At 38.3% G+C, this 72,089-nt stretch overlaps 7 protein-coding genes and 1 long non-coding RNA gene across 9 annotated transcripts in view; 3 read left to right on the forward strand and 5 right to left on the reverse strand.

Moving 5' to 3' along the window:
- The first annotated feature begins 12,383 nt into the window (after nucleotides 1-12,383).
- Nucleotides 12,384-14,107, forward strand: LOC147869599 (uncharacterized). Its single transcript, XM_087325928.1, has one exon. It carries the CDS (start codon nucleotides 12,384-12,386, stop codon nucleotides 14,085-14,087), a length of 1,704 nt encoding a protein of 567 aa, XP_087182054.1. The 3' UTR covers nucleotides 14,088-14,107.
- Nucleotides 14,108-16,018: 1,911 nt separating this feature from the next.
- On the reverse strand, nucleotides 16,019-21,483 carry LOC147869600 (mitogen-activated protein kinase kinase 1a-like). The gene is made up of 8 exons (XM_087331132.1): nucleotides 21,350-21,483; nucleotides 20,084-20,162; nucleotides 19,742-19,876; nucleotides 18,910-19,134; nucleotides 18,648-18,830; nucleotides 18,319-18,542; nucleotides 17,217-17,262; nucleotides 16,019-16,367 (listed from the first exon to the last, which is right to left on the reverse strand). Exons 1-8 carry the CDS (start codon nucleotides 21,421-21,423, stop codon nucleotides 16,284-16,286), a joined length of 1,050 nt encoding a protein of 349 aa, XP_087187258.1. The 5' UTR covers nucleotides 21,424-21,483; the 3' UTR covers nucleotides 16,019-16,283.
- A 4,216-nt stretch (nucleotides 21,484-25,699) lies between these two features.
- LOC147869601 (fe(II)/2-oxoglutarate-dependent dioxygenase 4-like) lies at nucleotides 25,700-28,166 on the forward strand. The gene is made up of 3 exons (XM_087331143.1): nucleotides 25,700-26,308; nucleotides 26,854-27,181; nucleotides 27,686-28,166. The coding sequence occupies exons 1-3, from the start codon at nucleotides 25,713-25,715 to the stop codon at nucleotides 27,944-27,946; spliced, it is 1,185 nt and encodes a 394-aa protein (XP_087187269.1). The 5' UTR covers nucleotides 25,700-25,712; the 3' UTR covers nucleotides 27,947-28,166.
- Nucleotides 28,167-28,489: 323 nt separating this feature from the next.
- LOC147869602 (uncharacterized) lies at nucleotides 28,490-33,953 on the reverse strand. Its single transcript, XM_087331155.1, has 7 exons — nucleotides 33,623-33,953; nucleotides 31,791-31,887; nucleotides 31,525-31,642; nucleotides 31,268-31,410; nucleotides 29,878-29,965; nucleotides 29,722-29,787; nucleotides 28,490-29,113 (listed from the first exon to the last, which is right to left on the reverse strand). The coding sequence occupies exons 1-7, from the start codon at nucleotides 33,741-33,743 to the stop codon at nucleotides 28,670-28,672; spliced, it is 1,077 nt and encodes a 358-aa protein (XP_087187281.1). The 5' UTR covers nucleotides 33,744-33,953; the 3' UTR covers nucleotides 28,490-28,669.
- A 6,102-nt stretch (nucleotides 33,954-40,055) lies between these two features.
- On the reverse strand, nucleotides 40,056-43,506 carry LOC147869603 (gibberellin 3-beta-dioxygenase 2-like). Its single transcript, XM_087331168.1, has 3 exons — nucleotides 42,652-43,506; nucleotides 41,380-41,713; nucleotides 40,056-40,638 (listed from the first exon to the last, which is right to left on the reverse strand). Exons 1-3 carry the CDS (start codon nucleotides 43,344-43,346, stop codon nucleotides 40,399-40,401), a joined length of 1,269 nt encoding a protein of 422 aa, XP_087187294.1. The 5' UTR covers nucleotides 43,347-43,506; the 3' UTR covers nucleotides 40,056-40,398.
- Nucleotides 43,507-49,847: 6,341 nt separating this feature from the next.
- On the reverse strand, nucleotides 49,848-50,548 carry LOC147869604 (uncharacterized). Its single transcript, XR_015532353.1, has 2 exons — nucleotides 50,358-50,548; nucleotides 49,848-50,081 (listed from the first exon to the last, which is right to left on the reverse strand). It is a non-coding gene; the product is annotated as an uncharacterized LOC147869604 (long non-coding RNA).
- A 6,227-nt stretch (nucleotides 50,549-56,775) lies between these two features.
- LOC147869605 (pentatricopeptide repeat-containing protein At3g03580-like) lies at nucleotides 56,776-61,721 on the forward strand. 2 transcript variants are annotated; one of them, XM_087331189.1, is made up of 2 exons: nucleotides 56,776-56,897; nucleotides 57,062-61,721. In XM_087331189.1, the coding sequence occupies exons 1-2, from the start codon at nucleotides 56,858-56,860 to the stop codon at nucleotides 61,084-61,086; spliced, it is 4,065 nt and encodes a 1,354-aa protein (XP_087187315.1). In that variant the 5' UTR covers nucleotides 56,776-56,857; the 3' UTR covers nucleotides 61,087-61,721. The 2 variants fall into 2 exon arrangements, with proteins under 2 accessions (XP_087187315.1, XP_087187307.1); XM_087331181.1 differs by having other exon boundaries at nucleotides 57,097-61,721.
- An 8,953-nt stretch (nucleotides 61,722-70,674) lies between these two features.
- The window catches only part of LOC147869606 (SCY1-like protein 2 A), a 12,738-nt gene continuing 11,323 nt past the window's right edge, over nucleotides 70,675-72,089 (reverse strand). Inside the window, exon 15 of the mRNA XM_087331201.1 lies at nucleotides 70,675-71,929. Coding sequence (XP_087187327.1) covers nucleotides 71,113-71,929 — 817 coding nt within the window. The 3' untranslated portion in view covers nucleotides 70,675-71,112. The remainder of the gene's footprint in view (nucleotides 71,930-72,089) is intronic.

Genomic DNA, 72,089 nt, shown 5'->3' on the forward strand with positions numbered 1-72,089 from the left:
AATACTAATCATCCAAGCACTAACCACAATGTGCATAAATATCTAGTTACTCTAATTAATGTAGTTATAAATGCATTTGATCCACTAATTATAGTTTACAACTCACGTTGTCGTGCCTTTCGGCTCCGGATCGTTACGTGAGTCGGGTGGGAACCGCCGAGGTTTTTGACTAGGAGGAAGAGGAATACAAATTAAGGCTAGTTATGAATAGTGGAAAGAGAAGTAAGATAACAATCTCGTGAATCCCACGAGTTTAGTGTATTTAAAACAATATTTAGATTATAAGAGTAATTTTGATGGCAAAATTCGTGAATCCCACGAATATATTAGATTGATCAATCCTTGTATATTAATCAACAACCTTATACATATTTCTCTCCTCCTTATATAAAGATGGAAGAGGCTAAGCATGGCTTCATGCTTTTTCACCTAAAGTGTCCATGCACACTAAATGTGCATGTGATGCTTTGTCATTTCCTAAATATAGGGCTCATGCATGCTAGATGTGCATGAGTCACTTTTAATGTAAATAAAATATTCACACTCTAAAGAATACATGATTTTTACCTTTTAATAAAGGTATGTGTAAATAAAGGTCTTATATGTATTAAATCTATATGTATAACACTAAAGATAAGTTATTACAATGGTAAAGTTGGGATTTATCTATGTGGAGGTGTAGGGTTTGAATCTTGCTCTATGCATGTGATAAATTCTTTTGATATATTATTTATTTATTTATATGTATCTAAAATCGGATATATTATTTTATGGTTTTCACGTAGTGTGCGGAATACACTACGACACTCGCCCCCTCCAAACCCACACATCCTCCGGTATGTGCTGAAGTTCTCGATTCCTCATATTCGTCTTCACCCAAAGCTTCCTCCGATTCTCCCCTTATGTCGACTATGAGTTGTAATTCACTTTCTTCGCTTCCCGCATCACCGTGGTCTTCGTCCGATTGCTCCTCGTTCTTGGCCTTGGCTTGGATCACATAGGGTTTGTCGTCGGTCCGCTTCTTGAAAATCTTCACCCGCTTCCCGGCTATAGGCACTCGTAGAATCCCCTAACTTTGTCCGAGTCGAGTTCTCCCCGGTCCGCAATCACTTGTCCTACGCACCCGTACCTACAAAATACTTCCTCCAAAAGAAATTGGCATACCGCGGAACACGTTTTCCTCTGAAGCGCTCAACCTTCTACTTGATTTGTGAGATCTTCCCGAGCTAATACCAAGTATTTCTTTTGTCCGATCCCGGTCGGCATGGCCACTATGTCGACCATCCACTTGAAGTTGATTGTCGGTGAGAATGTCGGATGTAACTTATCTCGATGTCGAACCCCGGAGTAGACTTGACATTTCTCGCAGCTTTCCGTGAACTCCGCGACATCTTTGTACATTTTCTTCCACCAATATTTTTGCTTGATCTTCACAAATGTTGCCCATGTTCCTCGGTGTCCAGCCCAATCGGATTCGTGAAACTCGGACATTATCCGGTTTCGTTGCTCTTTTGTCCCGACTACTCGAAGTGGTATACCATCAGGTCTTTTCGGCGCCCTCCATATTAATCCGTTTTCCAAGAAGAACTTTTGGACTTGCCTCTTCTTCCTTCGGATCTCGGCTCTTCTTCCTTTATCGTTTGTTGAATCCTCGGTCTCTTGTAACATCTTTCCGATCATCAAGCTTTCTCCTTCGTATTCTTCTTCCCGGAATTCTCGGATTACGTTCACTCGGCATATGTGCTCCGACGCGAAGTAGTCTTCGGAAACTTCTTCATTATCCGATTCGGTTATGTCATCTCCGAACCGAGCCCTTGATAACATACCCGCTACCGCGTTGTCCTTCCCCGAGATGTGTCGAACCTCTGGATTAAGCGACTTGACATATGCAACCCACCTTAGCATAGCTACATCCGGTATCGTACAACACCGCATCATCCCGAGTATCGGAAGACAATCCGTCTCGATCACCACTTCGGCTCCGATCAAATAATCCCGATCCGATTTTATCGCCGACACGACTCCCCACAGTTCTCTTTTGACTTGTGCATAGCCATGTTGCCTTTCGTTGAGAACCTTTGCTCCGAATCGGATCGGATACCGCGAACCATCCGAGTCGGCTTGATTGATGACCCACCCGATACCGGTTGGACTTGTATCAACGGTTACTATGATTGGTCGGTCATAGCTCGGCTTCTTAAGTGCTTCCGCCCTCCGAAGTGTCTTCTTCAATTTCTTCATGGCTTTGGTGTGTTCCGGTTTCCATTCGAATTTCTTACCTTTCCGCAACAAGTGGTAGAGCGGGTCCGCTATATGTGCATAGTGTGGAATCCAGATGTGATAGAATGCACATGCACCGAGAAACCTTCGGACTTCAGATGTTGACTCGCATACTTCCTCCATAGCTTGAATCACATCGATCTTTGTTGGTGACGGTCTTCGGCCATAGGGCCCACATAGATGTCCGACCACCAATATTTCTTCTTGCCCGAATGCCAATTTCTCCCCGGAAAGGGTTAGGTGCACATCTTCTAGCTTTCGCAACACTTTCTCGCAATCATGAATATGGTCGACCACGAACTTTCGGCATCCCCGATCATCCATAGTCTCATCTTTGTCTTCTACCGCACATCCTTTCTGTCGAATACAAGTGTATAATGGACGTATTCACACTATCCCTTTGGGCCATTTGTGTAATTAGCATAAAGGGTAGTTGCCCTAAGTCGGTCACTATATATAGTGACCTTGTAACCTTTTTGTAAGGTTGGGTGTTGTATTATTGCTTTGTGGAATAGAAAGTCTTTTGTGTCTCTCTCTCTCTCTCTCTCTCTGTGCAACGACCTAGAAACTGTCACACGCAGGTATACAGAACAGAATCGAATGCTTCTTGATCTTCCGCATTGACGACCTCGTCTCCAACATCTGGTATCAGAGCCTGCACAGTAGTCGGTCCTTCAATCTGCTGTCGGCCGTCGTCTCAGCCTGCACAGTATTCGGTTTCCTGCGTCATTCGAAGAAGAGAGAAGAAGAAGAAAAACGAGGCTTGCATCTCATCGCGTTAGATCATCTTCGCTTGGAGTAAGCCAGCAGGTTGTACTCTGTCCCTTGTGATCGTAACCGCTCGAGGTGAAATCCCCTTGTGCAACATTGACACGATCGTGCTCCACCCGGTTAAACGGCATCCGAAGAGGTAATCAAACGCCGCTCATTGTAACCACTCGGTGCAGATCGGTCTCAAGACAACAACCCCAAATTCGTGCTTCATCTGGCTGATCGACATTCGGGAGGATCAGTTGGATCCGTCTCTCTCGTTGCTGCAGTCAACCGAAGCAGAATCGGTCCAGATAATCGGTTTCAATAATCGGTATTCGGCATATATATCCGAAGCGAACCGGGCTCACTCCGACTCGGCAACATTCGGGAAGACCAGTCGGTTCTGTCTCTCAAGCTACCGGAGTCAATTCGAGCAAGTTCCGAAGCCGAACCGACTCGGGTTCAAATCCGACTAGAGCGATATCGGGTGAGCCAACCGGCTGCACTCCAACAAGGCTCGTAGTCAACTCCGAACCGAGCTTCGTCAACCGAAACCAAATTTGATGGCATCAACATCCGGCTCGTCAGAAATGAGTCTACGAAAGTTCGATGGATCGAACTACAACTTCTGGAAGGGACAAATGCAGGACTATCTCATAGTCAAGGGGCAAATCGATCCCATCGAAAATGAAGAACCTCCAGAAGGATACAAACCAATTGAGTGGCAGAAGCTGGACAGAATCGTCCGCGCCACGATTCGGATGCACCTATCAGAATCGGTATACTTTACGGTGCAATCGTGTACGACAACATTCGAACTGTGGAAAACACTGTCAGACACTTACGAAAAGAAGGTCGCCGCAACAAAGATGTTTCTGATCCGGCGCCTCTACAACTTGCGGATGAAAGAATCCGACTCGGTTCAAGCACACCTCAATGAGTACGAAAGCATAAGCTCCCAAATCTCGTCACAGGGGACGGCAATCGAGGATGAACTCAGAGCAATGATACTCATGAGTAGCCTTCCCTTATCATGGGAAACTTTCGTCACAACCGTGTGCAACGCGTCAACCACGACTGTTAAATACTCCGAAGTCACGAGCGCAATCCTGACCGAAGCAGCTCGGAGAAAGTCTTTCGCCAAAGACTCGACAGACGACGCTTATGTAGTACAAGGTTCGACAGACCGATCGAACATACGAGGAAGAGATTCCTCACGACCGCCGAACAATCAGCGAAGACGGAGCCAGTCACAGGATAACCGAATCTGCAACTATTGCAAGAAACCCGGACACATCAAAGCCGACTGCCGCGCACTCAAGAACAAGAACAACAAGAAGAGTGGCCGGCATGAGGAGATCAATTACGTCAGCTTCTCAGCTGATGTGCTACCAGACGACCCGAATATACTATCAATCGAAAATCCAGTCGGATCAGAAGTCCTACTCACGACTGAAGAGTCGAGCACATGGCTCTTAGATTCGGGCGCGTCATTTCACGTGACTCCTCATCGATCCCAATTTCGGCAATATACGATCCGTCACTCCGACTCAGTTCGAGTCGGCAACTCACAACACTGTGACATCATCGGAATCAGCACAGTAGAGCTCAACCTTGCAGGTGGCTCTACACTTGTACTCCACAATGTCCGACATGTACCCGAGCTCTCAAGGCCATTGATCTCAGTCGGACAACTAGATGAAGACGGCATTCGTGCCGGCTTTTCTTCGGGAGGGTGGACACTCCACAGGGGGAACCTCCTGCTTGCTAGAGGACCCAAGATACACTCACTGTATCCGTTACATGTTACGCTCAGAGAGGGTAACCTGTTTTTGGTGGATATTCCTGTGTCATCACTATGGCACCGAAGATTAGGACACCTCAGCAAGGCCGGCATTACGCATCTATCTAGAGCCGGATACATCCCTAAACTCTCCTTCTCCGACCATCAATTCTGCGAGCATTGCCAGTATGGCAAACAAGCAGCCGCATCACACCCGACATCAGCACCAAGAGAAACGAGACCTCTCGATTTGGTCCACTCGGACGTCTGTGGCCCAATGCCGCATCAGTCTCTCGGCGGTGCCTCTTACTTCGTCACTTTTATTGACGATTCGACTCGAAAGGTGTGGGCTTATCCGATTCGCACCAAAGATCGGGTCTTCTCGATCTTCTCATATTGGCTCGCTATGGTAGAAAATCAAACCGACCGAAAACTGAAATGCTTTCGGACCGACAATGGGGGAGAGTTCAAATCCGATGAATTCGTCAAATTCTGCCGACAACGCGGCATCCGACGTGAATTTACGGCACCACACAGCCCGGAGCAAAACGGGATTGCCGAACGCATGAATCGGACAATCCAAGAACGGATAGTTTCCATGCTCCAACACTCCGGACTGTCGGATGGCTTCTGGGCAGAGGCTCTACTCACAGCAGTACACATAATCAATATGTCGCCAAGTAGACCTCTAGGACTTCAAATTCCTCAGGAACTATGGATCGGCAGTAAGCCGAATTACGACAAGCTGAGGATCTTCGGATGCGAGGCGTACGCCCTTATTCCGAAAGATGATCGCCGAAAACTTGCACCTCGGTCCAGGAAATGCATTTTCCTTGGATATGGATCAGACGGCGAAATGGGATACCGACTCTGGGACCCCGAACGCAGACAAATCGTTCGAAGTTCGGACGTTGTGTTCAACGAGTCGGCTATGAATCCATCAGTCGAAAAACCGGTCGAAGTCCGAAGGGTAACATTTTCCGATGTGCCGACCCTTCAAGAAGGCCCCGCTCTCAACACACGGTCAGCTTCACGGGTAGCTGAACCTTACACTACCGACTCGGACAACTCCGACTCGGCACAGCAGAACAATCCGCTTTCGGACCATCCGACCACGATACCCGATGCGACCAGTCCAATCATACCTCGACGATCCGAGAGACTGTCGCAACCTCCGGAGAGGTACTCTCCTGGAATTTTCTTCACCGACGCCGGCGAACCGACGTCTTACGAAGAAGCATCGACATCTGTCGATTCAGCCACCTGGCATCTGGCGATGGAGTCGGAAATGCACTCCATTCGGGCAAACAAGACTTGGGATCTGGTCGAATTACCTAAGAACCGACGTGCTCTTCCTTGCAAGTGGGTTTATCGACTAAAAGAGACGTCTGATTCGACCACCCCAAAGTACAAGGCCAGATTAGTTGCGAAGGGCTTCCGACAAGAGTATGGCGTCGACTTCGACGAGATTTTTTCACCAGTGGTGAAAATGACAACCCTTCGTTTTCTACTCGGCGTAGTGGCAGCCGACAACTTGGAGCTGATTCAGCTAGATGTCAAAACAGCCTTCCTCCATGGTGATCTCGAGGAGGAAATTTATATGGAGCAGCCAAAAGGCTTCGTGGCAACTGGCCAAGAACATCTAGTCTGCCGACTCAGGAAGAGTCTATACGGCCTCAAACAGGCACCACGACAATGGTACAAGAAGTTCGACGACTTCATCCAATCGATCGGCTTCTCCAAAAGCGATGAGGAGCATTGTCTCTTCACCAACACAGCTCAAGATGGATCACCCATCTTCCTCATCATTTACGTGGACGACATGCTAATTTCTGGACGCCACGCGGGCGAACTTGCCGATCTCATTCGGCAACTGCGGTTGAAGTTTGCCATGAAGGACCTCGGTCCGGCACGACACATACTCGGCATGAAGATTAGTCGGCATCGCGATAAACGACATCTTTTTTTGTCTCAGACCGACTATATCCGACGTGTCTTGGAACGCTTCAACATGCAATCAGCCAAATCTGCTTCAACCCCGCTCCCAATGAATCTTCGGCTCTCTCAGCGAGACTGCCCGACATCCGGCCCGGAGGGGGAAGATATGAAGTCGGTACCGTATGCACCGGCAATCGGCTCCCTTATGTACCTGATGGTCGCGACACGGCCTGATATTTCTCATGCCGTAGGAGTCGTTAGCAGATTTATGCACAATCCTGGCCGATCGCATTGGAACGCAGTCAAGCATGTGTTCAGATATCTGGCTGGCACAAAAGACCACGGCATTCTTTTCGGTCCGAACCGAACCTCAGGCGTAGTCGGTTACACCGACTCGGACTTCGCCGGTTGTATAGACAGTCGGAAATCAACAACCGGATACTGCTTCAAATTCGGCAATGGAGCAATCTCGTGGAAGTCAAAACTTCAGGAGTGCACAGCGACCTCAACGACCGAAGCAGAATATGTAGCTGCGTCCGACGCAGCAAAAGAAGCTTTGTGGCTCGGTCGGCTGGCGCACACGTTTCGACAAGTCGACCATGACTCGGCTCCAGTTGTCTACAGCGACAGTCAAGGTGCTGTTGCCTTGTCGAAAAATCCGGTTCACCACAACGCCTCCAAACATATCGACGTTCGATATCACTTCGTTCGGGACTACGTCATTTCAGGGAAAATCGGTCTAGAGAAAATATCCACAACCGACAATGTCGCAGATGGAATGACCAAGTGTCTTTCGGCAGACCGCTTTCGGTTTCTTCGGCATCAGATGGGCGTAACGACAAACCAGTCCGGTTAGAGCCGGACACAGAGCAGGATGGTTCCCGACAACCGACATCAGTTCCTTAATGATCGGCTTCAACTGTTCCGACCCGACCAGTTCGGTCTTCTGCCTTCGGACCCTGCCGACTCGAACAAAGCTGATATGTCCGAGAACCCAAGTCTATACCTGTAATCTCAGATAACCCATGTATACGCCCATTACGGGGGAGTGTCGAATACAAGTGTATAATGGACGTATTCACACTATCCCTTTGGGCCATTTGTGTAATTAGCATAAAGGGTAGTTGCCCTAAGTCGGTCACTATATATAGTGACCTTGTAACCTTTTTGTAAGGTTGGGTGTTGTATTATTGCTTTGTGGAATAGAAAGTCTTTTGTGTCTCTCTCTCTCTCTCTCTCTCTCTCTCTGTGCAACGACCTAGAAACTGTCACACGCAGGTATACAGAACAGAATCGAATGCTTCTTGATCTTCCGCATTGACGACCTCGTCTCCAACACTTTCATCGGAATGTCATCGAGGAACGGCATCGTTATCTCCGGAATGCAGTCTCGAAGCACCTTGTTCATCGCGTTCATCATATGAGCAACTGAGTTTGTCGCTCCTTGTGGTAGTGTGCACATTCGGACTAATCCTATCGGTGTTCACATGGTTGTGATGTCTCGGCTCTCCATGGCTAGTTGGAATTGGTCATACCCCGAGTATAGGTCTCCGATGGAGTATATTGCACGACCGGCAAAAGCTTCCGCAAATTCGTCCACTATCAAACCGACTCCCGAGTTCCGGATCGTGACCTTATTCACCGGTTGCAAGTCTTGGATGAATCGGAGTGACCCATTCTTCTTCGGAACCGTAAACCATCGATTTGAGTACGGAGCAGTTGATGACTTTCGGAATATGCGCTCGCGGCACCGGAATCGGCTTCAGGTTCCACGGTATATGGTCAATCGTGAAGATCACCATCGGCTCCACCATTCACGGATCGACGCACCCTATCTCCCTTGATGTAAATGCAAACGCTTTGCCGTGTTGCTCCAACATACGTACATCTCGACCGATTCCACCGGGACTACCCAGTTCCCTTGGCTTTTATCTTCCGCAAGCTCTTCAAGTCGTTGTAGCGTGCTCCCATAGAACACTTCTTCGACTATCCCCACGATTTCTTCATCTTCTTTTATTATTGATGCCGACCGCAACTTATCCTCCACTTGTCGGTATGCTTTCTTCAATCCTCCGGTTACGATCGTGTACGTAGATGCCCCATCCGGACCGATTCGTACATGTTTTGCTCCGAGAGTTTTCTTCCTATGTGGGGTATCAGGGCTTCTCGGACTATCACTTCCCCACTCCACAACAGTCCGCTTTAAAAATTCATTCTCACTTGGGACAAGAGTTCCCTCTTGTTCCTTTCGTGATTTGCCGGCACCGTTAGGAATTGGATGTATTTCCCACCGTTTTGGCTCCGAATTCGCGCAAAAGCCGCACCGCTATCGAGCACCTTCATCTCCATCCGTGATGCCGTGATAAAGGGTTGGCCGAGGATGACGGAATGTGAAACCTCATCTTGCACGAAGAAATTTTGGTCGATCTCGACATCCCCGATCTTCACCGTCACATCCGGACAAGCCGCAAATAGATCTTCCGTTGCTTTGGTGGCCGCCCGAATCTTCCATCCATGGTTGGTGTTAATAGGCCACTTCCCCTTCCGGTAGAACTCCTTGGACATCAAGTTGATCTCCGATCCGTGATCAATCAATGCTAGCACGGGTTCTTTGATGTTGCTGATTCGGACCGGAGTCTCCGTAGTCACGCGTGCCCAATGTGGCCTTGTATAGTGGGAGTTCGGAATTTCATTCTCCACTTCGGTGTCGTTCATTAAAACGGTGTTCGCATTCACCCTTGGAGCATTTTCCTCCGTACTTTGTCTTTTTTCCTTCACGAGATCCACGAGAAGATCGTGGAACTCCTTCTTTGCTATTCCGAGTAGCTCCCAAAGCGAGAAATCTACCCGGCTATCCAAGATTCTTTCCTCGAACACTCTTTTCAAGTCGGTTTGTTGTTCTATGTCCGAGGCAAGCTTGAATGCCGGAGTCACCTTTTCTTTTCCCTTACCTCCGGAGTTCCAGCTTTCCGGTATCTTCGATGGCCCGGCTGCATCCTCCGTGCATCGTCGTTTCTCGTCCACTTACACCTTATGCAATTGACATAGGGCGTATACGCTATTCTTGTCGACAGGGCACTCCCATCCCGTAGCTTCCCGGACGCCTTCCGCGGTGCTTCGGATCTCGTTGGAGTCGGTTTTCTCGGTGTTTTCTAGAACTTTCGGCCAGAAAGACGTCTTTGCTCTCGATGACTCCCCGACACATATTCCCGCGGTTGTCGCATAGTTGCTTCTTGCTGCCAATTCCTCCTCGAGCACCTTCTTCATGCCGCCTTTCCGAAAGTTCGGTCGGAGTGGCTTCCGAGAGTCCATCGAATGAATCCGGTTTCCCTCGTAGTAGATGAGATCCCGCCATAGCGCCTCCTTATGCTCGTCGCAATCCCTTCGATCGTGTTCGGCGCTATCGCACCATATGCACCGTCGGTCCGTATACTTGGAGCTTGTGGGGCGATCATCCGACTTCTTCACCATCGTGATCTTCAGATTCTCCATCTCCTTCAATAGTTGCTCCACCGTAGATGCATCAATCCCCTTCTCGGTTGTAGTTTCCCGAGCCCTCGGTTGATGGTCTTCCAATCCGGTTCTCGGTTTCGGAATCGGTTCCGAAACCCTCTTTTCCTCGTTGGCAAGCCATTGCCCCCTCTTCGTGTATCGCGCGACGATATCCCGCACGCTTTCCCATGTTTCGGTGAGGCCACTCTTCGTGGTCGTGTCCTCCAAGAGCACTCCGAGATCTTTCCGGTCCCGGACGTCCACGGCTCGCAAGAACATGATCACCTTGTCCGGTACGAGGATAGCCTGATCTCTCGCGGACAACCTCCCGAACCAGCTTTCGAATGCCGAAAACACATCAACGACCTTCAATCCCTTGTCCGGCGTCTCCACCCAATCTTCGAATCCCCTTCGCGTCGCCTTGGAGGAATCCTCGATGGCGAACGTCCTCTTTAGCTCTACTTCAAACGCCTCCCATGTCGGATTTTGCTGTCGTAGCCCATGGATGCTTGCTTGAAGCCCGTCGGTCGCCACCCGGTTGAAGGACGTCACTTGCAGTCCTTCCGATATTCCGCATCGTAGCATCTCCGCCTTGTAGTCCCGAAGATACCGCGACACGTCTTTCCCGTTGAATTGCCCGTTTCGTTGCACGAGCCGCTCCACTGATGCCGCTATCTCCGACATCACGCGTTGTTCTTGTAGCATGCGCTCGAACATCATCATCATGTTGCTAGCCTCCGGTTGATTTTCCATCTCCTTGCCACCCGTCTTCACGTCGGGTTCACCAACTGTGTCGTGCCTTTCGGCTCCGGATCGTTACGTGAGTCGGGTGGGAACCGCCGAGGTTTTTGACTAGGAGGAAGAGGAATACAAATTAAGGCTAGTTATGAATAGTGGAAAGAGAAGTAAGATAACAATCTCGTGAATCCCACGAGTTTAGTGTATTTAAAACAATATTTAGATTATAAGAGTAATTTTGATGGCAAAATTCGTGAATCCCACGAATATATTAGATTGATCAATCCTTGTATATTAATCAACAACCTTATACATATTTCTCTCCTCCTTATATAAAGATGGAAGAGACTAAGCATGGCTTCATGCTTTTTCACCTAAGTGTCCATGCACACTAAATGTGCATATGATGCTTTGTCATTTCCTAAATATAGGGTTCATGCACGCTAGATGTGCATGAGTCACTTTTAATGTAAATAAAATATTCACACTCTAAAGAATACATGATTTTTACCTTTTAATAAAGGTATATGTAAATAAAGGTCTTATATGTATTAAATCTATATATATAACACTAAAGATAAATTATTACAATGGTAAAGTTGGGGTTTATCTACATGGAGGTCTAGGGTTTGAATCTTGCCTTATGCACGTGATAAATTCTTTTGATATATTATTTATTTATTTATATGTATCTAAAATCGGATATATTATTTTATGGTTTTCACGTAGTGTGCGGAATACACTACGACACTGTCACTACCCGAGTATTTTCCATTAGGTAAGTCTAGTCATCTTAAACCTAATTCAAGATTAAAGAAGCAAAGAACTCTAATTACGACTCTATTAATGGTTACATGTTGTGGATTGGCATTTTCCTCGACCCTTAAAAAAATATGAATTGAAGTTGCGTGTGGGAACATCGACTCCGCAACCCGGTACTTAAGGTAATATGTCTAGAAATACAAACGACATGCATGATATAACCCCCATTTATAAGACCCGATAACAACACTCCCCTTTTCTCAATCTATTCCTTAGCTTAGTTTCATTGAGTGTATGGATCTCCCACTTATCTCTTGTTGTTATCTCTCCCTAACTAACTTGCTCTCCCTTTCCTAACTTACTAGGGTAGGATAGGACACAAGTGGTAAGACAAGTTGTTACAAACCAATTAATGCAGCCAGGTTCCAAACCTCACATCATGCATTAGTTTACGAGATGCCAATGTGAAAAAGGAAGGCGTTGACTGCGGTACCCAAGGGACAATCTTATCTCTCTCAAGGCCCCACGTGTATAAGTGCATCTTGTGAAGGAACTTTTGTAGTGTTCCATGGCTTGAATATTAAAATGGTGAAGGAGCGCACTTTATGCATAATGTAGTAATATACATATTAGATGTATGATAAGCACGGGGAAATATTATGAAAAGAAGAAGAAGATGATGAAGAAGCTTGGGAAGGGAGAGATAAGTCATGACAAGTTCCAAAACGCCATTGCCTACGAGAAATCCATGGTGCAAATGAAGAAACAGGCTTTGTGGGCTGCTGTCCTTTACAAGCTCTCCCGATACTCGGACATCTGCATCCTCGCATGGGCCATCGTAGTACTCCTTGGCGGCTTCTCCTCCTCTCTCAAACAAGCCGATTTCTACTTGGTCTTCTTCTTATCCATTCTTCAGGCAGTTCAATTCACCGTCTCTTCCACCTTCCAGAGCCTCCCCTCTGCCCACCTCTTCCTGGAGAGTCACCATCCCAACCAATTCACCCACGAAGACCGCCATTACACTCGGGCTTCGTATCTTCACAAAATTGGCCACACCTCAAGCTTCTTTGTCGCGGCATCTATCTTTCTCGCCGCCTTCGTCCGTCTCGCCATCCTTCTCTCCTCCCTGAGCTCCCCATCAATCTACGCGCTTGTGCCCAACCTCTTCCCGGCCCTGCTCGGCTTCTATATACTCCTCATGATTGCCTCCTTAATGGGCATCCTCGCTAGTTTGTTAGACTATTTGGTTCGTCGTGGTTCTTCCCAATGTGATCCTGCCGCAGTAGCTTTCTATGACCACGTCTACCGTGTCGCTCTTGACACTCATCTAGCCTCCGCATACTCCATGGACTCCCTCACATTCGCACTCGCAAAGCTCAGGACGGATCACGTGCGCAGGATTAGGCCTGTTGTCATACACGCGTGCAACGCAGATCTGGTCAAGTACATCTACGAGGTCCCTTGTGGAGTGGAGATGGCTTTCCAGGACCTTAATTCAGGGGATATGTACAAGCAGTTGGTGGCAGTGAACCTGGCCAGGTTCTGGGCTAAGCAACCCAGGATGGAGAAGCAGGTCGCTTATTTCGTGGAGATTGCCAAGAAATTGAGACGCCCGGAGAAGCTGGGCGAGGCTGCAGCTGACACCTTGGAGTTGCTGGCTGAGAATTGGGTGGATTATGAAGTACTACTAAACGCCGAGGAGGAGAATGTGTCGGGCGGCGGCGACCACGACCGTCATATTGCGGTCAATGTGCCCGGCAATAGTTGGGCGGCGGCACGACGGCCAGGACGCCACCCATTTCTGGAAGCGGAAGTAGATCCATGGAGCGGCAAGACGATCGTGGATGAGCTAGTGGAGCTAGTGGTGAAGCCTTGGAGGACTTCGTTGGTGTTTCAGCTGAGAGCTCTAGAGAGCTGCTGCAGGAACAGGGAGGTTGTGGCGTGGATACGAGATGGGCGGTTTAAGGACCAACATTACCGAGAGCTCTGCAAAACGCTTATCGGGATCATAGAGGGGCCTGCGCCCGAGGCGACCAGGGCACATTCCAGGCCCAAGCAAAGGACCAAGATCTATGCGGCATCTGTTCTCTTCAACCTCCTAAGGCCACCAATGTCTAGTGCGGGGCCGATAGCAGAGGATGATGTAGCGAATAAGGAAAAGCTGAGATCATTACTGGAGATGGGGACTATCGATCCGGCCAATGGTTCAGAGGCGTATGTGTGGAAGAAGGAGGTGACTTTATTGGACACGGTCCGTGGGGCGATGGACCTTCCACCTTACAACTGGACTTCTGTGACTGTCCGAGACCCCGACATTATAACTCGTAACAATATTTTATAGCGCATGGCTCGTCCCACACCCATGTTTTGTAACATATTTGGTGTAAACATACTGTAATATAAAAAGAAAACATAGAAACTTATAGAACCTCAGAGCGCCACATGTTGATTCTAGTACACTTATATAGAGATGAGGCCGTCGGGTAATTTGCTCATGTTTTCCTACATTCTGAGTGCACATATATAATAATGGCTTGCATACAATTAGTGTAAATCTCTTAAAGTTAAAAATGTTCCTTTGATACTTGGGAGGATATAAAGGTTCGTTATACCCCATTCCTATGATCATCCGATTCTCTTTATTCTTACACTTCAAGGGCTCCTTGGTGTATGCCGGGATTGTAGCATAGGAGCTGTCATTATACACTTAAGATCCCCTAACCAAATGTGCATGCTCCTATGTTTTTTTTTCCAAAAAAGAATATCCTTCCATTAGATAAGAAAACCAAGTTTGCCACAACATACAAAGTATGTGGAAAGAAAGCCAAGATACTTCCTAAAGCCCTCTTGTAAAATTCAATGGGCAACCATAGATCTTTCGCTAAAGAGGCCAAGGAGATGGATCTATATACATCCCAACTTACAACGGAGAACAACCAACAAAGGGGGGGGAACTGCATGCTCCTATGTTTACCAAATACACTTAAAATGTGGAAGAAGTATAAGGCGAAATTATCAACCTTTTACTGAATGTTTTCCTTCTTCACCTTTTCCTCATAGAGCCAGAGCTTCAAATCTCTCTCTCTCTCTCTCTCTCTCTCTCTCTCTCTCTCTCTCTCATTAAGCTTTGATCTTCCTCCTTGATAATCTTGTGCTTAAACTTTATGTATTAAGTAAGTGTCTTATCCCTATTCTATTGCAAGATTAGGTTGGTTTGGCCTCACATGTTAGTAATAAAGGTATGTATATTTGTAATTCCTTTTGTTACTACATATGTTGATTAAGTAATTAGTTGTATGTATTAGGTCGGTTAAGTCGTGTGTTAACCATATCTCATTAATAATGGCTAAAATTAAGGTTTGTGGAATTAGTGATTAATTAATTAAATCCTACTTAAAGAAGAACATGTCTCTAATTACATCTCTCCTAATGATTTGTTTAAGAGGTTGTAGATTCGCCTTTTGTTTTGGACTTCAAGTAAAAATTATATTTGAGGTCAACTCATACCAATACACGAGTGGAAAATATCAACGGTTCCGCTTTATTCATCTCTTCCTATCTCTCTCACTAATCTATCCCATATAAGTGATCACTTAACGTAATCTTCCAAATCTCCCATTACACATTACTTTACTAGATGCCATCATAGAGGGTAAGTGTTGAACTTTATGTATGTGCTAGTAATGTCCACATGTCACCAAGTATAATAACCTCTTCTTTGGCTTTGAGGTAAACTTCATCTTCTAGACTGCCAAATGGTTGATGTCTATAATAATTTAAAGGTGACATCTTAACTATGCATATAACATCCAACCATGAATTCTAGCTGTTATTTGTCCATACACTACGTGGTCAATATGATGATCTGCAGGGTTCAGCTGATGTTCTATGGCAATGTCAAGTGGCCTTTTAGAAATGAATGAATCCCACTATTGAGGACCAACTCACCTTGTTTGAGCAATATATAAGTTATGTTGCCATGTCTAAATGTTCAATCAGTAATTTGAATCTATAATTCAAATTCAAGTACCTGAAATGAAATCCCAACGGTTCCAAGAATAAAAATATAATGGTGCTAGTGAATGAGATGATTCAACAATAAACTATTCTCATCTCATCCACGAATTTTGTGAATAAAGATATGACATCTACAGAAGCAATAAACTTGTTTTAATTCAACAGCAATTTTTGATATTTTGTCAAACACCAGAGACTTATCTTATATAGAATCCTCTCTAGTTGTTTAGACAGAAAACCATCACTTGGGAGGAATGGTCAAAACACTTCTTGGAACCTTAATAACTTGGAAACAGTATATATACGTATGTATGTATGTATGTATGTCGTAAGGCTAATCATAAAGCGATGAACCTTATTTGAGTGACTATTATTGAGCACTCGAAACAAATTAGTTGATCACAAGAGCATATGAGACTGCTTTTGTACAGAAAAACACATGACATGTGCATCTTTAAAAATAAAGCAAGAAAAAGAAAATCTTTCTTTTTCATTTTTGTTTATAATATAGCTTGAAATTCTACGAGGTAGTTGACCAACTTTCAAGGAAAGTTGCGAGCAATTTGGTGCCATGGCCTTCATACTTACGAATAAAAGGATGATGCTGCAAAACATGAACCCAAAAAGAAAGAGAACAAAGTAAGCATTCCTAATCATGAATGTTGTCCTAGACTCCTAGTGATCGGCTTCCATAGAAATGCAATAAAATTGCATGCATTACATCATCTCTATATCAAATCATTAAGACTAGGCTACCAACTCATGAATCATGAAAAGAGAGGGGGGAAGGGTCCTAATGTAGTTTTTTCAGTACAATTACAACAGCAACCGTGGAATATTGAAAAACATACAACTTTCCTAATACATTTGTCCATTCTTCCATTGAATCAATCTAAAATTTCCATACATCATCTCTATACTAATTTATTAATGGCAACTGAAGGATATTGGAAGAAATGCTTTCATAAAGTTTTTTGTTCCTAAGATAGTTTTTCAGGTTTTCCATTGAATTAACAAATTCATGCATCATCTTTATCCTAATTATCAAGACTAGATTCACAGTGGCAGCGGAGGGCTATTGAGAAACATAACTTCATAAGGGGCGTTTCTATTGTGATGCATTAAAATTTCCATGGATCATCTCTAGACTAACCATCAAAATACTAGATTGACAATAAGCAAGGGATAATAGAGAGGGTTTCCTATTTTCGTTTCCAATTAATTAACGATGCAATATACCTAGGCTAATTCCACAACACTATATTGAAAATGGCAAACTGCTGGATGTTAGAAACATATAATAAGGCAGTATTTCTAAATATAGTTTTTCCAGTTGCTACTGAAAAGAACTGGAATCTCAGTACTAATTCATGAGGACTAGATTCACAATGGAAACTGACAGACATTGCGAAAAATAAGAGAGATATTGAGAGAGAGAGAGAGAGAGAGATACCAGCAGTTCTAAAGCAGTTAATCTCTTCTTAGGATCCTTCTGGATACTGTTAGCAAAACAACAAAAAAGATTAATTTACACATGTTTGTAAAATCCAATGAAAATGTTAACTACAGCTTTATTAACTATCATGAATTTGGTGTCTCAAGTAAAACTTATAAGCATAATTCTGCAATAACAAGAATACCAAATTATTCAAGTCTCTTCATGGCAATTGCGTTACCAAATTGTTTTACATTTAAGACAAAACTATTAATAAAATCTTCACATTTGTAGTTAACGTTGTTTAGATAAAATCTCAACTAAAATTTCAACAAGAACTTGACACAGGCAACTAAAAAGAAAAACCATTACAAAAACACTATCTACGGTCTTTGCAATGTGGTATTTAGTAAAGAATTAACTTCTAAAAACTTTCTTCACTGTCTTTCATTCTGATGCAAAACTACAGATAGATTTATGACTTTTAATTTCAAAGATTGTGAGCTACTTCTAAAGATTTTCTTCTCTCTTTCATTGTGATGCAAAAACTACATATATAGTTTTATGACTTCTAATTTCAGAGATTGTGAGATACCTACGTATTTCAAACTAGAGCTGAGATTATTTTGGTTTGTATACATGTTCATAGAGGACGAGAATAACATACTGTTAATCCTCATCTACTGGATTCATATGGGTATGTAACATCATAAATATTCATATATATACACTTTATAATAACAAATTTTGGTATGTATACGTGTGACAACTGCAATAATACTGTTTCTTAAAGGTCAGCTACCTAGTCATATTTGGGAAGAACTATAAGCTTTTTTCAACTGCTTCATGTCACATAAGTCTCAAATACTTGCTCTATCTCACAAATCATTTTGCTTCTATAGAAAAATATAATTATTTATTGCAGTTCAGTGAAACAGTGTGAATGAAACCAGAATAATAGATGATGATTCTTGGCCCAACTATTTATGTGGCAGATCCCGGCCATGTTATTCCCAATGATAGCACTCATTGAGGGCATCAAAACAATATCAACTTCCATTAGAAAAAAGCGACTTCAAATGTAAATAAAAAAATCTTACAACAGTGATTACTAACTAACCATCCTGAGATGAAAGAGCAAAATTCAGGTGAAAACTGATCAGCTGGAGCAGATGGAGGAGGTTGTTCAACAATCGTCTCCAGAAGCTCGTAGAAGTTCAACCACCCCTCACTTTGACCTGGTGGCAAATATGGAAATCTCCCTGTTGCACACTCCAAAATAACTAGGCCTAAGCTCCAAATGTCACTGTCAAAACCATATGCACCTCCATTGATACGTTCTGGCTGAAAAGGAACGTTTTCGATTGATTATATACATTTTACTTGACATGAGAAGGATATGCAGGAAATGAAAGAAAGTTTTCCTTGTGAGTACTAATAAGCACCTACCGACATGTAGTTGTAAGTTCCAACAAATGTATCTCTTTGTCCCATTGAATTCGTTAGAATCGCACTTACTCCAAAATCGGTAATTTTCACTTCACCTTTATGATTCACCAAAAGGTTGGATGGCTTTATGTCCCTATGGATTACATGCCTGTCTTGATGGAGATATATCAAACCCCTCAGAACCTAGAAAGAGCATCATTCAGTGGACTTATAGATGCACATAAGGCCAGCATACATACAATGATTGTTATAAAACACTTACTTGTTTGCATATAATAGCCAGATAAGGCTCTGGTATTACCCGAAAAGCTTGTATTACATCTGTTAAGGAGCCACAATCCATATATTCCAATACTATGGAGATGACTCCGTTGATATAAAATGCATGATAGCAGACAACCACATATGGGCACTGAGAAGCTTGATTGATCTTCAGTTCCCTGACAATTTGTCTCCGAACTTCTTCCTGAATGTTCATTTGGATGACCTGCATGAAAAAAAAGGTGAAAAGGAAAGCATACCAAACCAGTGTCCCCTCTAAACAACTATTAAGAAGAATGGAAATAAGAGTTCTGAAAATCAATAAATTAATTAAGTTCTTTCCTTCGTGTTATGAGCATGTACATGATGACATTGTGACTAGAGATCGACTCTCCAACCAGCCAATAGCCCTTTGTATAGCTATGAGAACCTAGTTCTAAGTCCAGGTCATAGCTATCCACATAGTGAACAACCATAAGACTGTCCATGAATTGATGGATCAATCTCTGCCCATTGACTCCCTAGAATGCTCCTATACCATTCAAGAAGTAAAATAACCCAGAGCCTTATTACTGCTACTTATGGTTGAGATGAGAACAAAAAGAGAGAAAAATAAGCTCAAATCAGGGTAGCATTCCTTTACATATCCAGAATCTAGACTGTGTCCAACTCCAAGATCATAGATGGGTCGCTATTGACACCTTAAGGTTATATACATTATGCTCATAGAGCTTTCTATACCCACCAACATACAAATAAGCCCTGGATGATGGCTTTTGAGAGAGTTCTCAGAAAATGAAGAAACCACAGCAAACTTCAACCATAATCATTACCTTCAATGCGAAAAATTGACCTGTCCATTTGTGTCTTACGAGCTGAACGACCCCTCCACTACCTTTACCAATAACCCGGACAGTCTCCATATCTTCCAGAGAGAAGCTAGAATCAGCTGTTTGGGCTACTGCAGGCTGCAATATCAGAGACGTATAGCATATCATGCATTATCGAACCTCAAACATTTCACAGATACAAACTAATTTATATTTTTGACCACCTTAAACATGTCACAAATGTAAAGAAGATCATACACTTCTAATCATCAACTTACACTTCACTAAAATCACTTCCATTAACCATCATACTCAAAGAGAAATGCAATCTTTGATGAAACTTACAGAGGAACCTTCTGATACAACACGCAACCCATGCTTGTTGAGAAGGAGATCTCCGTCTTGGAAAGTACCACTGGCAGTCCTGTTTATATACCATTACCAGAGAAAGGGTGTCATTTCGGTGATCAAAGCAAAGAAGTTCAACCCAATCCAACTCAAATCTTGTGATGTCTTTGAGTTCTTCTCTACCTTCTTTTGTTCATAAATTTTTATGTTAAAAGTTGTTTAATTAATTAAGTGATTTAGTAGTTAGATGCCATTGATAAAAACAACTCTTGCCAGTAAATTCCACACAAGTTATACCTAGGGGGCTTCATTGGTATAAGTAGAAATCACTTATCGCCTTAAATAAGTTATCATTTAGCTTTAAATGATTAATCAATGAATTCTTCTTAATCCAGTTATGGAACTTGAGTTATATTCAACCATACAGATCGCTAAGGAAGAAAAAACTATGCATTTGATGTAACTTGAATCTGATTTTTCACAGTGACTTGCATCATGATCTGTAAGGATAAAAACCATTACCCTTAAACTCTTATATGGAGGAACATTTGAATGCTTATAAACAAGTGCTGCATTTACAGAAACAGAGGGAACCCAAATGCTTCACAATTATGGATTTGAAGTTACAAAGAAAACCAGAAGCTGAAAACCTATGCATTTGAAAAAAATACTGATCCTTAAACACTTGAATCACATGTTTAAAACAATGCATTAAAAAAATAAAAATGGAACCCAAATGCTTGAAAACTGTACTTTCAAAGAAACAAGGAGGACCTCAATGATTAAAACCAATGCATTTAAAGACATAAGGAAAACCAAATACTTGAAAACAATGCATTCTAAAAAACAGAACAAAAAAGAGAATCTTAGAAACTATGCATCAAAATAATCAAAGGAAACCTAATTTATTGCAACCTACACATTTGAAGAAATAATGAAGACCCAAATGCTGATATCCTATGCAGTTAAAGAAACAAGGAAAGCTGAATTGCTTAAAATTTATGCATCTTGAAGAAACCAAGAACACAAATGCTTTAAAACAGTACATTTGAAGAAACAAAGACACCCAGATCATAATAGAGACAATAAAAATGTTTAAAAAGAGCCTATTCATTTCAAGGAACAAAAACAAAATTCGAATTCTGAAAAAACAAAGAAACCCAAAATGTTTAAACAGATCAAGAGCTAAATTAAACCATTAAACAAACACTAATGAGGGCAAAAAAACATAGAAAAGAACTGAACTAGAGACAGGGCACTCACAGGAAATCAGATATGGGGGTTTGCTGTTCTGGAACAGTGAGTTTGAGGCCGCGAGGTGTATCTCTCTTCTTCATCGCAAATAGTTCCTTCGCTCTATGTGTGTGTGTGTGTGTGTGTGAGAGAGAGAGAGAGAGAGAGAGAGAGTTTCTTTCTCTCTATGACTTCGTCTTAGGAGTAAGGAACAGGGGAGTGGCTGTGATGATTTACTAAATATTTATAAAAGTAGGTCTCAATGCTTTATAAGTGAGGCCTACATTTGTAAATACTTAATAAATCCCCCCTCGTTGACTTTTTCTTTTGTTGCCCCCTCCCTCCTTGACTTTGATTTTCCTCCCTTGACTCCGAAGGCAGACACACACATAATCTCCTCCAAACTCTCTTCTAGAAATACCACAATTGTGTGATACGATTTTCTTCTCCTTCCGAGAAATAGGCCGCACCTGCCATTATTTACCACCCATTCTCGTAATAAAGTCTTCCACCTTCTCGGGTTTCGTTTCATCTTCCCCCCCCCCCCTTTCTCCACCTGGAACTTCGATTGTTTGTCTTTGAATCTGTGCAATGGCGCTATAGAAGGACCATTGCTTGAGGATTTTCCACTAGCGATTTTCAAAGAGTGCGCGTACCACTAACAATCGGCAAAGGTTCGGTTTGAACCGAACTGAACCGAACCACAAAACCGCGGCTTAACATATTAAACAGTTCGGTTCAACCGTTAGAAATCGCGTTTTTTTTTTGTTTTTAAAATTTTCAGACATTATTCTCACATTTTAGGAACATCTTTAAATTTTAAAATAATGAAATATTTTAAATTTTGACCTAAGTTGAAAACCAAAATTGAACCACGAAACCTCGGTTTTAACAGTTTTATGGTTTAACAGTTTGAAAAAAAAAAACGGTTTCGTGGTTCGGTTCGGTTCACTTTTCAAAAAAATTAAACAGTTCGGTTTTGACCCTCTCAAACCAAACCGAACCATTGCTGACTGTTACGTACCACAATACCGTAAGAGGTTGCAAACAAGATAATGATAAATACTCAAGACGGGCCAAGAAATTTGTCTATTGGAGATAGTATATGTACGATGCCATGAAGGGCACAACAAAATGCAAGACCATGCATAGATAATTCTAAAGAGTTCTACATGGTGTCGCCCCGCTACTTTCGTGTTTATCCATGTGGGATCATTTTGGAGTGATGTCAGCACCATGTATCCAAGGATCAATTGAATGTTCGTCGCAACAATGGGCATTGCTTCGTAGTTTTGGAAAGCTTTCTTTGGAAGCCTTAAAACTAGGACAAAGAAATAAACTCATGGTTTAAGCAATGTTATTTATATTTCTTGTCAACATTGATCATGCCTTATTGTTGATTCTTCTCATGGAATCTTAAATTTATGTCATTGCTATAAATGTATAGCATTGCATGCAATGTCTTGGTTTTTAATAATCAACCAAGCCTCCTTTTCATCAATTAAGTGTCAAGAATTTGTGAGCAGCATAGAATGCAATTTTAGTTGAAAATGTGCAACATGTTTAGATTGGTTCTTTTGCTTCATTTATAAAAAAAGTATCTAGTTGGCATGAGAAGACAATCAATCGTCATTTTTAGCGAACGAGGATATTTGAACATTTCCTTACATGTGGTTATTAATACGTTGTAGTTCATAGTGTGTACATACCACAACAAACATGAAAGCTAACATCCTACCAACCATCTAGTACATATTTATTCGTGTCCCCTTGCACCCAAGTTTCTTTATCTTCGGTTTCACGCGTGGGGGCTATTTATTTGTTTGCAAGACTCTTCCTAATACCTCTATGCCGCAATCATTATTTGAGGATAAATCAACACTTACTCTAAATGTAGGTGCCACGTGTAGGAAGTTGGGACATGTGTGAATTGGTCATTACCCCAACAACATTAGTGTTAATCATTAAAGTGAATGTTATGTTAACCACTCTCAATACTAACCTAATCAAAAAATGTAATTAGATATTCTTAGTTCTTAATCTTTAAACTCGGGTGAAAGAGCATAAAAAGACAAAAGAGGACAAAATAAGCTTCGATTATGTTTGCCACAAAATATCACAAACGAGAAATATATATTAGGTGTTGGATTTTGCCTAACAAAAAATTCTCTTCTTCATATGCTTCGTACGACCAGTATGAGAGAAAAGTGGAACCTTTATAGGCAAAGGTGATTCCAACTTTTAAACAACCTCCTCGTTTTGTTTCATAATTGAAAATGTACCACGATACTTCGAGCAATATGTGTTTACCTTTCTTGAATAACAATACTATGTGTTTCATCAATGAGATTTTTATATTGATCTAAAGCTTCTTGTCTAGTGTAGCATGCGACATCCAACACATGTCGAAGATCTAAAATGATTTCCCTAACATCGTGGAAATTTTCATTCTCAATGCAATCATAGTTAGTGATCAAGGTTTATGTGCATCCATATCTCAACTCTTGGAAACTCTTTTTGGCAATATCAATGACAATTGAACTTTCCCAGCCTCATAGTTCTCGTGTTGCATCATTGCTTAGCATAAGTTGAATTTCTTGTTTGGTGAAGCATTGTTCATATGTGGTCATTAGATCTCTTGAGGTCACCCATATAGGTGTTAAATTTCAAATTTTCTACATCTGGTTTAAATTCATACTTAATGCCACTTCTTTTGAAGGATTCGAAAGATTTGCCATTGCACTATTGTGTTTGATGGGTTCCATGATTTACAATACAGGAAAGAAAAAATGAACAATAAGCAAATTATTTGAACAGGATAGCCACATGTGTGAGTACACAATATATGGAAAAAGGGTGTTTGACAAAAACAATCATATGTTCCAATTGCCGATGTGTGGACATGGACGACTAACTACAACAATCACTCGTCTTGAATGCACCCCATCTTACAGTGATTGAAAATGAAATGTCACATAAATAGTGCAACCAAAAACACAAATGCCAAACAACATCGACGGTTGATGAAGAGCAACAATGAGTGTGGTATAATGGGTACGGTGACACCGATAACAAGCAATATCGATGATGTGAGTAACAACCAAAATTTACAAGTGATTGAAGGACAATGAATAACAACGAGGAGCAATGGAGAGTAACGAGAAGCACGACAAAAAAGGGGTGAAGGAGGCAACATGTATACATTCTCTATTAGAAAATTGGGTTGTGCTTGATTATGTTAGAGTAAAAAAACCAAGGCATGAAAAGATGCTTCTTTTCTAAAGAGTAACTTTATGCAATACTACGATGGTGGCTTTGTACTTTGGACCACAACATGAAGTGATGCTCCTTGTGACATTAGTTCAATACTTTAGATGTTTATTGGTGTGAGAGGGAAATGTACAACTTCAATTATGCATTCAGACTCATTGATTTGGAGAGTTATTTTGGTTCTTTAGGCTTTCACCATAGAATCCTGAGCCCTTTGCCACTTGTTTTGTATAAGTTGAATACGCATAATTATGGATACCTTGGACTACTTGTGATGAGAAGAATTTTGGGTAACAACTTCTAATCTGGGTGTGTTATTTGGGGTTGTCTTCCAACACTCCGTATTATGTGTGTTTTGTCTCTTTGCGACATTGGTGGGAACATCTATTTATGCCATCCTTTTCAAGTTTCTAAGTGGACATCTCGAAAGCATTCTTTGTAAGTTTTCATCTCACTTTGAGGTTTCCAACAAGCATCACTAAAAAACCAGAAAATAAATTTGGTTGATTGAAACGTAAACTGTGAAGGCAATGACGTCACGTTATTCTTTAACACATTGATATCACTTTTCTATAACAAGCGAACATGCCAAAAAGAAAGAGGGTTCGAAAGGTGCATGAACCTAGTCAAGAATGCAGACCCTATGCCACTAAAGCGACTCAAATCTAAAAATGAGGACGAGGACGAGGAGGCAAAGTTAATGAAGCTAGACAAGAGTGAGAGAGGGAGCACGGGAAACTTGGGCCCTACCCTATTCTCTCCTTACATTTTCATCGTGGCGGTAAAGACCAACTACATGAATGAAGATGGGACCAGATCAAACATGCAAAAGACGGAACAAAGGTAAGATGGATGGATACAGATTTACAGTACATAGGGGTCGAGACCGAGACGATAAGAAATCTCTACGTATGCGGACCGAACTGAGAAGTGAATGAATGTGGACAAGATTAACGAGACTTTGTCCCTCGTGGGATGCGAACTATGTCCCTACCTCTCTTTTTCTCTCTCTTTTGTGGGCACATGGAACATGAACCCCACCCATCCTAAGGCCTAACCTTTAAATTTACTAACCTTGCCTACACCATTATGTACTAATTAGTGAAGGTTTTTTACACAAACTATGGGAGCTCCAAACCCTAACCCAAACCCTAATCCTGTCCCTCCCTCCCCTGACCTTGTCACCGACCCTGATCATGCCCATCCAATCGACCCCGCCTTCATCGTCCCTGTTGAGCAACGACCTTCCTATCGCCGTAGCCATCCCACCATCGATCGAATCCCTACCATCGACCTATCTCCTCTCCACCTGCGGGAACAGGGTACTGTGAAAGAATCTTATGTGTCCGAAGAAGCTACCGTGAAAGGAGATTCTTTGGATAGAGAAGCTATAGTGAGGGAAGTAGGCTTGGCTTGTGAGGAATGGGGATTCTTTCAAGTAATCAACCATGGAATTCCTTCTTCTTATATACAAAATCTGAAGGAAGCGGCTAGAGATTTTTTCAATCTTCCTATCGAAGAGAAATTGAAGGTGAAGAGGAGCTCTGAGAATGCTTTAGGTTTTAACGATGGTGAGCTCACAAAGAATACTCGGGATTGGAAAGAGGTCTTTGATATCGTCACTGATGGAGCTTATCGTCTCCCGATCGATGATGGAGATGGTGATGGCCAAGTTCAAGTCTTTCCTAATCGGTGGCCTTCAAACTTGCCTATGTTAAGGTTAGTTAATAGTGGATAGTTATACACAATTGATCAGGAGAGGAAGCCAATCATCCAAAGTAGTTCACATTTAATTCTGAGATTAAGGTAATTAATCAAAGAAGCTCACCATTAATCATTAGACTGAGAAAATCTCTAATAGAGATTCGCATCGTGCCATAATTAGCAATAATGTTGAGGTAATCAGCTATACAGATGCTCGATTGGAGTTTCTATTCCTCCTGGATTGTCCATTTATCTGCCACTTCTCATTTTTATTACTGCTATCTCATGGATAAGTATGCCTTTAAGACTGTATCTTCCATTTATGTACCTTCATAGTTCACATACCTCTGGTGAATTACCTTAACATCATGGTTAAATATGCCTTTAAGACATTATCTTGCCAAGCTGTGTACCTTCGTAATTAATCTCCCCAATGTTCCCGTTTTTTAATTTCCACCTTAACCATGTGATTATCAGGTTGTTAATGTGCTATCTACCATAGTTTTTGTGATTGCAATGCTCGCTCAGTTACAGTGATAAATCTCATTCTTGTGATGCAGAAAGGCTTGTGAAGAATATGTTGCCAAAGCTGAGAAGCTAGCATTTACATTACTGGAACTCATATCTGAAAGCCTTGGGCTTCCCCCACATGTATTCCATGAGCATTTTGTGTCGTCAGGAACGAGTCTTTTCCGATTAAATCACTATCCAGTTTGTCCAGCTCCCCATCTAGCTTTGGGCGTGAGTAGGCACAAGGATATTGGGGCCTTAACAATCCTCTTACAAGATGAAGTAGGTGGTTTGGAAGTAAGAAGGAAACATGGAGAATGGATTGGCATCGAACCCAATAGCGAAGCTTTGGTCATCAATGTGGGAGATCTCATACAGGTCAGTATAAGAAAAAAAAACCAATTCGTGATTTGAGCGCATAGCATTGGTAATGCCCATATCTTGTCCACAATAAAGAAGAAGAAACTGTTACTTCGGCTGCCTGGCACAGTGAATGGGTATTTCTGAACTGTGAGACATTTGTTTCAGCCAGCATTTTTTTTTTGGATCCCTGCATCATGGATTTTGCACAATTGCCTTTGCATCATGATAAATTTCTCCTAGGCCAACATGCAGTTTCTTCGTTTCTTGGTTAGTTAAGAGGATACAAACGTATGTACTTATGAGTTGTCTCATAGGAGTTTTACAAGGCTGATACTGGTTATTTTGCTTTTCCAAACTACACATACAGTTGTATTTCTGATCCTAAAGGCAGCTGTGCGTTCCCCATAGGATACACTGAAACTCATGTATTTCTTTCTTTCATGTCAGGAATGCCTTGAAACTTATTGGAAAGACCCCGTTATCATAGTTTTTAAGAAATTGTTCTGTTTTGAATTTCAGGTATACAGCAATGATAAATACAATAGTGTGGAACATAGAGTTGTCGTCCATGAGAATGTGGACAGGTACTCCTTTCCTCTTTTCTTCAACCCTGCTCATTGGGTGAATGTATCTCCTATAAAAGAACTCCTAGATGACGAGCATCCACCAAGGTATAGACCTTTCAATTGGGGAAGATATATCAAGAGCAGAAATGATAGCAATTTCAAGAACTTGGGGGTAGAGAATCGTCAGATCTACCACTACGCTGTAAATGTCTAGACTCAATAAAGGAACCGGCCCGCGTATGCTTTGAATATAGTTGTAAAATAAAAAGAACTCAATTTCAAGCATTTACATCTTGAATAAGGATTCTACAAGATACATATATCAAAGATATGCTGTATGCTGTAATGCTTTGAGTGCTGCATATGGTTTCTACAAGCACTTGTAACAAACCTATTTTAAATGTGAATGGTTCTGCTTTCATTGATAAGATTTTTAGAAATTCAATGATATTTGCAGATCCCTAACCTTCGTAAAATTTGTTGCTGATAACTTGTCCGATGAAATAGTATTTAAACGAATCAGAGGGAGAGCAGAAGACAAGTTTGAATCATTGAACCATACTCAATTGTTTGCAATGTTTTGCATAGCATAATACATGCAGTAAATACTTTGATGAGAGATGTACTTTGATGATGATGAGAATTTGCAATTCATCATAAAGCAGTCTGATAATCAATATCCAAACTCTGCATTTGAAATATTTGAAAACCTTGTTGAAAATGAAGCATTTTTCATGACCAAGTAGTGAACAAAGAATTCAAGGGAGAGAACAAAGAATTCATGGGCCATTCATTGAAAGCTCACAAAGGGCACAGAGTATAGACTACAGAAATGTAGATATTTACATACTTTTGGGCACAATATTTTTGTGCCTAGATACAAATATATGTATGTATATAAAATGATATATACAATTTGCAGTACTTTTGTGAAGTTTTAGTCGCGAATTAAGGCATGCCATAATTCATGAGGTGGGGTTGAAAGCAAGATTTCAGACGCGTTGTGTTTCATTATCCAGAGGCCTCTCTTCACCTCGCTTTGAAGCTGCCCAACAAACCATTCGGCATGCCCGTGAAGCACTTGATGTGAAACCATGTTATAATCCTCATCGTTTCCACCACGACCAAAAATAGATGACACGTCACGACCAAGGAAAACACCTGGGAGCAATTCTTGACCTAAGTCTTTGTTATGAATGAGTTTTGTCTCGAGAACGTGGTTGAATAAACATGACGATGATTCTTTCAAGGAGCATCGGTTCAGGATCATCCAGTCATGAGGAGCAACAGGGCCACCAGTGCCGTGTGCGATTCGTTGTAAAAATGGGGGGTTGCCTAAAGTTGGTGGCAATTTTCTCTCCCATTCAGTTATCACGTCTTCCTGTGGCAAATAGCAAAGGGCAACAGCAAACGTGCTGTTCATACACATTCGAGGTAAATATTGACACATAAATATTGACTTATGTTTTATGGCAAACTAGGTTAATGATTCTTGAGCAATCCACAAGAAGAAAACGTAACTAAAGTGTCATAACGGTTGAAGCATAATTAAAATTGATGATACCCACCATTAGGATGAATTTCTCATGAACTGACGGGTCATAAAATTGATGCATGCGTATTCCTGGCACTAAAAATCTATTCCATGAAATATCATTAATATTTTTTTATAAGTATATGAGCTCCATTTATTCAATGCAATATCATTAATATTTTTTTATAAGTATACTTTCCACCTTCATTGCTATGGACTATTTTTAGTAAATGCAGTAGTCTTACAAATCCAAATGCGGTGATCACAAGTTTTATTAAACTGTTCAAATAGTATTTTCTAACAAAAAACTATTGTTTGAATTTCATTCGCAAAAGCTAAATGTGCACATACTTGAATAAATACAATGTTCTTACAGTGTAAAAAAATCATGTTTTTTGTGATAGTGACAACAGTTCCTTCAGACAAAAAAGTAATCCATGATTTCTTTTTGTTACCTGTGCTGCCATATTTAGTATCAACCCACGAGATCCACTACACCTTTTATGTTCATAAAGAAGGACCTTGTAAATCAAAAACAAAAAGAGAAAGAGAAAAAAGACATTAGTCACAAGTATATGGAAAAGATAACTTTCAAAAATATAAAGACGCACCACTGAACCAAAGAAGAAAGGCGATGGCATTGCTGAAGTAGCAACTAGCAAAGTGCCCGGATTCAAATCAAGACGTCTTGATCCCCACCTGGATAACAAAATGTCTGGCCATTGGTTGCATATTTTAATGAGATACTTTCTAATGTCAGTACATGGGAAGTGTGGATATGGTGCAGAAAGAACAAATCTTGCTATAACCAACATGAAAGATGGAAGACTCTTGTAAGGTCATCTTTTGGATGCAAAATCAGAGAGTTCAATGTTCGGTCAATTTTAAATCTTCCCCATGAGTTCAAAGATATAACTGCGGATCTTTCATTCAGTGTTACTGAAATAAATAAAGAAACATGCATCCATTTTAACCCTGTCTATGACAAGTTTGTCTTCCCCTTGTGGTGCAAAAAAGAAAAAGCATGATATCCTCCATATGTGCGGACCAAGAACCAAACACCAATTGGTGCTTAAGGTAAACTTGCCTGGTGTTTCTTTTGTTTATGGGCAAAGTTGGATACCAGGAATAAACAGATCTTCACAAAACGTATAAGAGGAACGATAACAGAATAAGAAGATGACAAACAAATAAGAGCAACAAGTACCTAAGCTACAGATCCCCTGAAGGGAAGAGGGATGCCAAAATAAAATAAAGATTATCATTTAAAGAAAGAATATGATTTGAGAGGGTCTCTCTAGTAGTGCTAGAACAAGATTTGAATGTATGGTTCAAGGTCCGAGGATCGATGTAAACATTTCAGTGTCTATGACAGGTAAAGAAGCAATTAGAGATGATACATATATCCAAAAACTCCATTCAGATAGTTCCAATGATGTGTTTCAACTTTCATTATTATTATTGACAAAGGCTTCAGGGATCTTGAAAACTCAACAAAAGTCAAAAGGTTAAAAAGATTGAATATCTGGAATCTACTTATTTGTAGCTCGTATGATCTATTTGTTTACGAGGTATAGTGGAGATTGCCACACAAAGGTTACGGACATTTCTATTCTTGCTTCGTCTTTCATGGTTAATTCCATGATTGTCAACATTTGATCCTCATATACACATACATGAGTTTTTATATTTAAACTTGCATATCACTTTAATGTGCTATTTACAAGACAATAATTTGAATTTTAAAAGCAGCTATATGATACAATGCCATTTATCAATGCTGCTGGCTGTTTCCATAGCTTATACCCATAAATGTGTAGTTATACTTTCATTTGCTAAATTACTCAAAATGGTTATACTACGGATATCCACTGATAAATTAGTTGGCATCCACGACTATTAGTTACTAGTCTTACATTTTCTATCTATGGAATATTCAAAATAGTCCAACTGAAGGCATACTTAACCACTCATTAAGAGAAAGACAGGTTTCCTGATTACCTGCATGGTTTGGATGCATATTTCTCTTCTGTATTGAAACGGAAGCTACATGGAAGAATCTCCCGTGCCAATGTGAATCCACTTCCCAATTCCTCCAGTAGAGATTGTAGATTATGACCCGCAAGCACCAAGTAGCAAGCACACTATTATTACCGAGTATTCAGGAAATGCTTAGCAAATCAAGTCATTACCACTAACAAGATTGCTGATCAAACACAGAAGATACTCATTTGCCCAACATACATCATAAAACTCACCAAAACTACACAAAGACCAGCAACTTCACATGAATAACCAGTAAGGACCTTCCAAATCCTGTACAATAATGCTGGCCTTGGTGGTGCAACGGAGAACTTTTGTGTACAAACTGAGCATCTGTTATAGGACAGATTGTTACAATCTTTGTTTTCTAGAATGCATCCTAGACTGACTAAACACCTAAGTCTAACTCAAATGAAAAACTAATATAAAAGGGATTCTTTTCATAAGTGTCTGGAAAGAATGGATTCAAAAGATGCCGTACATTAAGGCTGGACCATAATTTGCACTAGGCCTTCTGCTTGACATTACTGCACTTTGCCACTTCCTCAAGCACTTGAAATGCACAAATGCTTGTGTTCCTAACATACCATAATTTCCCATAAATAATTTTGAAAGTCAAAAACATTTACCAAAGAAAATTGAAAATAATATAGACATCTACTTACACATGCTTGTCTTCTGTCCTATGCAAAGATATCATTATATAATTACCTCACATTATCTGTACATAATTAACTATACATATTTTGTAAAAACTTGAGTTTTTCATTTAACTTAAGATTCCAGTAAGGAAGAAACTGTTGCTTCTTCCACCACCTAGAGTGAACATATCTTTTGAAATGCGAAACTTCTGACTAACACATTGTTCTCCTCCTTCTCCAATAGAGAGTGAACGGAGCAAATGCAATGTTGTAGTAAAGTCATTATAACAGGTTTCAAATTTGAGGGTTCAAATTCCCTTAATAGTTGGTTTTTCCAGGGAAATAAATTTGAACGCTTTAATTAACCACAAGGTAACCTTTGAAATGACCTTCACAACATAATGTTATGCCATTCAAAAGAATATCAAGTCAAATTTTGCACTTTAAAAAAAATAAAACATTAATATTTTATAGTAAAATGTGCAATACTTAGTATGATGTAATATCATTCTCCTTATAATTATATATTTAAAACTAAAAATTCTATACATTGAACTTAGAAACATAAAATATGGACCTACATTTTAAATCAAACTGTAATATAGACCATATTTACTCACGAAAAACATAAAACTACATAGATGTTGGATCACGAGATAGTAATTTCTTTGTCTAAAATGTGCTTTAAAATTAGTAGACTTTTAGGCCTACCAATTTTTAGCATTCAATGAACAGTAACAACCTATTTTTGTCCAAAACCTTTTAGAGTGCGTCATATGTTTTTGGTCAAAATAATGGATAATAAAAATCTCCTATAAGTTCCATATAAATCTAAAGATTTCGAGTCAGTAATGTTTAAGGTGTTTTGAATAATCACTTTGCACTCCAGCAGTGAATCAAGGATTTTAGATACATGCCTTTCAAAAGAAAGAGTAAAAACAAATTTGCACCTCATTTGTGAATGTTTCCTGAAAATGCCACCCTTGAAAATGAAAAGTACGGGTGCCCTTCAAATTGGAGAGCTCTGTTATAACATCGATGTTTAAATGTGAACTGCTTGAATAGCATCTATGCACATAATTGGATTTGTTTTCCTAGCATTGCCTTCTAACAAGCAATGTTTTCACAGTTGGTATTATTTCAACGCTGCTTATCGTTGATGGACTTACAATGATTACTAGCCCTACTATCTCAGATATGAATCAATGCGTATTACAAAATCTTAGTTTGATAATAACCTAAAAAAAGGTTTTGTTGCAAGCTCACAAACAACCATGATTTCGTAGATTGAATTCAAATACTAAGTTAACAACACCATTTTGTTTTAGATCTAAGACAATGCTGATATAGATCACAACAACAAAATGGCAACAAATTACATAAATGCTCACAATTAGTGCACATTTCTTAACCCTTTGTTGTTTGCATGGAGAATCATAATCCTAACACTAAACGTATTGCTTTGACACGGGAACTCCAAATGGACGGAGATATAACAATTAGGATATGGAAACCCTAAACAACCGAAACCTGACCTTGAGTGCATAAATTTGTCACAAAAATCAAACCTTACTGAAACATAATAGGGAACATGAAGATCCTAATTCTATTAAGACAATAAAGAAAATAATCAATAGAAAATAAATTGCACAGAAAACTTGAATGAAATTACCGCTACAACCACAGGGAGAAATCAGGCCATCTTCATCCAGAACCATCGAATCCGAAATTTTCGTGTTGAACAGCGGCGAAGTTTCGAGGCAGATTCTGCATATTTCTTCAGCTTCCGCCATAGTCAAGAAGAAACAAGAAAGAAAGCAAAGAGAACAAGAAGTGGAGAAAGAAAGAAAAGAAATTATTTGATCAGGATCTGAGGAAACAGAAATGAACCCATATCGCAAAAAACGCAGTTTAGCATAACCCAAAACATCGAATTTTGTGTGACGATGATGCAGGAAGAGAAAAGGCGAGAGAGAGAGCCAGAGACAGAGAGAGACAGAGAGACAGAGACAGAGAGACAGAGAGACAGAGAGAGACAGAGGTTTCCTGCGGGAATGAGGAAAGGACATAAACGCAAATGTTTGCTTTTATTTATGGATATGTATGTCTATGTATATTCTAAATATACATATGTGTATGCTTATACCGTATACGTATGTATACGTGTAGACGGTATGTAGTATGTGTATGTGTATGTGTGTCTATATATAATCATATTTGCCAATCTATTCATATACTATGTGTGTAGACCAACAAGCAACAAGGTTTGACGTACAACCTACACTTTCATTTCATGGAACCTGTACTTTCAAATTTAAAGCATGCAACCGTACGGTAAATGCCACAAATTTCTTATGTAATCCACCGTTGAAGAATAAAATGTTAACCTTATAAACCTATACAATCTTATGGAAGGATGGCATTTTAAGGCATACGTCATGACATGTTCATTCGTTAAATAACCTTTACGTTGTTGTCAATGATCCAATACTTCTACTCTCCTTACCCTTCCAAGCTTCAAAGTATGCAAGTCCTCATAACCTCTTCTAGATTTCGATCAACACTATGTTGTTGTGACCAATGATATGATACTTCTCTATATGTTTATGCTCTTTTAAGTTTCCAAGTATATTACATCCACATGACCTCTTCGACTTTTATCTTCATTGGTGTATTGCCTACCAACCACAAACATCAATCAACTGAACTTTTGAATAAAAAGTTCATCTAGATCTTGTTCATTTCTAATAGAGTTGGTTTTGATATTGTCCAAATTTTCATTATCCATTCATCAAGATTACAAAAATATTTTCAAGATGCATACATGTTTTTACCTTTAAAAGCAAATTTTTATATAACATAACATCATAATGCATTTCATATTTCTGTATTACATCCTTCCCAATGTGATTGCATAACACTTGTAACCATCTCTCTAGTGTGTGCATCTACTTTGTCCATAACTTCATCGTGATACTTCAAACAAAAGAGTTTTGTAGCAAAACTATCACATAATGTAGGTATCAAAATGTCTTATGTTTCATTCATAGACTATGGTCTCATCACCTTTACTCATTCGACCCAAATGTAAGTGATGTTGGTGTGAAGTACCACTAATATCAACAAAGGCATGAATCCATCCTCAAGTACATTTTTCATGAAAATTAGTATGAAATGCATCAATCAATAGCAAATAGCAATTGCATTGCTAGAATGAAAAGTTTTTATTTGAGATGTTCCCTACGGGTAGTAATATTTGGATGTGCCTCTTGATTCAAACTATTCAAAATGTTAAGCTCTCTAAGCGTATAAGCAAAAGACCATGGTCCATGACATGTATGCATATTTCTGTCTATACCTAAGCCACGAACTTGCAGAGGGATCTGAATTATCTTAAATGTACACACAAAGCTGAGGAGTAAAGTTGCTTGCCATTAATATTTATTTCTTATCACAATTGTTAAAAGACCAACCATAAACACATATATCTATTGATTTATTCAGTGAACTTGAACCAAAACGTTTAAGAAATGAAAATGCTCATGTTTGTGATGTTTGTGTCTGTGGCTATGCCTATGTCATTATTGTGCAAATGCACGAGGTTCTAAATATATTGAATGTACACATCCATGTCTTAGCTCAAAAGCAACTTTACTCTTGGATTTTGCAATTCAAAATCAATTACCGACACAAATGTGTGTTTCTTTATCCTATGATCCAAATACTAGGGCATGATTTTTCAAGAACTATTGAACAATGTCCCTTTGAGATGTTCCCTTTGATCATCATCAAGTTATTTGGGTTCATTGGTTGTTCACCATGGGAGCTTCAACTCTTTTCTACCTTTTTATGTAGGTTTCATAATAGGGTCTAATATTGTTGAATGTTCGTAATGAATATAATTTTGGCAATCAACTTCCAATTCCACAATGTTTCACAATGCAATTCCTTTCTAGTTGTCTTGCCCCCCCCCCCCCCCCCCAAAAAAAAAATATCATTCGTAGAGCCATTTTTATGTCTTGTTTTTTAATGTTTCTAACACGTGGTAAATACTCTTTGTAGGTTTTCACCTCTCTTTGAGGTTTTCCACCAATCAAACGAAGCATTGCTAAAACAAACCACATGCTTGGTATGTTTTATTAAATGGCCTTGGCCCCTAGTAATCCTCATAGAAGAAGCATTATACATTATGCTATGTATACTCTAGAGTCTAGATTGATATAAATGTTTATGTTGCATGTATTATATATATATATATATATATATATTAAAGTCAAGATTCACCGTGGTAAAGACTACAAAGAATCCATACAATAAATTACAACCCTTCTACCCACGTGAATCAATATGTCTAGTAGCGGAAACCCTCATTCATGGTCCTTTCAAGATAGGGGGCGGAAAAAGGCATCTTGGTGGAGCATATCTCCATTTTATTTTGTCCCCAAAATAGGTGAAGACCTCTGCCTTTTTCCAAATTTCTCGAAATTGTTGTTGCTTGAAAAACACAACATCAAGCTCACCATGTATTGCCTCATATTGACCTCTTAGAGTATGCAAGAGCATCAACCATATCTCCTTGCCTAACTCAACCGCATTCGGTTTGACATTCTAAAATACACACTTACATCTTGCCTTCCATAATATCCAAACTATTAAAGAAGATATCGTAGACCAAACCTTGTCTTCTTGCGTATATATATATATAAAACATGCATTATACATTACAAAAAGTATATGCGTAAATGCACATTGTAACACAATGCAAGATTAAAAATGATGCTTCATTTGTGATCAAGGTTTAATATGCTCACGAGTCACAATAACTACTGATATGTCCATTGTGAAAAAAGGATATATTATCATTGGAAGCATCGAGGAACTCGACCTTCGCAATAGCGAAGAAATATATAACAAATATCTATGTTCAAATGGAATTGTGTTGTCGTGGCACACATCTAGTTCGTGAACCCCACACCTCAAACCCAATTGAGAAATCGTGTCATGCAAAAATTGTTTAGAGGAAAGAAGCTAAATTAACATCCATAAATTCCTCCAAATTGGATCCGTGTGGGCTTGTACTTTGAGCATGGCTTAATTTTGTTCGCTATTAGAGTAAAAAATAGAATTAATGTAGGTCTTTGTGGCATCTTGTGCATGCAATCAAGCCTATATTGCTTTGTGGTAAGGAAGTTCAAGTTCGGAAAGCATCGGAGTTTGAAACATAGAGTAGGTAAAGGAATTAACCAAAATCTCCTCCTGATTTGAATCAATATATACTTTGGTATTGTGGCCAGATTGATTTCCAACCGTTGTGACATTTTACACTTCTCAAACACTTTCTCCACTAAACTTTGGACCAAAATAATATGTTTTACAATTAATAACCATGTCCTTTTATGTAGCATAGTGTAAGTTAATTTATTAGTATTTAGTTCAACTCCTCAAGGGGTTGCCTTCAATCATGACATAGAAAGGGGTACCTAAAAAATCCTCTATCTTTTATGCCAGATTATCTACATTTTTTTATGAATATAAGTTGTATGAGTATCTAATAGCGGTGGGTGAAAGTTATGTTGAGTAATGACTTTTCAAATGATATTGGTTACTATGACTAAACCAAACATTAACATTGGATATGCTTGATCAGTTATATTTTTGGCCAATTGGATTGAAACTTCTGCTCTCCCTTTGTTCCCCAAGATCTTTTGGGATTAAGAACTAGTTGGCATAATATTATTATGTTTAAATAAGTCAAAGCTTGATTGATTTTATTCATTTCGTGATAGTCTTATTGTTGGCATAATCATGTAAACCAATTGGTCTATGTTTTGACTATTTATACATGATAAGCAAGACCAATACATCTTTTTCTTGAGAAAGATATTAGATTAGTATTTTTTTATATTTTTTTTTCCAAAAAACATTCCTTCCATTAGTTATAAAATTTTACAAATGAGACGATTATGTACAAATCCCTGTAGGGTTGCGATAGTTCCATCTTATGTGGATGCCCACTGACTCAAGAAAGGGAGAGGATGAACATTGTTGGATAAATTCGTTGTCTTTCAACTCCATTGGGGCCGCCCTTAAGGGCATCATATTGGCTCTTCAGAGTGGCTACAATTTCACTCCATACCTCTTGCAGTAACCTTGTTGGATGTGCGGTTTGCATGGAGGAGACTCGCCTTCATCGTTGTTTCCATAGAATCCAAAGAGGATATTAGATTAGTATAAAGAAACACCATGAAATTGTACAAGAAATTATGTACATACATGTTACTTTGCCATTGTTTTCTAAACCAAGGTTAAGTTCTAGCTATCGACTAAATAAATATTTTGGTGTCGAGCAAAACCACTCTAGCTTATCAATAAACCACCTAATGGCATGAAACTCCAAATTTTGTAATTCTACTTGCTTGAAAACCACCTTTTATTTTATCCAAAGAACTTCTTGGAGTATGCACAATCTCTATCCAAATTTCGATAATTGTCCAAGTAGGCCTTTCTATTACATTTTGGAGTGCCTTCAAACACCTGGCCATCCTAATATACCAAATCATAATACTATTTATCAATTGCCATATTTATTTATTTTTTAAGGAAGCTACACCTTAGTATATTACTTGAAAAGTCTACATAAGAAAAACAGAAGGAGACATTTCATCTCACTTCTTTTTGTAAGATACAAAAGCTAGTACATCTCATGATACAAATGATGTCATATATGAACAAGTAGAACTATACTTACTATCCACTATCCAACATCAGCGAAAGTATTGTGGGGTGTCCTTCATGGAGAGGTTATGAGGTATGAAAGTATGCATGCTTCTCATGTTTTTCATTTTTATTATGGACACCTCTCTCTCACCTCGTTTCCTTGTTCTATTTCACGGTTAAAAATTAGAAAACTCGTCATTTGGCGTACAATTACGTCATTGGCTCTTTGGATAATATGGAAAGCGAGATGTGATTCTGTTTTTAACAATGCCCATATATAGCTCAACACTATGCTTATTGAATTTTGGATGTTGTTTGTTCACACACTTCATGGACAATATGATGATCTGCAGGGTTCGGATGATGTTTTGTGGCAACGGCAAGTGGCCTTTAAGAACCGATGACAAGGACTCCAATTATTTTCAGAGACAACTACTGGTCCAAAGTGGAATTATATCAATTGCCATATTTAAGTTTTACTAGTTGATATTCACAAGTTTGGGGTATATTTGTTTTTGGCGTCAAACCATGCCTCAAAAAATAGTATCTACAACATCCTCCTTGTCATACAACCTTCGTTGCCCTTGTAACAATGCCCACAATACCACCGCCACCCACGTATACACTAGATAAGGATAACTAGCATTAATGGTTTTAAGATTCTTTTCAATATGTCTGTTGTAAAATCACAACTCCACAAACAATACTTAAGCAATCTCCAACGTGCATACAAAAATGACTTCATATGGTTTGCATTTCTACATTTTCTATGGTCATTAACTAGTGTAGCTCTATTAAACAACCACCATCTAAAACAACCAAATTTCCTACTTATTCTTTTATCCCACAACCATTTCCAAAATTGCTCGAGTTGTTGTGGAGAGATTCCATCCTTTCTTCAAAAACACGTACAATCGGTTCCTTCCTCGACCTAGCACATAATAGTTTCCTTAGAATCTTCACAAAATGCCAGAAAAAGGCAAATTTTCGCCTACTTTTGAAATGATACTTTTCAATGAAGTTCTCCATTATTCCAAGTTAACCTAGACACCGGTTTCCTTTCCATAATTCAAAACCTTCACCTAAGACATGACTTATGTGGATCTAAATCTAAGACGAATTAATTCTTCCTAAAGTAAGCCATGACAAACTAAGGGCATTTAGAGTATCAATATACTATTAGCTTGCTAATGTTTACCCAACCATATCATCAACATGGAAACTTTGGGAATTATTTTGATAGAATATATCTGTGCAAATAATAAATATCGTTTTCTATGGTTATGTTTTGCGATGAAATATAATCCCATAAAATAGACATACAAAATACTCCATCGGCAAAATAGATGAGCAATGATACTAACATATACATTGGATGCTAACAAAAAGATGTGATTTTCAATAATAAAGATAATTTCATCAAATGAAAATAAGGTGTTTATAGTGTTGAAAGGGATAATTTGCAACTTGCATTCAATTCATCACAACATAATGGTGTTAAGAACTAAATTCGCCACAACAAAAACAATGTTGCATGAAGAAAAGCCAACTATATTTGCAATGTTTCTGTTGTTTAAATATCAACCTTAGAGTGGGTATTAATAGGAAACTTCATTCCATGACTAAACTATTGTGCGTATCCACATTAGTTACTAATTCCATTTTTTACTCGTTTATTCCATTTAAAAATTTCGTCTTTTCCTTTCTTAATTTTCAAGCTGCAAAACAAAACTACTTGCATTTGAAGTGATCTAAAGCATCCAAAAAATATTTGTTTTTGGCTTGAAGATAATCTTTCCATCGCATAGGCTTGTAGATGGGATTAGGGTTCGTGGATTCCATCTCTTCATGACAGGGAGCAATGGGAACATTAAGAGGTGGGACACATAAATATACCAATGAAATCCTTGATTTCTCCTTGTTTGCAATAGCCCTATGCAAGATGCTCTTGTATTTTCCATTGCTCAACACCTGGAACCATGGAAATTCATAAGAAAAGAGTTTTACTTATACAATTTAATTGACCCAGAAGACGATACAACTTTTAAATGAACTACTCTCTTAAGACTTGACATTAGAAGTCACTTTACACAACATTCAGATATAAGTGTTATATTTAATCAATATTTTGACAAATTTGAGGGTCCATCTTTTAAAATTAAAATAAAATTCTGCAAAATAATAGTGGCATGTTGGGAATGTATAGAAAATTCTAGCCAACTATATGTAGGATGACATATAGCCATTAGTTTGTCTTTTTGGGTATCAAATGTTTTCTTCGGATAACAAGTGATGTAATAAGAAACTACTTCAAACAAAAAAAAAGGTTACTCCTACAACAAATGAATATCTTAATGTGCATGTGATCTAATTCTTTTGTCTTTTAGTATGTCTCATTCTTTCAATACACATGAGTTTGAGTACACAAGGCATTCCTATGACCTAAGTACATGTACATCTATCTCTCTAGGTATGCACATATGCACATATGTGCATATGCTTGTATGATTGTATCAGTATGATTGTAAGAATGTTTGCATGTGTATGTGTAGGTTTGTATAAAAATGTGACACACATGCACACAACATACCTTCATAGCAACATGTGTGACTTTGACTATAGATACATTAAAGGTACATGGACACACCAATACGAACATGTATGTGATTATAGACACATGCAAACATTGATAGGAACATTTGCTTGACTAACCTGAAGCATGTCACCCACGTGGATGACAAGGGAATCTTGAATGGGGAGGATGGGAACCCAAGCACCATGTCTATGGATTTGAAGTCCAGGAACATCCCCTAGCTCCAAGATGCTGAGACATGTAGAGTCAGTATGTGCGGGGAGCCCGATAGTCATTAGAGGTTGAGGACATGGAGGATAGTGGTTGAGTTGTAATACCCCATTACAATCCCTGTCTGGATCAAATTGTGTGCACTTGAATTTGGTCATGTTCACTCCAATCCCTTCTATAATGCTACTTAACAATTTCACAGCCAATCCCCTCATCACGAGATCATATTCCTCCAACGCCGCCCTAAGTGTCAGCATTCAAATGGATACAAAGTTTATTAAATGAATGAATTCTAATATACTTCAACAAATGCTTTATCATTTGAATAAAAAGAAACCTCACTGATGTTGAAATGCTATTAAGAATCTTTGTCTAGTTATTATAATTGAATCATGTCCAAGAATATATCTTCACTGAAATATACATCTAAGGAATATTAGTCTTCACCCACAATTACAAAATCAAAAGCCTCTAATGTTTATGACATCTATGCATTTATGACTTTAATTCTATCTCCAAAGCCCACATATATAATTTGCCCAAAGAGCTAATTGTTAAACATACGTGTCTAAAACTACAATATGTCAATCCAAAGAGCTAATTCATATTGAAAATGGAAGTTTGTCAAATGGGTAGATCTCTCCATTAAAAAATATTAATGCCACCCATGAAATCTAATTTTTGCCAATTGTGACAAAATCTAAACGAATTTACATGTTCGACAATTTATCTCAGTGTTATAACATAATATGATCAATCTATTAAAGAGAGATGTAGCCATGGAGTGATAAATTTTAAATGAATCAAGTAATGAACTTACTGTGCAAGATTTAAAAAGAATTGAGCAATGAATTTAGTATTGACATTTGAGAATGAATTGAAGAACAAATTTAATTCGATGGATATTATGGACACTATCTATCTAGGACGCGAGCCTTGAAAAAAGCTAAATACAACAAATTGCTAGTATAACACAACTATTGACATACATTAATAACATAATAATAAGACAAGACCATCAACAAGATAATGTATCTACATAAGATAACACAACCATTACTACAACATAACCCTAAGTGTCTTAATCAAGTAATATGTAACATGGCATAAACAAAACACAATAATCCCTAGCCACAAAAATGTTTAATGTTCATAACATAGCGTAACTAGTAACAACATACCGGATTGATTCGTTATTGGCACCACCGTGGGGGGGACAGAACTTGTCGATAATGTTGGCAATCGAGCTCTCATTAGGGTGACCACGGACAGTGATTCCTTCACTCCACATTAGGCTCTTGAAGAACTTACCAATGATGGCCTTACCATAGCCTTCAAAAGAGCCATCTTCCCTAGTGGCCCTCATCTTGGTCTCAAGAGGAAGAGAGAACAGGTGTGTGGCTTTCTCTCGCACTTCCCTCATTAGAGAAGAAGGCACCCCATGATTGATGAGGTAGAAGATCCCCCACTCTTTGCATGCACATGAAAGCTTTGATACCATGGCATTCTCATCATCTGCAAATTCCTTCATTAGCTTGTGAGGGTGATCATGTTCTCCTCCTCCTCCATCACATTCTCTGATTAATTGTTGGAAATCAATGATGGGTATGTCTGTAAGTTGGGCTAATGGTAAAGGCACATCATCGTTTGCACTCCCATTTGCACACTTCTTAGTCATCATCATCATCATCATGGGCCCATCATGGCCATGACCCAACACACTCATAGCATGCTCATCCATATTGTTATGGGTGTTGACACATGATGGCCTCTCATGCTCTGGCCATATGTACTCCTGGGGTATGCTGCTTGAAGGTGAGGATTCATCATCTTCATCTTCATCAGCACACTGATGGATGAGGTGCATGGATGGCATATTAGATTTTACTCAGGGTTTCATGTAAGTATCGGTGCACAAGGATTAGAAGGGTGATTATAACATAAATTTGTATTCATTCAGTCCATCATTCAATGAATAAATAAATAAAACACAATTAGGGCTTTACTAGTATACTTTCACACGCACTCACACATACATATGTTAACTTACATGTATATGTGTATATATAGACAATGTCTTTGCCCCTGTTTGTCATTTATTGGATGGAGATGGAATGCCAAAAAAGAAAAAACCTTTTTTTAACTCAAAAAACAGCATTGGTGAAAGATGAGCACCCCCTACTACCAATGAGGTCTCTTTATTTGAAGATGAGTTTTGGAGCTCCTTCATTAATGGAGGGCTAGCTGAATTTATGTGTGGTATGTCTCTATGGCCCCAAAGTCTCCTTAGGAGCATGCACGGTCCCTGGACCCCATCATCATTGTACTTGCACAATTGTGTCACCACAGAGTTTTGTGATATGGATGTCTTTAATCATATGACACACAAAAAGGACGTCTATCATTTGTCCATTTGCGTGTATGTGTGCGTGTAATGATGTGTGAAAAGGGCTCAAGGGTCACCTCAATGTGTACGTCATACATCTGAAGCTACAAGTGAAATTATCAACCTTGCACCAAATCTCCCCACATCGGCCACTTGAAAACGATATCATGTGAGTTCACATCACTATGGTCTTCACTAATAATGTCCATTGGGCATCACGACAAATACAAATGCTTTAGCACTACCAAAAACAATGTGAATGAGCATGTCTATAACATGTATGCAAGTGTTATTTGAGAACACCTTCATGCATAGAACTTCGAAATAAGATTTAGGATTGATTGGTGGAGGAGGAGATAGAGGGACATACTAAATGGACTATATTTCTAGACAACGGAATAGAGAGAAAAACAGATGAGTGTGCTCATGTGTTTATCATTGTGTGAGTTTTTGTGTATACACATGGAATGTGTTTATCATTTGCCTATTCTATGTCAATCTTTGTCATGTACCAAGGTTTACGAATCATTAACCCAAAAGTCTTGTCAAATACTAAAGGTTAAAACCTCAGCTTGTGAGTAAAAAATACTGATAACAATGCAAGAATCGGTATAAGTCTCCATGACTAACAAAACTTTATTAGTACTTGTTTAACCATTAAAATAAAAGGACACGATTTAAAAAAGTAACGGAAAGAGAACTTCACCAATTCAGAGGGAAATGTTGCTTAAGCATTTGTGGGGTACAACCTCGCTCCAATGACTATGTACCCTCAAAAGCTCCCCGAACATGGATATGTGTGTTTTAATTGTAAAATACCCTCATACCACAAATGGACTACATAACGTGACGGTTCAAATTACAATATTCGATTTCTACCTAAAGGCAACATTAGCATAATGCTTATTGTTAATCATTACTTATAGAAGTTAGAACTCTTTTATATGATTATCTTACTAGAACGCACATTTCCAAAACACAAAATTACAATCCAATAATGCATCATGTAACCTTACTCTACCTAATGCTATAGTTAAGACCTAAAACTGCATCGATATTACATATGCTTCACAACAAAATTTGCACGAAATATAATTTACATGCCATGATATAAGAGCATATACTAAAATGTTATTAAATGGTTGCATTTGTTGGAGAGTTCTTCTTAATCTATGCCAATCAATAAACTCAATCGTCAAATGGTTAAATATCATATTTCCATAGTATAAATAAATAAACAAAGACCACATCACATGACTTTGTCGACATTCTTGCATGATCTCTAGCAATTCACATGAGTGGAGTAGGTGTACTGATATTAATGTTGTCGACCTTGAACATCCATCCAACCCACATATTTCCATTTCGTAACCCTCTCCTATCTCTCAAACATCTTGATGGTGTAATGTACCCAAAAACATATTTGGGCAAACCCAAAAACATATTCCAAACATCCATTTACTATCATTTCTATGTTGATGCCTGTACGTCAATTATTAATAATTCTCTTTTCTTCGCCATTCTAGTCCAATGATAAACAATCTTCTTTGGAAGACTTAAGTCAACATTTTGATTTCCAATTGGTTTCTTGCACTTTTCGTTTGGTTATAACATTCATGATTTTTAGAATCAAGGAACCTTCCATCACCCTTCATAGCAATACACACAGTCCATACCATTCTTCATGATCCACATACTTACATGTTTCACATTCTTTGACCAGAAAATTCTCACCTTGTGCATGCATATCCTAGCCTCATTTTGTGTGTCTAAACACTTCCGCAAACGCAAGATATATAGAACTAACAACAAAACTTTAGTACCTTTGAACATGACTCCATCAAATAAACTACTAGAGTGAAAAATGACCTAAGTATATAGAATGTATCAAGTATACAATGACCTAATCCATCTACAAGTTCATTTGAATCTACATCAAGTTAATGAACAATATTCAAAGACCATCATATAGTCCTAACATACTGCGCTATCACTAAGATTAATGTCTAGTCCTCACATCATACACTATCACCAAGATTAATATCTAGTCATAGCAAACAGGGCTAACGTACTGTACTACTAAAAAGATTACAACATACGTTCATGGCAAACCTTATAAAATCAAAGGTTAACCACGTTGGACTGGCAGAATACCATAGAAGATGTCTACGTTATCAATAGATTGAAGGTAACTGAAAAGAATAATACAATACTTGAAGAAAAAACAATAAATTCATAAAACCATGAACATTGCTAAAAATAACACCAGAACAAAGCAAATAAAAGACAGACATTTATATTGTTGTCTATATGAAACAGCAAGCAAAGCAGGTAAAATCATATCTGGAATTATCATTTTACTCCTTGTACATCGGTCACTCTGTTATGCACTACATTAAACATAGAATGCACTCAACTTCAAATACGAAAATCCACAGATTACCTACCCAGTAACAACTGCTCACAAATATGATTGTGCAAAACAAAAACGTTTTCTCTCATTCAGGACATTACGAATCCAGATTCGTACTTCTGCCTCAGAGAGCCTTTGAGAGTAACAGTGCACACCATTAGATAACATCTACCTTTCCTTTTATGGTTATCCTTAAAACATGTAGAATCACTAGCATGAATGAAATAAATATTATCAAATATTCACTTCGCAAGTAATGCTAGCAGATAACATCTGTATCAAGCATTTGTTCCATTGAAAGTCACTTTTAAAAATACATTTCTTCTCTGTAATCAATAGCGTAAAAATCACTTTTAAAAATCCTAAAATTCACCAAATTGCATTAAATATAAACTTCGTGGTTATCGTCTTTCTAGCCTTGGAAATCAAATATAGATGAATAAGTATGCTAAAGATCAAATAGAACAGATAAATCTCATGCCAGCCTAAATTGTTATACACCGCATGCAATAAATCTTCAATAATATGTCGAAATAACCCTAAAGTATTAGAAACTCCTTGAATTGAATTCTTCACATACGACTCTGAATTAATCCTAAATTTAGAAACAACAAAAAATCTTTGAGGGCTTACTACACCTTAATAATCACAAAGATGCCACATTTAAATGTAAAATTTGTGATCGTCATCAGGGCAGGAATTTGACGGGTGTCATGCCCGTCAAAGGCCATTTTGCCCGTCAAAAACATACACCTACTAAAAATGTCCGTCAAGTGACATATAAAGTATAAAATTTTCCTTTTCATGTGAAAGGCCCCTTAAAATTATACATGTCAAATGACATGCTAAAATTTTATTTTCTATGTCATTATTCATATATATTATATATATATACCACATATTGTCATATAAAATTTAAATATATGTACTATCATATTATCATCTATGTAGTATCAAGATTCAATTTGACTATATAGTATGAAGTGTGTAATATACTAAATTCTAATATATATATATATATATTTATAACACGCTTAAAATAATATCATATAAATTGTAATGATGAATCCTCAAATCAATTTAAATTTTAAACAATAACCTTGGTGCTTTATTAAATACTCTAAAAAATACTAGAGTGTAGACTAGTCACTCTAGGTTTGATTTTAAGTTTTCTTAAAGTAAATGTTTTACTAACCTACTTTTTTATACATACTTATTACTTATTACTTAATACTTAATACTTATTACTGTGCTTTATTAAAAAATTAGGGTTAGTAATAACTTTTTAGTATAGGAAAAAGGTGAGTACTTACTACTTACTACTTACTGTTAGGTAACAAGTTATTTTTCAACTTAAAAATGATTGATTTTATGTAGCCTTTTGTGCAGCAGGAATAGAACAAAGAAAGACATCCTTCAACCTTCAACATTTTTTAACTACAGTTTAAAAATGTAAGTTACCATGATCATCTATCATATTATGTTCATTTAGCAAGTTATTATATTGTTTTTGTATTACCTTAATACCTCTAAAAATAAACTAAAAGTATTTCATTTCAATAAGGTTTGATTTTAAGTTTTTTTAAACTAAATGTTTTACTAACCTATTGTTTTATACATACTTATTACGTTTTACTATGCTTTATTAAAAAATTAGGGTTAATAATAACTTATTAGTATAGGAAAAGGTGAGTACTTACTATTAGGTAGCAAGCTATTGTTCCAATTAAAAATTATTGATTCTATGTAGCCTTTTTGTGCAGTGGGAATAGAACAAAAACAGCCTTCAACCTTCAACATTTTTTAACTACATTTTAAAAATGTAAGTTACCATGAATATCTATCATATTATGTTCATTTAACAAGTTATTATACAATATTGTTTTTGTATTACCTTAATACCTAAACAATAACTTCAATGTCTCTATTATAGTGAAATGAAATACTTTTAGTACATTTTTAGATGTCTATTATTTAAATAATTTCAGGGGGAAAACAAAGAACCAAGCACAACAACATTCTATTAAGACTATGTTTTGCAAGGCAACACATGTTAATGATGCTCCAAATAATGAGCACGAGGTGGTTACAAACACAAATGAGTCGAGATCTTCTTATAACAAACAAAAAAGAAAGTGGAGAAACCAATGGACTTTGCTTCACCCATGGGCATATGTGACAAAGTCCCTATTAGGTGATGATATAATCAAATGCATGTGGTGTGAAGATGCAAGAAAGAACTTTTGTCCAACATGTTATTGATGCCTTAAACAATCGTTTCCCGGATGTTACATTTTTCAATGCTATCAAGTTGTTTAATCCATCTTCATATCCCATTGAGGAAAATGAAAGAGAGAAAAAGACAAAGGAATGGATGCACAAACTTATTGGGAAGTTTAACATTGATAGGCAAATTGTTGACATGAAAAGATGCTTCAATGAACGAGAAGATTTTGTTGGTATGCTTGTGAGAATTGCTAAAGGAAGAGGAATGCATGATGCATGGGATATTTGTTGCAAAGCACAATCTTGGTGGCAATTATTTCCGGGTATTATGCAATTGTGGCAACTATGTATGACTATTCCTATTAGTACAGCTGCATGTGAACGAGGCTTTTCACGTCAAAATATCATAAAAAATGATATTAGAAATGGTTTATCTTTGGAAACTTTAGATGCTTTGATGTTTATATCCTTGAATGCTCAAGAGACATCAAACATTTGTTGGAGGGATATATTTAACCTTTGGTTTGAAGAGAAAGAGAGAAGGATAGTATCATTGAACAATGCTTAGTAATAAGTATGAGGAGTCCCGGTATGATAAACATTTTTTTGTGTTTTTTGGGCTTTAAGAAATATATGATGATTAAGTATTCGATTTGTATGATTATTTGTTTGAAGCTTATTGTATCCACTTTGCAAGAATGAATTATGATTATAGATACATATATAGTTTGTACTTTGGCTTAAAAAACATTAACACTTTTTTGGTAAAAAAAAAACATTAACACGATATTTATTTTCTGTATTTCATTATCTTTGCGAGGTAGTTGTGTCTATTTGTGTACCTTCTATAGTAATAAAATGTATAATAATGAAGCATCATATAGAGCTTTTCATTATAAGAAATTTGTATGTCAAATGACATGTTAATTTTTGCACTCTTACGTCATATGACATACATCTTTAAAAAATGCCCGTCAAAAAACTTTAAGACTAACCCGTCAAATTCAGGCCCTGATCGTCATCTTTCTAGTTTTGGAAATCATATATAGATGAATGAATATCTAAGTATGCAAAACATCGCATACAAACACATTAAATCACGCGCAATAACTGTATGATTTAAAATAATTTTGCCTCTAACGCAGAATTCATGAATCAAATAAAGGTTAGAGTAACGAAACATTAAAAGATAAAAATGCATTCGCATACTTGTTTCAGAACTGAAACACAGATATAGTATCCAGAGTCAGACGAAATAACAAGTAAACTCCTTGACCATCGCAATTCTAATGATATCAGATACGGAGATAAATTTGAAGCCAAAACTGAATTGTAAAAAAATGTTGCGCACGTTAAGAGAAAATGAACTGTTTTTAACATTGTTTGTACCACTCGAATGCAAAGTCACGGGAATTTTTTTTATAAACGTCAACATTCTGTTACAGAAAATAAGAAACAATAATCTGAACTCTATGAAGGCATCAAAGAAGACATTCGGTAAATCTACATCCAGATGTAGCCTACTTCGATCTCTGCCTCATCTTTCTGCGCTTACGCTTAAGTCTACGCATTCTCTTCTTCTTCCACTGAAAACACAAAAACAATACACAAATGAGACGAAAAAGAAAAATAGGTCCCACGAGAAAGGGAAGATGACCATGAAGAATGTAAACATGCAATTTTGAGGAAGCGCGTAGATAGACAACTAAAAGGAGAAGAACGATGAAAGACCAAAACTAGTGACGAAGATGATAATGACGATGCTAAAGCAGAGAACGCGGGCTCTGGAGAAAAGAGACCACAAAGAATAGCATGTGACGGTACAGAAGGAAGCTGAGCAGAAGGGAAGAAGAAAACCATACCTTAGCTCTCATGGTGAAGGGAAGATCGGCACACAGAAGAAACGCAGTAGCGAAACTGGAGCTTCGAAGCACGAGAACAATCAGTAAAGATGCGAGGGGCGTTATCCACCGCTGGGTATTTGAAAACCCTAATTCCTTTTCACACTATTGGATGGCCAGCAAACGTATGTTGAGGAATTAAGGGAATTAGGTTAGTAACTTAGTAGTATCATCCCTCCTTTGGTGCCAACTTTATTGAAATGAAAGATCCAACGAAGCGGAGACCAAATTCTCGCGTGACCAATTGTGCGACCAACGCATTGCAGTATTGCAGGCCTCAGAGAAGTTAGGAGAACTGTATTGGGGCCTTGTCCATGGGGGGGGGCGGGGGGGGGGGGACGATTCTCGAATATGGAAATGTATGTTTCGCTACCACAAAACTATAGGGTTTAGTGGTTTGAGGGGAAAGCTGACACCACCTTGCAATAGCTCCCAAAACGCATCCATGGAAGTATAGAGTTTTTGGTTTAGCACTCGAGTGTCGAGTAAGACGATTCGAACAAGTGTCTTCAATTTTCAAATTTGACCCGCTCACATGGCTTATCACACGCAATCTTGAAGTCTAGGAAAGTGCGGTGTGTAGCCCATTTTGTTACGAACTTTTAATCATTCATACTTCAAGTCGTGGCGATTGTTGTCACTATTATTTTTGTGTTTTCCACCCTCATAATACATCGTGTATGCAAATGAGTGATTGGTTGTTTGAGATTTCCCTCATCCATATGGCGTTATTTGGGGTAGGGTAGATTCAGTTGGCGACCAAACAATATGTGACCTTCGTTTAGGTGACTATTAGTTACCACTCAACATTATACATACCATCAAACAAAAACAATTATTTCTATATCGTCAACAAAATGCATGGTTGCCATACAATTAACATAAACTTATCGTTCAGTACCATCAACGAAAAAGTATATTTCGGAATATCGTTAATACAAGCGCTTTTTTCTTATGATATACCAAATTACCTATACATATCAAAATGGCTTATTTGAGTTTATTTGAAGTATATACTTGCCCCATATGTGTATCTCATGTTGTTTGATTTTGGCGAACTAATTGAATATTATGGTTCATTAGTTACACATTTTTATTAGATCAATGCTCACTAGTGAGCTTATGAATAAATGACACTTGTTCCTACCCATGTTGCCTTCATTTATAGATGTCCATCTAACATTAGATAATGACTTTGGAGTAAAGGTATAACTATGCCCGATGACACTTATGTTTGGAAGAATGTAGCATACCCCATATGAACAAAATATGCATGTGTTGAATTTTGTCACTTATGCAACCAATTTCAAGTCAAGTACTTGTCATCTACTTGATTTGCTTCAAAATTTAGGATATAATTTGTATGGACTATAAAGTTAAGCTAACTTATTCCACTGAGTTGAATGTGAAAACTATCATTTAGATCAAATAAATTGATGCATTTTACTATTCTATGTCGAATCTACATTTGGAAGGGGTTTACACCAAGAGAAACACTAATATCTTCCATGCTAGGCAAAGCTAAACATAAAATAGTTGCACAAAAAAATATCAAAAGAAAATTGAACACTATAATTTGAAATCCAAATACATGTTTATGAAAGAGCCATATGGAGAGGTGTTGCTTATCATAAACTTGTTTTGGTTTGCTATTGATAATTGGTTCCATCTACAACTCCCATTTTGTGCTCCAAGGGCTTGCTCAAGTATGTGTAACAGACAAGTGATTCCCCTTTCAAATGAAGATTATGCTTGACCACTTTGCAATAAAGGTCTATGTTGTTGATAGTTGTATTTCTTGTAATATTTGTTTTAGTCATTGTGTTAAAACCATGAAACAAAAGTCTACAAGACTGTTATATGTATATATATCACCAACAAATAAGTGTGTGGCCGAGTTATGCTATGTAAACTCAGACCAACCACACAAAGATATTATACAATGTGAATTTTTGTGTAGTATTTACATTTAGAAGGCAATGTTATTGTTTTCAAACATAAGGAAAGCCAATTCTTTAGGATAAGATTGCCAATATACATGGTTTACATGACATTGTTTTACAAATTAAACCCGTTGACATTATGGCTACAAAGTATGTGTTACTATTGTATAACAATATTTATACAACTATTTTAATTAGAATCTCCTGGAACTAATCATGTTCCATTACTATTAACATGTATGCCATTTTGTCGAGACTTGATTGCGTTCTTAGAGTCGGAATTATTGTGTTTAGAACCTAAATCATAGAGTAAACAATGACATAAGTTTCAAGATTATACCTGGAATCTTGATATGAGTACAGGGTTGATGAATGTGCCTTGTACATTTGAACGTCATGAGGTCTAGGAAAAGAAATGACATCGTCTTGTACATGAATGTATCAACGAACCCAAATATCAATCCCGCTCATCGGTGAAAGGGGAAATTTAGGGTCATCGATAACAATCCTAAGCAATAGGTATTAGTTAAGAAGGCGAGGATTTTTGCATAGGCCTAATTTTGGCAAAACTATGTGCATCCATACGATGACCATAAAACGCTTATATGGAGAGTTGTCACCTCATTTCTTCAATGGGGCGGTCACATTGACACTAATCTTATCGTAGTAAAAATAATAGAAGTAAAAGATGCCCATCCATGTGATAAGCAAGGCCAAAGTAGGGCCAAACATAAAGAAGGTTCTCAACGGCCGAGATTTCTCGGCCGCTGGTGACGTGGCCGAATCTGTGGCGTTGGTGACTGTTTGAGATGAAGTGGAAGAGATACGACTAGCTTTTGGGTTAGGGTTAGGGTTAGGGGCTGCAGATCTGGGGCGTCGATGGAAATATGAGCTTTGGGTCGATTCTGCGTCCGCGCTATAACCTGAGAATGTCAGATCAGCTTTAGGGTTTCTTCCATCAGAATAACCAGAAAAGCTCGAATTAGAGTTAGGGTTCTTATCATCTTTATGATCGGAAACATTCAGCTTAGGTTTAGGATTTCTGCCATCATTATAACTAGAAAACTTCAGGTTAGTGTTAGGGCTAGGCTTTCTATGAATTCTATTATTTGCTGTTGAAGCTTCATCTCTGTGATCGAGATTGCTAAATGCAGACTCTGTGTGCGACAGGAGAGCGATTACTCCCTGATATTGTGGATGATTAAATCGTTTAAGTACTCTGTTTCTGTAGAAGTCTGACTCTGAATCTGAGTCTGATTCCGAATCCGAATCTGAATTATCATCTTCGTCAAATAAATCAGCTTTAGAGTTAGGGTTTGTTCTGCATTTGTTATATATCCTGTAATTAGGGTTCGATCTGTGATAATTACTATCGGTCCCTTCCATTACTCAATCGTAATTAGCGCCTTAATTGTGATTCTCAATGTAGACTTTCGATTATAATTAGCACGCTAATGATGACGCCTTATGTGATGACTTCAGCAATGATGATTAGCGTCATAAGCGCGAGCACTAATCCCCCACGCAATTAGAGGCATACTTAGGATGATTCATCTAACCCCATGGACTTTGGTTCAAGCGTCCTAACCAAGAGATATGTTTTGGATGGGATGCATCTCTTCCCATTTTAATTTCTATTAATATATTGAAGAGTTCTAAGTTTGAATAGAGACTTTAGGAAATGAAACCATCTTTCGGGCCCAAGAATGCTAATTAGCAACTATTATTAATGCATATATCACATAAGAGAAAATGTGTATGTGCATTTGTGCACAAACCGTACTATAGATGGTTTGTTTGATATGTAAGATTGACCATGTGGAGACCAAGGACATCCATTCCAATCACCTAGTAAGTCAAGGAAATTTAAAGGAGGATGTTCTCCAACTAATAAATAATCCAAGTTGATCGGGTGGAGTGGAAACAAAATTTAAAACCACGGCGTTTTTTAGTTAATATGAAACAATCCTCGTGGATGCAAACATGCAAAGGATCCTACATGACCTTCTTTGTTACTTGTTAGTGACACCTCTAATTTCAGAAGTTCTAAAGAGTATTACGAGGTTTTAGCTAACCTTGTGGCATGCAGACTATTAGCATTCTTGACACAAAGCATTGTGCTCATATGTTTCTTGAAGAATAAGAAATTTACCTTATTCAGGTCTTCGTTCTTCAATGGTAAATCTCTACAACTCCAACTTGTAACTTGTATAAACTTTTTTCCCATACATCTTACATCCCTATAATTGGGTGTTGCTCCTTTCATGCTTCGTAAGCTTGTCATCTCTTTGCTTGTTACTAGGATTTCTATCCTCATCGATGATTTGTATGTGTTTTGAAGGTAGGTTTGAGCATTTCAAGGTATCTTTGCGTGTTACCATATTCTCTTCATTTGCAGCGAAGATGTCAAGTTGGGTCATCATCATCTTCTGCAATTCGGTTATTTATCTTTATGTCTAGAATTGGCATTAAGGATTCCTTCTACTAAACATACTTCATCTTAAGTTGACTATACTTGAATTCTTGAAGCTTGAGCTCATGTTTGAGACCTTACTTCTTAAGGACAACTTGTTTATTTTCCTCGTCTTGACAACACTTCTAATCTTGGATGGCAAAATTTATTATCAAAATTTCCTCGTATCATTTTGATATGACAACTAGTTTGCCTCAAATGAAATGAAAAACTATATATTTGAAAGTTTGATGCCACAATTTGCAAATTGCCATTCAAAACACAAACAATTAGTGGAATGAGGTTCTTTACATTTTGGAGGAGATTATTCACATCGCATTTAATGAGCCATGAGGACATGTATTAAGCATCCACCACTACTCAAAATATTGCCAATGCATTTTTCTTGTTATGAAATCTACTTTCAATGTGACTTGATGGAGGCTACATGTGGTCAATGTCTCGTGTATCAAAGACACTCATAATACAGTGGAGTACAACTACTTTGTAGTTCTAAATGGATAAAAATCTCTCCTTGCCATGAGTAAATGATATATTGCAAGATATGGGGAAAACTTGTATGTGTAATGATAAAGTTGCCATGTCATGAGCAAACCAAACAAACACATGCGTTGTATTGGTATTATACAATGAAATGACAAAATAGAAGCGCCTACACCAACACATTAGGGGATTTACCATGAATCACCATATTGCACCAATAAATATTCAAGAGACATGGCCATTCCTCATAAATGCCTTTTGTGAAGTTGTAGATGTCGTGATGGGCACCGACGTAAAGGGTACAACCATTGCCTCGTTGTTTAGAAGGCATCAAGAAGGAATAGAAAATGTAGTTCTACCAACAAACGAAGCGATAAGATAGCATAATTATATTACCTACTACAAGTTGAAGACAAAAAGAAGGTTTTTCTACAAAGTTCACAGGAACAATGTGAACAAAACAAGGATGCCCTATCTATATTCACATATCTTCGACTTGATTTATGATGGCAAATGAGAAGAGTTAACATGGCGAAACACCAATAATTGGACACTTCATAATATTACTTCTAATGTTTGAGATGATTTTCAACTTAAAGCATATTCTTAATTATTATTTCAAATGCTATTAAGTATGATGCATAGCCACAATGGGCATAATAGCCTAGCAATTAACTTGCCTAAGACCAAAGTTTGGTATGCAAGAACATTTAAACTTGAAAGTCATGAGCTAGTAGTTTACTATGTATGTAGAAAAGGCTTGCGCTTCACATGTTCGCATACCCTTGGAGTTGGCATTCACAATTAAGTCACTTGGAACATGTATCGAGCCATGAGAATGGATACCAATGTTACCCAATACTATGAATTTGAGAACACTTGGCCACAACCCAAAGTTGGGAGATTATAAGCAATAGTGTACACTACGATATATGGAATTAAGGTTCGGAGGGACAATCTTTCAACAAGTTTATGGAATGGAACAGAGAGAAAACAAAAGAAATTTCTGTGCCATGAATTTAGGGGTTAAAACACAATCTCGTACCTCATAATGTTGTGAGAGAATGGAAGAAGGCCAATAGAGTTGGATGCCCTTCACAGAGTTTACATAGAACATATTTGACAGTAAGGACACCGTCTTAAGATTCGCCTCCCCAAGGTTGGAAGCCTGCATGGGAAATCAAATGCTTATTACTGCGGAAATGGAAGAAAACCATGGGGGGTTCGGGGTGCGTCGCCGCGTATGAGGACATTGGGCTAGAGAGTTTTCAGAGAGTTTCCTAGAAGGTAATTAAATATACCAAGATACGAGAGCCGGAGGAGCCATCACCGAGGACACAACACGCAATTTGTTGGCTCCGACTTCTCTTGGGCACAAAAATCAAACTCATGGGATATGTCAATTCATTTCTTCTGTTTCTCTCATCTCTTCTTACCTTTCGTTTGTTCTTTACGCTCTATAATGTTTTAAGATATCATCATCATCTTCTTCTTCTCCTCATGTGCACAGTGCAGTACATAAACCTTCATAGGGATCGTTTCCTACCACATTGGCAGAACGTATGTTGCAGCTCTCCATCGCCGAATGCTCATGTTTCGCAGGTAATTGCTTTGCTCTTCACGCAATTCACTTCGTTATTCTACTTTAAAATCTGCAAATTTCCACTTCTTCTTGGTACGCTTCCCATTAACCCTACGAACACCTTCCTTTCTTTCTTGAATTGATTCTCTCGATTTCTTCCATTTTTGTTTCTCTTTGCTGTTAGCTTATGTTGTTGATGACGATGTGTGCGTATCGAAGACAAATTCAAAAGATGTGAGAACAGTTATTGATGCTTGCTCTACTACGTCTGCCCTTTCTTGGCCCGTGGAGGAGGTAAAAGATCATAGATATGGAAGATTGGAACATCAAAACCAGGGAAATATCCGAGAAAAGGCCATTTTCTGGGATATTTCAAAAAAGGATGAAGCAAAAGAGTATAGAAATGGCAGAGTCGAACATAAAAACCATGAAAATCTTCGAGAAAATGCCATTTTCTGGGATATTACCAAAGAATTCGAGGAAAAAGAGTATAAACAAGGAAAAGCAAAACATGAAAACCATGAAATTCTCCGACAAAAGGCCCATTTCTGGGATATTAAAGAAAAAGAAGAGGCGGAAGATCATAGTTTTGTGAATATTCCACATGAAAACCACGGAAATTTTGGAGATAAGGCCATCATTTTGTGGGATTTTCCTAAGAAAGTTCATGCAAAACAGCATAAATATGGACATAAAAACCATGGAAATATCAAAGGAATGGCCATTATTTGTGATGTTGCAGATGGAGAGAAGGCAGAAGCACATGAACACGATAGATATATCAGAGAAAATGTCATTTTTTGCAATATTTTAGAAGAGGAGAGTAACTGCATGAAGTTTCCCATGCAGAAAGATGGCTGTGACATGGAGCTTTCAACAAACAAAGATGACATGAATCTTTGGATGAATAAAAATGACATAAAGCTATCTATGGAGAAATATGGTTGTAACATGGGGTTTCCCCTGGAGAAAAATGATAATTGTATGGATTTTTCAATGGAGAAATATGGTAGTGGTGCAGAGTGTTCCATGGCGAGGGATGGTTGTGTCGTGGATTTTTCAATGGGGAAAGATGACGTGGAACTTTTCATAGACAAAAATGGTTCTGGTCTGAAGTTTTCTATCGAGAAAAATGGTTACAATTTAGAGCTTTCCATGGGGAAAGATGGTTGTGGCATGGAGTTTTCCAAGGATCAAGAGGGTTGCAACATGGATCTCTCCATGCGTAGGAGGATACATAGTATAGAAGCTATCAATAATTCCCTAGACTGCACATTCGGGCTTCCTTTACTGTGTGATGCCATCCACGCATTGCAAGAATGCAAGAAACAGAAGGACCCATGTTATGCTGTACACATGTATTCATGCATTTGCAGTAATGGTTTAGAAGCTTATTTGGGGAATTACATTGTGCCATTGCTTGTAGAGTGTGCGAATATGGTTCTTGCTCAGCAAGTTTTGAACAAACTGGTGAATCCAAATGAATATTCGTGGGGATCTCTCTTGTCAGGTTTTGTCCAATGTGGCCATCTACATGAGGCTTTGCATGTTTATGCACTAATAAAAGAGAAAGGTGCATACTTGAGTCGTCATGTGGTTGTGTCTCTTTTACAAGCTTGCTCTTGGCTTAAGGATGTTCAAAGAGGAAGGGAACTTTACATGGAGATTATATTCAAAGGCTACGAAAATGATCTGCCAATATACAACAGTCTGCTATTTATGTATTCTAAATGCTGTTTGCTCACAGAAGCACACTCAATTTTTGTGAGGGTGCAAATCCAAGATGTTGTATCATGGACAACTCTAATTGCAGGATATGTTGATAATGGGCTCTATATGATAGCACTCAAATGCTTTGAAGAGATGCAAGAGGTTGGTGTTTCTCCTAACACAATCACATTTTCTTATGTTCTCAAAGCCTGTTGTAGTATAGGGGTCTTGGACAAGGGTAGAGATTTTCACAATGAGATCGCAATGAAGGGCCTACTAAGCAATTCTTCAGTTGCTATTAGTCTGATTTCCATGTATGCTAACTGTGGCTCACTTTCAGAAGCATGGGATGTTCTGAGAATGCTACCGGTTCGAAATATTGCACTATGGACTAGACTTATACAGGGATACATTGAATATGGATCAGCTGAAGAAGCATTGAAATGCTTTGACCAAATGCAAGAGGAATGCATCTCTCTGGATGCTGTTGCATTTTCTTGTGGATTAAAGGCTTGCAGTACCTTAGGGGCGATAACAAAGGGCAGAGACATACATGGATGCACTATAGGGAAGGGACTTACAAATGCTCTTGTGATTGGTAATTCATTGATTGGAATGTATGCAAAGTGTGGCTCACTATCAGATGCACATTTAGTCTTCAATAAAATGCCCTCACAAAACTCTATATCATGGACTGCATTAATCGTGGGGTATGCCGAACATGGACCTGGGGAAGAAGCTATCAAGCTCTTTTATGAGATGCAACGTCAAAGTCACTCTCCTAACGTCATCACATTTTGTAGTGTTTTGAAAGCTTGTGGGAGCATAAAAGCTTTAGAAAGAGGACGCAAATTACATTCTTGTGTATCACAATTTGGACTTGAAGAAGATCCTTTGGTTAGCAATGGGTTGGTCCATATGTATGCAACATGTGGGGAACTCGCAGAGGCACAAAGTGTCTTTGATAGCATCTTCGTGCCAGATGTTGTGCTATGGACTGCTTTAATTTCAGGATATGCTGATAATGGTTCAGATGAGAAAGCTCTACATTATTTTGAACAAATGCAGCTCAATGGGGTGGTCCCAGATACTGCTACATTTACGTGTATCCTGAAATCTTGTACTCATGTAGAGGCAATAGGGAAAGGTTATGAAATACATACAATGTTAGTAGAGAAAGGATGGCGTAAAGAACTATCTATTGGCAATAGTTTGGTTGCAATGTATGCTGGTTGTGGCTCTCTTCCTGAAGCACAAAAAGTATTCGATATGCTTGAGATTCGTGATGTTTTGTCTTGGACCTCATTGATAGCAGGATATGCTGAACATGGATCTGGGCAGGAAGCATTAAAATGTTTTGAAAAGATGAAGGATGAGGGTATTTGCATGGATGCAATAACCTTGGCTTCCATTTTAAAGGCCTGTGGCAATATAGGAGCTCTACAGAAGGGCAGAGAAATACATACAGTGATTGTCGAAGAGGAGTTTGAAGATGACTTATCTGTTAACAATAGTCTTATTATGATGTATAGTAGATGTGGTGCTTTGGCAGATGCTAAAGATGTATTTGATTCCACACCAGTTCATGATTCCATAGCATGGGGCTCAATGATGAAAGGATATTGCATGATGCATGATGGTAATGCAGCTATACAGTGTTTTGAGGACATGCAAAGAGCAGGTGTAAGACCTGATACTGTAACATTCACTTGCCTTCTCAATGCATGTAGCCATGCTAGTCTTGTGTCAGAGGGGATAACATATTATAAGCAAATGAGAGAACAATTTAAAATTGTACCAGCCATTGAACATCACACATGCATTGTTGATCTTCTCGGAAGGTCAGGGAAACTATATGAGGCCGAAAATCTTTTATCCTTGTATCCTCCCAACGAAGCAACATGGTCCACACTTCTAACTGCTTGTAGAACATATGGTGAACCTGAACTTGGATTTAGATGCTTCCAAGAACTAATTGAATTAAATGGAGAAGATGCTACTTGGTATGCACTAATGGCTGACATATTTGCAAATGCCGGATATGGCCTTGCTGCCAATCGCATAGAACAATTAAGAAAACATGCTGGTGCAAAGAAAAAAACTGCAGTTGCCATTATAGAGGTGAATAATGAAGTCCATGAATTCTCAGTGGGTTGCATAGAAAGCAAAGAAATCTCAAGAGCATTAAAAGCTCTTAATTCTTTCATAGTGAAAGAAGGCCATGTGCCAAACCTTGATAGAGTGTTGAAACCTATTTCAGATGATGAAAAGGAGGTAGTCCTATGTGAGCATGCTGAAAAACTAGCTATAGCATTTGGGCTTCTCAGCACACCACAAGGAGCAACATTGCGAGTGACGAAGAATTTAAGGATGTGTAATGATTGTCATGATGTAACCAAGATGATTTCCAAGATCGAGAACCGGGAGATTGTTCTTCGTGATACAAGCTGTATCCATAATTTCAAAGATGGAATGTGCTCTTGTGGAGATCTATACTAGATGCATTTTGTTTGAGACCACGCATCCTCTTGAAACCCTTAGGTGCTCACAATGAGGCATTATTCAACAACTATCCTTGAAAATGGGATGCCAAGCATATATTCAGTTGGGGAATGGTGACTACTCACAGTTTTTATGCAGCCAGCCTTGAGGTAAGGTATGCCTATTTAAAGTAATTGGGCATGCATTGTTAAGTCTTAACTGCTCAAGAGATGGACAGCATCATTGACACAGATACCAATATTTGTTCTAATTACCCTTATCACCTCGATGTTTGTACAGCTTGGTAGATATCGAGCAGTTTTGTTCTCAAACCATAAATTATTATTGTACAGAAGGTAAGATCATATACAAAGACATGATACTGGTTAAGATATATAAAGCAAAACTTTCGTAAGATAAAGGAATAACCTGAAGAATTACCTTTCATAAAGATTGGATTCATTCACACACAAATCAAAAGAGGGGTTGCCCATTCTTTGATTTAAAAAAAACCTGGGCCATGGATGGGCGTTAAGAAGCATGCAATCACCTTTCTCTATATGTTTCTTTAAGAATTCGATATCACCTCTCTCTATGTCTCTATATACACACCAGTGCATACATACATATATTTAAGAATTCGATATCACCTCCATGTCTCTATATGTATCAAGCGTGAGGTTGAACCCTATCTTACAAATCTATGCACTGGTGTGAATTAGAGACATATAGAGAGGTGTTATCCAATTCTTAAACACAACATACACAGAAAGGTGATATGTATGTGGGCACATGTACCCTAATTGGGGTTGGAAGTTGGAACAAAGCATTGTGTGCACGTTTATGTGCATGTTATTTGGTTGGAAATTGAAAGAAGTGCAGGAATTAAGTTGAACATCGAAAAAATGCATTGTAATTGCTGAACACAGCTGAACACGGGTACAAAGATGTTGTGTCAATAGGTCATCTTCACCTCTTCTTCTAGTATTTAGAGATAACAAAATTATTGAGAGGAAGACATCACATGTGTTATTAATTAATGTATCAATTAGGCTTATTCGTTTAGCAAACATTGGAAGATAATGAGACATGCCAAGTACTCTAGTTCTACACCTAAATGCATTGGTAGTTGACTACTCAAACAAAAATGGGACTAATTGGCATTGATAGCATGCGTTAATTATTAATTGGAGAACCCACTTTGGGTAACAATCATAATGCCCAAAAGGGAGAAAACCAAATTTGATTCATCCTCACATTATGGTTATCAAACATATGGCATAACTTCTTGCATGTGATATAGAATATTGATGATAGGTTAAAGCATGCCAAAAGATTATGAATGGTTATGCTAATAGTCAATAAGGGAAATCCATATTTGCTTTCTGTATTTGTAATAGATATGGGAGACAAACTTCCCAAGACGCCATCCATCTCCATATTGTTTTTGTGTTTGCAATCTTAACAACAATATTATTCAAATAGATCTATCCATTCACATCTTAAAACCTCAAGTTGTTGAGAACCTTTTGTCTAGCCAACTTGATCATATAGTCATAATTGCTACTACCTTTGAACAACCCATGTTGGGTGTGATTTTTACCATAATATGTTGAGGTCCACGACACATTGCTCTGAGGTTGAACAACCTACAACTTGATTAAAAACATCATCACTACAAACTAGGTTCTCCTGCATAGGAATTATGTGTGGCTCAAAGTTGGAAACTTGGACAAGAGATAAAATCACATTAATCATTGGTTGACCTTTGAACCTCATTCATATACTCGTTGTTTGGGGAGGAACTTTTTCGAGAGGCCACCCATCTTAGTATTGTCTTTGTAGCTTCTGAACTTAACAAGATTTCCAAATTGGTCTTGTTTCCCAAACCTCGAAAGCTTAAGTTGTTGGGGAGCATCAATCTAATTGAATTGAACTTGGCAAATAATGAAGCATTTCTTTAATAAATGCAACAATCCCATTTATTGAGACTTCAACTCAATGACAATGTTGGAAAACACATGCTTTACCACAACAAAATTATGTCGATGTATTTGAAATTTAAGAATGTTGAATGTAGTACATTTGAATTTGTAAGCAATAACTGTAGGAACATGTGGCCATAAAGCAATCATTTGTAAGCATTAATTGTAAGCAATAATTTGTAAGGTAGAGAGTCCAGACTCTAGACCATGCTTTCTCATATTGATTCAACACATAATCTCTTGTTTTATTTCTATTTAACCAAGTGTTTGTCGATAAAGAAAACAATAAGGGAAGATTACAATATAGTAAAAGGAAAGAAAATATTTCTAAAAATGCATGTAAATTTTCTTTAAAAAATACACTACAATAACTACAAAGTCTCAATTTTGACAAACTTGAGCATAAAACAACTCTTCATGAAGACATTTATGCACCATTGAGAATGTTTTAAGAAAAAATTTCTACCTAAATCGAGTCTTCAACATCTTTCATGCATTGGAGATCTCCATTCATACAAGATTATCATAGCATTCAATGAGCTTTAACAACTCTGAAACTAATTAAAAGATTGATTATTCATTGTTGGAAAGTGTATAGGAAAACGTAATGAAGTTTGCAAAATTGGTTTGCCTATAACAAATTTACTTAGCAATGACAACCTTCAATCTATTTTGATAGTGAACATGGAGAAAGAAAGTGTATCATGTATAAATGCACAAGCCCAATCGCCTTCAAGTTTACATGTAGCACTCAACATTGCGCCCACATGCATCATTGTCTCTAGGAATTTAGTGTGATGTAGAGGCAATATTGAATGAAGACCATACATTGAACTTAATTAAATAACTAGAAAATGTATGCACCCACAAATTAATTCCAAATACAAGGCAAGCTAAAAACTAAGCATGTTATAGGGACAACCAACTGGAATGCTGAAATAAAGTATAACACTAACAAAGTATTATGCAATAATAGAACTTTTGTTGAAAATCATGTTATCTTTGCAATATGTCCCTAATAGACTATTATGCAAAATAGATGTTGAGAATAAAGTTGTGTTTTAAAAAATATATTAAATATCCTCCCTTGGTATTAAAATTAAAATGGCCAGAGGCAATACACAAATATAATCCACTATTACAATGCATATTGCATATCCTATTATTAGCGATGTCCATGCGACAACATCTTTTATTGGAAAACTGTTGAATATTCGTGCAGCTTCAACAACCCAGCCACATTTAGCATCCATATTAAGCAAGGAATTGCCACTAGCAACATTGGTTTCCAAAAAACCCCTCTTTTTACAAGTTGACTATGGATTCCTTGGCCTTTATCAATGGATTTTATGTCATTGCAAGCTTGAAATCCAAAGAAACTATCATCGCAGTGGGAGACACCCCTCAAGCTGCGAACAAGCTTTGATAAGGACCACAAGAATATGTGTTGACACATGTATTACTCAACATTCCTTCGGTTTTTGATGCAGTTTGATAGCATCATATGGCATTCCACATTTGACATAACCCATGGTAAGGGCATTGGATTAGTTGTCTTGCTCATGTTATCTTTGCATTAGTTAGTTGTGCATTTCACATCCAAACATATAGTCAATGTTTGGTTTTGGAATTCAATGACATCGCTCATGGCGTGATGAGTTGTTCATAATATTTGCTAATGGGGATTAAACACTTAGATCATTACATATATTTGTTTAGTTTCTTTTATTAATAAAACTATGAGATCTCAAAATAATCCAATGTGTATAGCATGTGTACTAGGGGAAATAAGAGAAAAGACTTCACATGATAGAGTGAAACACAAAACAATAGAACTAACATTTCAATGTATTACACAATAGTTCATTTAAGTAGCAAAGTGGCTCAAGTAAAGCTATAACTCCAAGATTCATAATGTGAACAACCCAATGTCAAGCAAGGGCTTTTCCTTGGTCTTATTCTAGGACTTAACCTAATACTACCTTAAGAAAATATGTTGAAATGTTTTGCATAGTAGCATGTCATTCATGTATTGTGTGTGAATAGTAAGGGGATAAATGCCATGTTCCACCATTTCTGATGAGAGGACATAAATGCCTTTTTGTGTACAAACTCTCATTGACCATTACAATAAAATGATATTGGTCAAACAAAATATATGTTTAAGGCACTCACTAAGAGAGAATGCTTTTTGCTCAAAAAGTTGAAACCTAGAGATCCACAAATATTAGTTGCTTAGGGACCAAGTGACTAGAAATTTTATAGTAAATTTCAAAGTAATGACTAAGAAATGTAAGTTTGATTAAGATATACAAAATGCTAAGTCTAACTTAAATGATTTACAAAACCTCGACAAGAATTTTCAAAACAAGGCCCTTGATATTCACTATCGACTCTACTAAACAAATAGGCGTAGGACACACATGAATACTTCCAGAAGCCGCATCATCTACATAATTTGGGAATGGCATCTCATATCGTTTGACTACACATCATTAGAGCAAAATTGATGTACACTTTGACATTAGAATCATGCAAATTTGTTAGTGCATATACTCGAGCTATAAATGAGGTAATGACTCTACATGTACAAATGTGAGCTAATCTTCAACCTTATGGCTTCGACTAAAACCCAATATTACAAATGTTTTTCTATGGGATTGGAACATCCCAAACAAAGCCTAATTCTACAAGGAGCAAATCTGATTGCAAATCAATTCTAACATTTTTGAAGTCTTTTGTTTGTAAATAGCAATAGGTTGAAGTTTGTAGGATGCAACCAAAAGAGTTTGTTGAAGTGCAAACAACACTTTTAAGGTCTAGCATATTTTTAGTAGGTGAAGAATTCCACGTTGTGAAAGGAACCTCGAGAGTGAGTGTATAGGCGTGTGCTACAGTTTCAAAACCCCAAACCATGTGCACGAAAGCCCATAAGGCAAGTACATTTCAGCTCAATATCAACACAAAGACATAGACTATCACCTTACCATGTTTGCAAGCTAAGCCATGGAGGAGGTATTTCGAAGTGCAAAATCACATAAGCATAGCATACCCTATGGGTTCACATTGTTGGAAAGTCGTACATATTTGTTGAGTCGTGCATAAATTCAGCAAGGGACTTCTTCCAACACATGAGCTAACCATATAACTAACCCATGCGTATGTGCAAAACCCTTATGGCTCATCAAACTTTGTCAACCTACACTTCCTATACCCCCATTCTCTCTTCTTCTTGCCAACTCTATATTTCTAGGGTTTCATTCTATATGTTCATGTCAAATGTATGCATGCATGCACGTATGCCTCTTGTCATGATCCTAAAAAAAAAAGCCAAACCCTAATTTGTGAAAGGGACTCATGTTTGTTAATATCAGCTCAACCTTCTTCATCTCTCTTTTTTTTCATTTTCGCTAACCCTAGTTTTTGTTCTTCACCTGTCCTTGCTAACCCTAAATTTGTGCAAGAGAACACGTATCAAAAAGATATAGAGAAAAAGAACGCCTTCTCCCTTCCTTCCTCTCATCATCTGCACCTCACCTTGCCATACCCTATATAATGTATGGAAGAAAAACATACATCTAACAAGTCTTGAAAGTGATAAAAAAAAATAAAAAAATTACTCACCTCCTCCGTGTCATTCCCTAAACGCTAAACCCTAATCATATGAAGGACTGTAAAAGCCCTAACCTATCTATGCAAACCCTAATCAAATTCAGAGCAAAAGTGGTGGGAGGAGGCGGTGGAAAGAAGAGGGGAGGAGAAGGAGAGGGGAAAGAGAGATCAAATGCGAAAGGAGGAGGAGGAGGAGGCATGGGGAGGTGCTGGGATTTGAAGAAGACATCTGAATCATCTGAATCATCATCTGAATCATCAGGGAAGATGGAGGCAGGGCATTTGGAGGGGGAGTCAGGCGCGCTGTGGAAGAGGTCCATCCTGTTGGGGGAGAGGTGTGAGCCCCCTACATTCTCTGGCCTCATCCTCTATGATCGCCATGGCTATCCTCTCCCTCATCACCATCACCATCTCCATCCTCCTCCTCATCACCATCACCATCACCATCATCATCATCATCAAAATGATCAAAATCATGATGAGCTTTCCTTGAGATCCCATTATTCTGCTCTGCATACCATCAAGCATGCCTCCCTCGCCCAATTGTTCGCATATGAGAGAGAGATGGAGAGAATCACACACACACGCACATACCAAATCTTCTAGCCAGAGAGCCTGAATCAACCGTGACGCCGGTAGGGGAGTTGGGGGGGGAGGGGGATTTGATTTTACTCATTCAACCATGCATAAAAACCTGGTCTTTTAAGCCTTTTAACTGAGAATTTGAGCAACCACATGCATACTTATTTCCTAATCCTGTGCTTTGGGAGAGACAATGTTTGACCCACAGTACATGATTCTTAAAATGCTCATGTATGCACACACACACACACACACACACACACACACACACACACACATATTTGGAATGCAGGTTCCATGGCACCACCATTACCACCACATGTTTTTTACTTAACAAAAATGTACATTGTTATTTATAAGTGTGTATGCTTTCATGCGCATCCATGACACATCACGGTCTCCTCCTATGCGTGCCCGGTAGAGGCGACAAGGGGACCAAGAGGTGCAAAGCCAGCATTCACATATTTATCGTGTGCTTAGCCTCGGGAAATGCTCAGGGCTAGACCTCGAAGATAGCCGATTTGATGCCATGTTTGTTGGTACTGCGAGGGCTAGCACTCGAACTAGCTGATTTGGTGCCATGTTTGGTAGTCATGCGAGGGCTAGAGCATTGACTCCGAGAGCTTGTTTGTGCATGACCTTGCTTGTGTGTTGCTCTAGTGCCATGTTTCATCATTGCACGAGGACTAGAAGTAAGGGTTGGGGAATATGTAGGTATTTGAACTAGAGAGTAAGAGCTAGGGCAAATTGCTCCCGCACTATCCTTGCCGTTAAATGTCCTCAAGGGAGAGCTAGGTGGTGTTCCGAGTGGATAGGGACTAGGGGTAAGCGTCTCCATACCGTCCTTGCCATTAAATGTTCGCAATGGGCTCGAGGTCACTGGCACGAGGAATTGATTCCCTACAAGCAACTCATTCATATAAGGGCTCCCCATCCTAAGCACTTGTTCGCATGCATCCTTCACTTTTGTGCCCAAGCCTTTAACCCCAGGAGAGGTGATGTAATCTTCTTGACTTGTGGACTTCCTTGGGCTAAGCATGCTTGCAAGCCCTAATTTCTTCTTGTTTTGCTCTTCCATGAGGTTGCTAAGCTCTCTAAGCTTTAATATCTTTTGTGTTTTCTCATGCTCCTCTTCTTCTACTTCTTTGTCACCTCCATAATCACACCTCCATTCGAGCTTTGTGTAATGCACATCATCCGTGTTGTCATCATCATTTGAGAAATGACCATGGTTCACACATGGTCTTGAAACCATTCCTCCAAAGCAACTTATAATCAATGATGAACCAAACTTCGCAATTTTGGTTGAACCCTTTGGAACCTTAGGAGCAGAATTCATGTGGGGTGATGTTCTTTGCAACTTGAGCATTTTCTCAAGTTTTTATTCAAGTGAATATAAATGTGCTATAGATAATTATAAGAAATGCCAAGATCTTAGACTTGTGATAATATATAGTGTGTTTGCAATATCTTACACAGCCATAATGATGATTTGAAGATAGGACGTAAAACATGAGGAGGCTAATGGAGGGTCTACGTGTCTTAATGGAGTGCTAAAGAGACACATTGAGGAGGGGGGGGGGGGGGGGGGGTTATTTATTTTGGAATTGGAGCTTCTATAGATTGGCTATAAGTTCGTCTATAAAAAGAGACGTGGCAAATTTTTGAGCTTTGGAGCATTGACCTTAAGAGAGAGGATTGAAAGAACGACTGACCACCTAACATTTAAGTACTGACACGTTTTTGTAACAATTTTTATGGTATAACTTGAAGGCTTTAAATGTCGGGGCGGGAAAAATCAATGCCGGCGTATGTTGTCTATTAACTCTTGCCACAAATTGATGTACATGAATCAACTATAAACTTAATCAAGGTTATTTACAAGCTTCAATCTATGTAGCCTAAATGATTTTTCTGTTGTTTATTCCATCATAGCGTAATTGAATATTATTGTACCACGTAATATTATCTAGAGTATAAATGGTGAAACAAGATAAGAAAAGGTGGTTTTACCTACCATGTATTTTAAGTGAATTAACTATATTGGAGTGTACCAATGCATGTAATAGAAAGTAGTGCGTGGATATAATCGAAAGCATGGGGAAAGAGATGCAAATTTGTGGATGGGAATAAGCACATGATGACATTTTTACCTACCATTTGCACATTTGCATTTCATGGACCCCATTAGCTATATCCATCAATCCCACAAAATAAAGCTTAGGCACTCCCACGTACATGAGTAAATTATGTTGCTCCATCCAATCATATTGACTTGCTTGTTTCCCTTTTCCTTTTGGGAATGAGTTCACTTGTTTTTTGTATGTCTCATATTTCTATGTATAGCGTACATATCGACAAATATTGGCATCATTATCATCATAACCTAACACACCTAACAATCAACCCAAGACATTGCATACATGCATACCATTTAGAAAAGAACATTTATTTTCTACATGCACTTACACTCACTTTTATTTGACCAAAAAGGTGCAATAATCTCGTATTATTAGATGGTATCTAGGTATATGGATGTGACATCACTTTTATGATGAGAACTTGTTGGCCGCCTTCTCCCCCCAACCCCCTTTCTCTCTTTTCCATTCAATATACATCCCACCATGAGTGGACTGTACCGGTACAATGTAATGCATAATTTCATCGATCCAAAACACGAGTTGACTCGTTGTATCTTCATCACACACATCAACACCCATTTTTAAAAAGTGGAGACCAATCATTTTTCTCTCTAGATCTTTTGCACTATTTATCTCAACTATACCCTCGTGCAACATCTTAGGCTTTCAAGGAGACCTAATTATAGTCACGTATGACGTAAAAGTGAGCATCTACAAGCGTATAAGTTGGCATATATCAAAATCATAAAATTTACACAATAAAAAATCAAACAATTTAGTCTGAAATATAGAATCACTCTGAAATACAATTTACTATGTACTATCACTCAATTGAGCAAACTTCACCAAGAGGATATGCTTGTTTCAAACCAATCCTACAATTCACCAAAATGCAAGGGTACTGCGCTAATCTTAGCATTTCATGAAGTGATAATTTGAGAACCACTTAAAATCGGTCAAATTTATGATTCTAAAAAGAATATATGCATTAAATAACCCAATGATATAAAATATCAACTAGACATTTCGGTGGGTGAAATAACCCTAAACCCTAAACCCAAGGATTGTGTATAATCAGAAACATTAGCATGTTAGTAAGCTATGAATAATCAAACCCAAATAATTTAACAATGGAAAATTTAGGGACTCTTAGGTCAGAAAAAAGAAAATGATATTTACACCACAGTAAACAAGAACCAAACTAGTAGAATAAATGACAATCTATTAACAAAAGAAAAAGAAAAGCTCATAAACAAAGGATTTATCTAAGACAACAGGATAGCTAATTCAGCAAAATAAAGAATTAAATTCATGAAGCTTTCAAGCGGCTTTACATAGAAACTACCATTAGGTAGCCCATATGATTACTTTATGACATAAATAAAGAGCTTCAATAGATAATTGCAGTAAAGAAACCTTTCAGGGAATGTATTCTCAAAAGTGAGATTCTAATTTTACATGGATTTACCACCTTGAGGTTGGTATATTATATCTTGGAAATAGAATTGCTATTGCTACAAAAGGAATGGCAGTATGTAAAACAGCTTTCGTAGGCTATTTCATGGAACTCAGTCAATCACTATCTACAGATACTCTCCTCCAGCAAAATAAAAGATCAAGTTCATCAGCAGATGTGTCAATGAGAAGAAAGTGACCACCTGTAAAGCTACCAAGCCCCTTCAACATCTCAACCAATCTTCAAACGGGCTGTCTCTAGATTGTCTTCATAAAAGATCCATGAGAGGAGGGTCTATGGACCCCATATTAGAATTAGTTTGTGGAGATCGAATAGGCCGTATGGGATTACGACCCCGACCTTTACCTAAACCAGTAGGTGGAGGGGCAAGCTTTCTAGGTTGAACTTCAGAATGAGTTGTTCCTTGAGGTGCGAAAAATGATGATATATCAATCTCATTCCTCCTACCTCCAATTGGATTAGTGTTCTTTTCACTCCCATTCATTATAGACAGACCAGATACAGGTAACTGATTCAAACTAGCTGATTTAGATCCCACCATGTTGATTCCACCACTCACACTGGAGCGTGGAGGCCAATCTGCAAATGGATCAAACGCATCTATAGATTCTCCTTTTTTATCTTCCATATTTGGTGTCAGCATATTTGTGGTAGAAGCAATGTTGATAGATTGTGATTTCACTGAAGACTGAGATGTAGGTGGTGGCCACTCAAAGCTTGGGTACAATGTATTAGGTACAGTTGTGCTGCTTCCACTATGAGAAATTGACACACCCTTCGAGAGGACCACGTTGTCTGCAGGATTTTCCTTTGTTGGTATAACAGATCCTGTACTACTATTGGCAATTGAACTCCAATCATCTGCACCCCAAGAGGCTTTCACCGATACTGGACCACCTTTCACCGTCGAATTCCATGTTTGACTATCCCATGTGCTATTCCCTTTAATTTCAGAAGATGATCCCATCCCATTTTGTTCACCATCTGATCCCTTTGGCTGGATCCCAATAGGTGGGATAGTATCTCCTTCATTCAGTACCACACCACGTTTCTCCTCAATTTTCCTAGTTTAAACAGTATTTTAAGCAAATTTTCTGATAAGAATGATTGGGAAAGAAGAAATGATTATAAAGAAAAAACAAACATCCCATCATTAATGAGAACGATAATAAATGAAAATTTCAATGCTAAAATGAGCTATGAATAAGTTGGCTCTATTGTTAT

The sequence above is a fragment of the Azolla caroliniana genome, unplaced genomic scaffold (assembly GCF_043228905.1).
Source record: "Azolla caroliniana isolate FFs.n. ecotype wild unplaced genomic scaffold, voAzoCaro1.0.p SCAF_1, whole genome shotgun sequence".
NCBI lineage: Eukaryota > Viridiplantae > Streptophyta > Polypodiopsida > Salviniales > Salviniaceae > Azolla > Azolla caroliniana.

Coding starts and splice junctions, on each gene's coding strand:
- LOC147869602 (XM_087331155.1), bottom strand. CDS start 33,743: ATGGCGGAAGCTGAAGAAATATGCAGAATCTGCCTCGAAACTTCGCCG. Junction 31,888..33,622: donor TTCTCCCTGTGGTTGTAGCG/GTAATTTCATTC, acceptor ATGGTATGTTAG/GAACACAAGCATTTGTGCAT. Junction 29,788..29,877: donor CTTTCTTCTTTGGTTCAGTG/GTGCGTCTTTAT, acceptor TTGATTTACAAG/GTCCTTCTTTATGAACATAA.
- LOC147869601 (XM_087331143.1), top strand. CDS start 25,713: ATGGGAGCTCCAAACCCTAACCCAAACCCTAATCCTGTCCCTCCCTCC. Junction 26,309..26,853: donor TCAAACTTGCCTATGTTAAG/GTTAGTTAATAG, acceptor CTTGTGATGCAG/AAAGGCTTGTGAAGAATATG. Junction 27,182..27,685: donor ATGTGGGAGATCTCATACAG/GTCAGTATAAGA, acceptor TTTGAATTTCAG/GTATACAGCAATGATAAATA.
- LOC147869605 (XM_087331181.1), top strand. CDS start 56,796: ATGTGCACAGTGCAGTACATAAACCTTCATAGGGATCGTTTCCTACCA. Junction 56,898..57,096: donor CGAATGCTCATGTTTCGCAG/GTAATTGCTTTG, acceptor TGCGTATCGAAG/ACAAATTCAAAAGATGTGAG.
- LOC147869603 (XM_087331168.1), bottom strand. CDS start 43,346: ATGCCATCCATGCACCTCATCCATCAGTGTGCTGATGAAGATGAAGAT. Junction 41,714..42,651: donor GCCAATAACGAATCAATCCG/GTATGTTGTTAC, acceptor GCTGACACTTAG/GGCGGCGTTGGAGGAATATG. Junction 40,639..41,379: donor ACGTGGGTGACATGCTTCAG/GTTAGTCAAGCA, acceptor CCATGGTTCCAG/GTGTTGAGCAATGGAAAATA.
- LOC147869600 (XM_087331132.1), bottom strand. CDS start 21,423: ATGAAGAAGAGAGATACACCTCGCGGCCTCAAACTCACTGTTCCAGAA. Junction 18,543..18,647: donor GAACTTACAACTACATGTCG/GTAGGTGCTTAT, acceptor GTTCCTTTTCAG/CCAGAACGTATCAATGGAGG. Junction 16,368..17,216: donor TAACTGCTTTAGAACTGCTG/GTATCTCTCTCT, acceptor CATGTTTTGCAG/CATCATCCTTTTATTCGTAA.
- LOC147869599 (XM_087325928.1), top strand. CDS start 12,384: ATGATAAGCACGGGGAAATATTATGAAAAGAAGAAGAAGATGATGAAG.